This window comes from Uloborus diversus, chromosome 3 (assembly GCF_026930045.1).
Source record: "Uloborus diversus isolate 005 chromosome 3, Udiv.v.3.1, whole genome shotgun sequence".
In the NCBI taxonomy this organism is placed as follows: domain Eukaryota; kingdom Metazoa; phylum Arthropoda; class Arachnida; order Araneae; family Uloboridae; genus Uloborus; species Uloborus diversus.
Window position 1 is genome coordinate 78,518,219 of NC_072733.1, and position 72,089 is coordinate 78,590,307.

Sequence of the window (72,089 nt, forward strand, 5' to 3'; positions counted from 1 at the left end):
CAAGATTGAAATTTAATAAGTGTTAAATCGTGTTTAATATTACTTTGAAGTATAAATTGTGATTGTTGATATTTTGCTATTAAATAGTTTATTAATGTCTTAATATGCAAAAATGAATGAATATGTATTTTTTTTTTTGTCATTTCTTTGCTTGCGTTGTTACTTTAAAAAAATTATTAAGTAATCAATTTAGTAATTTATTAATTTTAGTCCTGTCTTAGGAATGCAATCTGAAGAATTTCGGCTTTTAGTTTGTTTTGTTGAAGCTCTTTCGTTGTAGGTATAACTGACTTGATTTTCATGATAACATTTCTTACTGTTTATAGTGAAGCCATCTAATCTGTTAAAATATTTTTAAATCGAGATACACTTTTTGTTCCCTTTTATCCAGCAAAATATTTACAATAATAAGATACATTTAAGAGACTTTTTCAGGTTTGAAACTATGAGTTTTCTTCGTATATGCCTTGAATAAATATGACAATATCAAATTAATTGTCATCTTCTTTTCATTCAGTTAACTAAAATAAAAGAAAAAGAAAGATTAAAATTTTTGTGTATAAATGGATTTTTTATGTATCGCTAGAGATAGATTCTACCCTCCATCCTTTTTCGTTCAATGAGACAAATATCCTAGTCAATGAAGAAAAATGAAAACATTCAAAAAATTTCTTTTTTTTTTTTTAATTTTCTTTAGATATCGGGACAAGGTATTATATTTTAAACTACTTTTGCTTTTTTTTTCACCGTGAATGTTGTTCTTATCTTTCAAAACATTGAAGAGAAATAAAGTTTATTATTTGTACAATTATTTTTGAAATAATTCAGAGATTTTTTTTTCTTCTATTGTATATATATTTCTATTCTGAGAGTTTTTCAGCATTGAAGATTTTTTATTAATACTAAAAGGAACGCTGACAATATATTTTACATTCAAATGTCTTTGTTAAATGCAACTTGTACCGCATGCTTTATTATTTGAGCAATGTGTTACACGTAAATAAAGAGGTATTTAACAAGAAAAATATTTTATACAAAAATAATTATAGTGATTATGTTTCATTTTCACATTCATGTATTAACTTTTGAATGTTAAATTAATAAAACACAAAAAGCTATTTATTTATTGATAACCATCAAACACATTGAGAGAAATTGTCAGTGTCACAGATATCGGATTGCAGCAGAAACATAAGAAATCGGCTCTTTTTTTTTCTTCTGTAAATTAGCTTCATCTAACTCATTACACTAAGCTTTATGGTAAGAAGTATTTCAGGAGGAATTTCGGAGGATTATTTACCTTTTTCATAAAGAATAAAACGACTTGACTAAAAATGAATGTATTTTCTTCAAAACGACACGGAATCAGTCATCACGAAATCAGTAGACTTTTTAGCAAAGTTTTTTCTTCCATTTTGGAGAACTATTTTTTTAATGTATCAATTTTTGCAGTGAGTGAAGAAAAAAACTAAAGTGCGGAGAGTAGGTGAAAATCATGGATTCGCAGGGAAACAACACTACACGTTCCGTGTCAGGTTTAGATGCGGTGACACCAGATGATGCAACATGGATTTTGACATCTTCTTTTGTAATATTTACAATGCAAACTGGTAAATAACTTTCATTTTATCCATGCAATTAAAAAAAAAGAAAATATCCATCTTTTTCTTTGAAAATTAGATTTTTTTGTTTTAAAAACTGAACTCAAAAAGTAATATATATATATATATATATATATATATATATATATATATATATATATATATATATATATATATATATATATATATATATATATATATATATACATATATATATATATATATACAGTCGAACCTCCATATATCGAAATTTTCTATGTATCGAAATCCGAGCAAACTTCTATGTTCATTACATGGAAAAATTATTTCTATATATCGAAAAAATCTCTATATATCGAAAAAAAATCGAGACATTCGTACATTTTTTTTCCACCTTAGACTGTTTGTCTCATGAAAAATGAAGGTTAGGGGAGAAAATTATGCTCACTAATGGTTGCTACGAAACTCATAAGGAATCTGGGGTTGAGGGGTGTGTAGATAGGTTGTTGTTCCGTTCTGGAGTTCTTTAATTGTCTTAGTTGTAACCAGTAGTACTGTAGTTTCAAACTATCCCTTTTGTCTGTTGATTATCATTCCTAATCTTTTTAACTTCAGTAAAAATCATTCAAGTTAAGTAGATTAATTTTTTACTTTTCTCTCGATTACATTGTCAAAACAAAAATCCCCTTATGTTGCGGATCAAGTTGAATTGCCGAAGAATGAAGATGTATGAAGGAGAAAAATGTGTAACTTCTGTTAATTTTTTAATTATTAATTTTCATTTAACCCGATGCTCGTATAAATTATAAATAGGGTTTCATACACGAAAATTAGCTTTAATTTTAATCTTTCATTAGATTTTTATGATAAAATAAGATCGTTTCCATCTATCGAAATTTCTATATATCGAATTTCCTTCCGGCAATTTGCTACTTCGATATATGGAGGTCCGACTGTATATATATACAGTAGACGCCGCCTAATGTGATCACTTTGGGATACAATTTGATAACAATAACCGAAAAGAATCCAGGAGACCCAAAATATTGATTTTTTTGAAATTAAGAAGCAATTAATTTTGCAACCTCAAATTACAATTACATTGACTCACCTAAAGGCAGTTTTAAATTATAAATTTCTAATTTAACAGAATGGAAATATCTGAATCACAAAAAGAGAAAACTAACAAATTTAATTTTTAAACGCATAGTAATAAGTGAAATAAAATATGACCGTTTGCTTGCGCATTATTTTCCCTGACATTTGTAAACCACAGTTTCAAAGCGTATTCAGTTTTACCATCTTTTCCAGTATGGTTTCACTAGTTGTTTAAATTTTTATTTAGCTTTGCTTTGTTTTCAATATCGTCACAATTCTTTTGCAACTTACAAAGTAATGGTTGAGAAATTTTTTGCTTTGCTGCAGTATTTCTTTGAATCAGCATGGGTAAATTGTCAAAGCGTTTTAAAATGTAATTTTTTCCTTGACGGATCATTACGCTTTTCCTCAGTGGATTAAATATTTGAACGTTAACAGTGAAGTTTTTAATGTAACTGGGCAGGGAGAAAAAATCTTCTGTTTTACTAATAAGAAAGGAAATTTTTTTTAGAAGCTACATTAACTCTTTTAAAGTGGGAGAAGACCATCCCCTTCAACCATGAAGGTCCTGCATTCATGCCTGCAACATGTCCAGCCAATGATTTTTTTTCATGTGCAAACGAAAAGCATCTTAGGGGGAGTCTGTGGTCACTGAGAACGAACTTCCTGTTGTTTCATTTCTAGAGAAAGTTTGCATTTCTATTGAAAATCACAAAATGCCACAGAGAAGGTTCTTCTCAGGATTTTTCATTGCATTTTTTTTGATTGAGGAACAAAAGCGAGGAAAATTTTGAAAGTTTATGAAAAAGTGATAACACTAAACGAAGACACTGATTACAATATCAGATTTTTTTAACACATGTTCATATACAGCTGTTCCGGGACTTCCTGATTCTGATAACATTAACCATGATCACATTAAGCGGCGCCTACTGTATATATATATATTAGGGTGGTAATTATTTTTCAAGTTGCAGATATTTTACGCGACGCCCCCTCAATTTGTTCCATTATACAAATAAATGATCCCTGCAAAATTTTAAGTCAATCCATGAATATTAACACGTGCCCCTAGGGCCCCCTTTTTTGAGTTTCGAAGAAAAATTTGCGGATTTTCTCATTCTCATGTAAAAATAATTCTAACGTTTTATATTTAAAGTAATTTTGAACCTCAATAGGTGCTGCTACTTCCACACCGACCATTCTTTCACCTTCATTCTGTAAAATTTAACATGTTACAGAGAGTACATGTACACCAACGGCCTTGGGTCAAGCGTACCGCTCTTCTGCGCTTGTTCGAACCAAGCAGCAGGGGAACGTTTCTTCCCACCAAGATGGGCACAAGGAATTCTATAGGCCATTAATGAATGGCCTAGGCCATTAGTGAATGATCTTTGACAGCAACAAATTGCTTCCTCCAGGCTTTGGGGGTGTTGATTTACAAAATTCCCTGTGTATGTAATAGGTGTGGCAAATAGAGTTGCAAGGTTTCAATGCTATAAATATAAGTAATTGCAATTATATTTTAATTCGCTGTTCTTTAGTTATAAACGTACCAAAATGCTTATACAATTTTTAATTTTTAAAATATAAATTTCGAAAAATCCTCGATTACTCCTAACATAAAAATATACTGTACTTTCCATAGCTAAAATATAAATTTTAAAAATCATGCCATCATCATGCACTTGAAATCGTACTGCAGAGTGTGTCCTTAAAGAAGTTCTTGCCTTTCTTAGTTCTAGATCAGATATACAATTATTTAAGCGCTTCAAAATTTTGTGGAAAGATCTCCATCATTCAGAACTTACAACATTTCAATTAAGTACACATACCACTTAAATTCTAAAAGACGAAGTTGATGACATATTATTTATTTTTCGTGAAAAGCGGAATTGAGAAAGATTACAGATAACTCTCATAACTTGTAATAATATTTAATGTGAATGTCCTCCTACAGAGATATGTTTTCGGCAACCTGGAGCTTATCCCTGAGCCACATGAGTGGCAAAAGAAATTTTTGTTTGAAAATTTTTATATTTAGGAAACAATTTAAATTGACCTTACATGAAAAGGAAGCCCTTCAATGCAGTTTTACAAAGCTGTTTTACAATTAAATGCTGTATGAAGATATGGTTTTTCGCAGCAACCCAATCGAGGCTCCTTTGAATAATATAATATGTCTGAAAAACTAGCAGCGTACAAAATGTCGACAAGCATGCAGCAGAAGCAGTGATTGGAAAATTTATAAATCATTTATGGTATTTAGGGGATAAACTAGTAGCTTTGTCCGTATTGAATGAAGGAATCAACTTTGAAGATAGGAAAACACTAGTCCAAAAAATGCTTGTGATATGGAAGACGTGTCTGATGACGGTTTAACAAATCTCAGATAACTGTAGATGATTTGGAATACTTTCTTGGTAAAGATCTTCCTCTTCATAGAATCAATTACGAGTCAATAAAACTGTTTGATAAGTTACAAATGCTAAAAGATTCTTTTCTATTTGATCCTGATTCACGGCAAAATGAAGAAAACTCTTTAAAGGGAATAGGGATCGTTAAAATACTGAAAATTGTGAATGATACAACTGAAAGAGGAGCACAATATTATCTGAAGAATTTCGCAAATAATTTACCGAATATGAGTCACAAAAACAATTTATTTTACGGACCGTCCAAGACTATCGAAAAAAAAAAAAAAACACACTATCGAGATACATTGAGAAAAGCGTACGATTAAGGAAAGTTTCTAAAGCATTATTTCATTCTTATTCAATGTAAAATCTTTAGATGATATAAAGTAATTATAAAGATTAATTTTAGTGCTACCTCACTGTAAAAATATTTTGTAAACCTAGGAGAAACGGTGTACTGAGTCTGAAGTAAAATTTCGAAGATTTGTGAGAAAATTATCAAAAGTGTTAAAGTTCAACGGCCTAGGGGCACGTGTTATTATTGACCGATCGAGTTCAAATTTTGCACACGTTACTTTTTATTATAGTGTCACAAAACTAGGGGCGTCACTTGTTGAATTCCGAAATTTTTTTTCCCCCATATAAATAAGGACCACCCTAATATATATATATATATATATATATATATATATATATATATATATATATATATATATATATAAGGAATTGAAACTTTTTGTGAAAACAATGCATGAATTCACAAGTAATATAAATCCGATTTAAGAATTTGAAAGCTATTTCTTTAGCCTATATGAACACAAATGAAAAAAAAAAAGAAATCAATAAATAAATAAACAAATAATGAAATAAATGAATGAAATGAATATGTATAAGTGTTTGAAATGAATATCTTTGTAATTAATTCGGTCAATTGAATGACTTATGTAACAAAAAATGCTTGTTTTTAAGAAAACGTTTGACATTAAAAAAAAACGAAGATTCTTCAATTTCCTTAGTTGAATTTATTTGAATATTACACAAATAAATATTATATATATATATATATATATATATATATATATATATATATATATATATATATATATATATATATATATATATATATATATATATATATATAAGGACTCGACCGATGGCATTTTTTGGCCGATGGGCCGATGCCGATTGTTGGCAGATTGTTCAAAGACGGCCGATGGCCGATTGCCGATTGTTTTCCTCCAAATGGCCGATGGCAAAAAAAAAAAAAATCTAACAGAAATAAATTGATAAGATTTTCAGGGATTTAAAGGATCATTGATTCATTTCACTTTACTTCATTTCTACGAATAAGGAATTGAAATCCCCCCCCCCAAAAAAAAATCAAATTTCGATCTAAATTTTTATTTTACGATCATCCAATTTAAACTTCACAAGTTTTTTCGGCGCATATGTACATGCATATGTACCTAAGAACATATAGATGACCGAAATATCCATTTTGAACGCATCCTTAATTAATTATCGCAAATTCTCTTGTAATGTCTTAATACGCGTAAACATGCGTCACTCAGAAACGTTATGAAATAGTAAGTTGAAAACTCATACGTACGTAGTATGATCTAAAAGTTCGAGGACAAGTTGTATAAAAATTTACCGTGAATAGTTCACATTACCGAAGTACATCTATCTACAAAATAGTCACCTTGAACGACTATGCACTTCTGCCAACGTTCATATAGCTTTTAGAAGGACTCCTGGAAGACATTTATCGCAACCTCCTGTAAGGCCTCTTGCGCTGCTGCTTTGACTTCATCGTGGGGAAGAAGGCGACTTTCATGTTGAGGATGCACGGTTCGATTGGTCAATACTCTGATATGACAAACAAATAACATAACGTTTCGTCGGACTTAGCTCCATGTGACTTTTACCTGTTCCTAGCAAAAAACATTTGCATGGACGCTGCTTTCTTCCGTCAGGAGAAGATAAAGCTGCATCACAGAAGGTAGCGAAAATGGCTTCCAGGAGTGTTTCCAAAAGTTATATGAACACTGGCAGAAGTACATAGTCCCTCAAGATGACCTTTTGAAGGTGGATGTGCTTCGATGATGTGAACTATTCAGGGTAAGGTTTTATACAGCTGGTTCCCCTAACTTTTGGATCGTACCACGTACAATCTGTATAGGGTGTAGTTATGCTTCTCCTTTTTTGACTGCTGTATGATGGAAGACAAAGAACAGCAGCAAAAAAAAAAGTAAGAAAAACAAAGAGACTATTTAATAACCAATTGATTTTTTTTTTAATTGAACAAATAACTAAGATTTCAGTAACATTGTAATAATGTATGGATTTAGGTAAACTAAACATAGTTAAAAAACATTAAATTATGTTGTTCAATCATTCAAAAAATTAAGACTAATAATATGAAACCGTTAACAAATTACGCAATTAAAGTGGAAAGGTTGCACGTAGACATTTTTTAGTCATCAAATTAAACAAAAAAGGTAACAGATAAATTACAATATTAAATCATAATAGGAATATTTTTATACTTATGAATAGAAAAGTTTGCATTTTTCATAAAATGTATAACTGACATAAATTTTGCGGAAAAAAGAAATAGCCATGAAAAGAACGAGGTTCTTAAAACGTAGCTACAATAAACAAACTCAATATTTACACCAAGTTAATAACTGAATACATATACTACTTGATCTGATGTTTGTACACGTAATATTGAACAATTTGATTGTTTAATCTTTTATGAAGCACTACAAACAAGTTCAAATTAAAGTCTTCAATTTAACAATAATTTTCTGAAATTTAAAAAATTGCATAATAGAAAATCCTTGAAACTTTTCTACAACATATTATTAAACATATGATGAAAACGAAAATAACTTATTCATTGATTTTATATAAATACATAAAAATAGTTACTTACAACAGAAAAAAAAATCGATCGCTACGAATGATGCAAAAAAGATGGCGCATTACAAAATATAGGTGAAACAAGTATAAGAAATACACAAAATGATATTTCTTGACCAAAATAAATATTCGCTAAATATTTAAGAAATGCTTGAAACGACGAGGGTGGGTTAGAGGGGTCAACCTCTGATTTTGGAGTAACTCACAACGTTAAACTTCGGCCCCAACTTCGGCTTATTTTTTTTTTAGTACAGAACTACTACCTCCAACGCCTCGGAAGAGTTTCTGAATTTACTTCAGCATTTCCGAAGAAAAAATTCATAAGTCCCTTTGTTTTCCGAATTATGTCACCATTCAAAACGTCTTTAATCAATTTCTTACATTAATGCTCTAAATTCTTCCTAAACAATAGATAAAGCTTGAAAAAAAATCTCTAATTTTATGAATGGTGTTAGTTTTAAACAACTCAGAACTGCAACTAGAGTTTAATTTCAGAAATTGAGGGAGTGGGGGGAGGGGCACGCAAGTGTTCTCGGAAATACAAAAAATAGTCGTAAAAAATAGAGTTCAAAATAATCATAAACATTGAGCAAAAACACCCTTTGAAAACTTGCACCCGAGTTTGTTTTGACGTGCAGTGGCAGATTTAAATTATAGCAAATGTTGCAATTGCGCGAGAGGCCCCATAACCATAGGGGCACCGTAGGAGTTACAAAAATGCTTATGATAAATGTTTTACAACTTCTGTGATAGAGAAATAGGGTCACAAAATGTATTTCGACGGGTCCCAAACTTGTAGCTCCGCCTAAGCGACACAGAAAATACTGCATTACTGTGGTTCATATTACAAACATCGAAAATTGAAAAATTATTGTCGGTTCAACGGGAATCTAACAAAAGGATACAAAACCGGTTTCGCCATCTCATATTTGTTTCCATGGTCTCCAATTCTGCAATATATCACCAAATGATCGTCAGTCTGAGACGCTATATTAGTTTTGCATTGAAATAAGTAATTAATAGCCACAAAAAATCAGTTAATAGGCTTTTTAGAACACCCGATCGAAAACAAAAAGCGAAGTGCACAACTGTAACGTGCACATATCCCACATGCGAAAATTTAGCCTTCTACAACTTACCATTTTTGAGTTATGACTTATAAGAGATATATACGTACATCCAGCCGCAAGAAACAACGCAATAATTAACTTGTTTGGTACCAGAATGCAGTATTAAAAACTCTTTCAGGGGCGACTAAAATAGAAATTCATAATGAAATTTAAGTAAACAATTTTGATTGAAAACAATAACTCCCTTTACTTTGTATTAAAAAGTAAAACAACAAAGGTCCTTTTTTTTTCCAAAAACATCGGCCAATTCCATCGGCTTTTCGATGTTTTTAAGGCCAATGGGCCGATGTTTCCTGCAAGTTAGCATCGGCAGCCGATGCCGATGGCTAAATTGTTGAACCATCGGCGCCGATGCATCGGTCGAGTCCTAATATATATATATATATATATATATATATATATATATATATATATATATATATATATATATATATGCCTCAGTAGTCAAATCGATTAACTCCACTTAAAAAAAAAATCCTCACTTCTGTTTTAATAGTGCTTCATCAATGCTTAGAATGTGAATTTATATTAAACTTTTGGTTCAGTACATTTCTGATCCTGCGATGGCAGAAAATGTAACACGAGGGCCCATTCACTCCTATGGATAACACTATCTTCTTCATCGCTTTTCTCGACTTTTTGTTTTAAGGAGTTAATCGATTTGGCCAGTGAAGCATCCATGTATTAGGGTGGTTCAAAAATACATGTTAAAAAAAGTTTCTCCTAGATAACAGGTTAACCCTCAATATTTCTGGACTTGTGGATAGTAATATACTGTAATAATTTTAGCTTCCTATTTCAACTGAAAATGGGTGCTTAACCCCCTCCCCTAAACTTCATAATTATGGGGGGGGGGATAAAAAATACATTGAACTGAAAAAACAATGCTACATATTATAATATGCACGAGTAATATGCATATATACTACAATAAAATATTTATTTCCAAAAAAAAAAAAAAAAAAAGAAAGAAAGAAAAAAAAGAAACATCCGGGGAGAGTAAATGTTTCTAAATTTGTAGCATTTTCTATGTTACTAATGTTAAATTAAGGTATCATTGGGCACCGTCTTAAAATTTTAGTAAGAAGCTAGAATTTTTACAGCATAATTCTATTAGTAAGTCTAAAAAAATAAATTATATATATATATATATATATATATATATATATATATATATATATATATATATATATATATATATATAAAACGAAACGTTTGACAAATTAATAAATTAAATGAATAAACCTTAATGAATAAACGGTTTCCTTAGTACACTTTGCTTCACGTATTTAAAAAAAAAAAAAAAACTCAAAAGTAGCAATCGAAAAGAATCAAAAGTCGAAACTCAAAAGTAGCAATTGACCTTTTTCAAATGTAATTGAAAGAAAATGAAGTATTATTGAAATCGTATTCTCTATGGAAATTCGCAATTTTAGTGTTGTTAAGGGGGGGGGGGGAATCAAACAGTTGATAGGATGAAGAATATTGAGTCCGTCATATTTTAATAAATGAACTCGAAATGTATTTTTTCATTTAGATATAAACTGATTGCTCAGGTAGCACACGTAACGTTTAAACGTTTCTGAAACTTGTAAAATGCTTCTCACAACGTTAACAACCGTTTTACAACGTTTATGAAAAGAAGTGTGATACCTGGTTAGCTGGGTACCTCAGAACGATTATTTGAACACTTTTTTTGAACAAAATTCTTCTGTAAGTTTATGAATGCCAATTTTGTTTGCTTTCCTTTTTATATTTATGTTTACAAAATAGTAATAAGTTTTTTATTTTAATATTTTTCCATTTTTTAACTCAGGGATTAAAAAAATAAAGGAAAAAGATTATGTATTAGTTTTATACCTTCGTAATCTTGCCACACTAGTTATTACTACTAGAAGTGATTATTGCACTTAAGCTTCTTACAGCTGTAATGTTTAGTACTTTTTTGATTGCATAGATTGCGAGTATATTGTCGTTCCAAAAATAATGTTTTAACTTAGTTTTTCAAATCTGTAAAACAATATCGTAAAAGGGGAGCTAAAACTTTCATATTTAATGCATTAGCATAGACATCCAAATATTACGGAAAATATGTTTTCTATCTCACATATAATGTGTGGATAAGTACGTTTAATAATATCTATATATTATTACACATATAATATGTGTAAGTTTTGTGTCCAATGGGGCTGTACAAGAAGCCGTTCGGCCTTTACCAGACCTAGTGCACTCCCCGACAAGCATCAGTCTTTCATGTAACTCCATTAAGGCGCTGATGGATGACATGAGTAGTTTTTTACGCCCAGTTTCCACCAGATGGAGGCACCTGGGCTCTCTTAAGATACAAAATTGCACTAGGAATTCAATTCTGCCGAGGGAATTCAAAGCCAAACGAATACCCAAGGGATCTTTTACATGCCGCTTAATCATACATCATGGGCGCTGACGATTTTCTGCCTCTCGAAAATCCGCCGACTGGCCACCTCAGGTCATAACCCAGGTCCCATGCGTAGAAGGCCAGCTCCTTACTATTACATAACCAGCCGGCTATGTGTAAGTAATATGATATTCCTTCGTACATGATGAAAAATAAGTTTTCTAGTTTTGAATGTTATAGAAAATGTCTAATTTACTTGAAGTTTTAAGCAATATTCATAAATGATATAACATTGAAATTTAATTGATGCAAAGTAGTATACAAATGTAAATCACTTCAGAAGAATTAACTGTTGAAAAGTTTGAATTTTGTAGTGCATTTAACTATGTTTATGCTCATCGAAGTAAATATAATGCACTGTGCATCCTAAAGAACATAATTTTGATGCGGTAAACTGATTGATTAGTGTATTGAAATTATTGTTCCGAACTTCAAAAATATGGATACTTAATAGATTGCAGTACAAAAGAGCAAACAATTCTTCATATGAAGCGAGAAATGTTCATTAATATTCAAGATATTCTGCACTTTTCATCATTTTAGAGTTTACTACTCGTTCAGTAAACAAGTTTTGTATTAAGTGAAATCCTGATGGATTGACTTAACCATTGAAATTTATTTCTAACAACTAACAAATTGAAGAATTGATGTTTTAAATAATTTAGTTTACTATTTTAAAGATATTTTAATTCAAACGCAACGAGGACTGTCTTTCTTTCAAAATCTATTGACATTTTATGTATTAAAAGGTGATGTTATATTTTTCGTAACATATTTAAAAAAATTTAATTTTAGTTTTTTTGTTGAGAAAGCTTTACACAGCGTGTACTTAAAAATGAAATATTTAAGAACAAAATTTTCTGGCTGACTTGTTTTAAAAAGGAAGCTGGAAACCACTTCAGAGAACAAGTGATACTATTCTGCTTTTTTTTATGCTCTCTCTCTCATTTCTTCAAACAGATACACCTATCAATATGTTAAAAGTAAAATTTAATGATTAAATAAATTTAAAATTCCAAATAAAAAATAAATAAATAAAGCAAAAGAATGTTTTAAGCACTCAGCTAAGTGAAAAATTATGTTTGTAAAACGTAAGTAAAAGTTAGTTATATTAAAAATTAATGAATGAAAAGTAACAATAAAGTAAAATAAAATAACTAAAATATACCTCCCTTCATTCAAGTAACTTCAGAAATATGGACAAAACTACGTAATTCAGGGTTTAAAAGTCAAAGGAAACAGCCTTGATTTATTAACGTTTTAAATAGAGCATTTGAAAAGATCATTAAATGTCAAGTTAAAACTTTAATTTAAAAAATAATAATAAAAATAAAATAGATATAGGAAACAATATTGCTTAGGTTTTTATGTGCTTTTTTTTGGATTTAGTTATTATTTTATATTAAAGGGTGGATACACGACCAAAATATCGCTAACTCGCACCAAACCGTTTAAATATAAGTATGTCGAACTAATTGCATAGTAGTGATCGAGTGTCGGTAGTTTTCTCTGTCTTAACACTGCAATGACACAAAAGCAACTTTTACAGAATTCATTAGTTTTTTTTTTCTTTATTGCGAATTTACATACAAAAGGCTTCGTATATCATGTAAGAAATTTATTTTGTCAATCATTAACAAGACTGTGTGGCTAATACTAGTATTATGTAGACTGTGTCGCAAATATGTATTGTTAGCTAATGAATGAAAACCCAGAAATAATTTCCGCTAAATAATGTTTTTAAAAAGCTAGGTCATTTGGGGTAGTTTGAAACATGGGGTTCATAGAAACAAGCTCTATCACCACACTTCATTCACTCCTTTCAACAACGTCATATCTCAAAAAAATGTGATTTTTCAGGAGAGCTATTTTAAAAATTAGAAGTAAGGTATCATGTAGTAAAACTATATTTCAAGCCACTGATTGAAATTTTTCCTACCCATCAGGTATTTTTCAATAAAATCTGGATGTTCTTTGTTTAATGAAGAAGAAGTGCAAAAAGTGTAAATTCTTACAGGAGTTACTCTTTACACACATACACACTGACACACATATGCGCTGACACACACACATCCGCCTTTACACACAAACACTCACACCTACGTTCATACACGCAGGTCTACGCACACACACAAGGTTAGTCTACACATGCACGCACGCACGCCTACACACACATGCACAACTATACACACGTAATCGCCCAGGAGGAGGGGCAGGCTTGAGGGGACAGGGGCCGTTTCTAGAAAAAATAACTCCAATGAGTAGAGTCCTGCCTAAACTCCTGATTGCGAAAAACATAACTTGGATTTATAATTTCAGAATTCAAATTAGTTTTTTTTTTCATTTTCTTTTTTTTATTACCTTGCTTTTGTTTGATATTATTCTATATGAAGCACTCGGAACTTAGAAGTATAAGAAGGAAAAGTGATCTTTCTTTCAATATATGGGGCCAAAGAAAAATTAATTATTAAAAGTCAAGGTAAAAGAAAACAAAACTAGAGGTGATATTTTAAATTACAACAAAAATCTCTATCAATACAAGAAATTAAAGATGGATACAAAGGCGAAGTGTAACATTGGTTTTTAGCACAAAAGATATTATTGGTGTAACTGTAGGTATTAGTTATAAATAAAATAAAATCCATTTACTTGGGATTGTCAAACAAAATAGAAATTGTTTTATTTTTGAATCCTAAACAAACCAGAATTAATAAGGATACCGAATCAAGCAGTTTCCCTGCCAATACCAAATCTATCCTTTTTAATTGCTTACTATTCGTATTTATTAAAATTAATTTAATAAAGTACAAAAAAAAAAGTATTTACACCCAAACTTGTTTTTATGCGGTAGATAAGGACCTCATAAAAAATCGCATGAAAAAATCGTTCGAAACTTCACAAGTAGCTATAAAAAGTTGTTTTAGCAACACAGTTAAAAATTTTTTTTTTAGTGCGGTGGATAGGGACCGTATAAAAAAAGTCACGTAGAAAATAACCCCAAAAATAACAAAATTACTAGGAATTGCTTCTTTAAACGAAATTAACGTAAACCAAGTAATGATAATTTTGCCGAATAGTTAGACAAAGTTTCCCGAATAAGAAAGCCTTTGGGAGGTCGCAGTGACCTCCCATCGGGGTGTCACTGTCGTCACATGGAGATACTACCTCGCACTCATTTTATAAATAATTTTGTCAATTAAGTCCCAATCTAACTGACATTTTCATATGCCGCACAAAAAAAAAAAAAAAAAAAATCGCACAAAAAAAAAAGACCGCAAGGAAAAAAAAATAAATAAATAAAAAATAAAATAAACCCACAAAAGAAAAAAACGGCACAAAAACAGGTTTTGAGTGTATACACTCACACTGAATCTCTTGTTCTATTGAGTTTCCAGTACAAAATTTTCATTTCAAGTGCTGTCAGTTTTTGAGATAAAAAATCGATGAAGTACAATGTCAAAAAATTATTTAATGATCACACTCTGCATAAATTCTTTTCTTCGATAGAGTTTAGTTTGACTGTAAATTGGTTCTTTTATCAAGCAATGTAAAGGATTTTTGTTCTTTTCTGCCCAATGTTAAATGTCTTTAAGATTCCCTTAAACCAAACCTTGCTTTATAAAAAAAAATTTACCTAATGTGAGACTAAAGTGCTACAACAAAGATCTTTCACACTTTTTTCTGCTTGAACCGGACTATGAAAAGTTAGTAGTTTAATTTGTAAAAATTCCTATCACACAGTAAAATAGTATTCGTCAAATTAAATAAAGTAAGCATTCAATATCCGTTAATACGTTCAGGGGGATTTTCATCACGGGTAAGATTTTATGCGTTATCCATTCTTCCTATATCAAAAAGAATGAAAAGACTATGAGATTTTTTTTTAATTTATTTTTTTTTAAAAAATTTTGATAGTAAATATAGCATTTGATTTTTATTTTAAATTTATGCAGAATTATTACTTTTAGACAATTCTTGATTGCAAAAACTTTCATTTATCATAAACGACTTCATGTTTCTTTTTTAACTTGTTTTCTCTAATATATCCTTTAAAAGTAACTGCTAGTCAATTTTTTCTCGATATCATGCAAAATTGGGTCTTCTTTTAAATAACAAGTACAAAAAATGCGGAATTGTGAAATAAGTAATGAATAATTCGGCATAATAGTATGCAGCATTTTATTCCACAAACTCACATGCTGCTAAAAAATTCGAGGTCTGTTTGAAATTCAAACTAAAGAAATCGTAAATGTGCTCAGAAAGAAAAATTAATTTAAGTAAATTTATCTACAGAAAGTAATATTTAATTTGTAATTGCACTCCAACGGAATAAAATATTATTTAAAAATGTTTTCGGTCAGCAGAAAAAGGGGAAAAAAATCTGCGTCAAAAACATTCCTTCCCTCCCCATATGTCTGTAGTGACAATGAGATATTGAATGCTTGAAGAAACAGATATTCAGTCTAGACGGTAGGAAACTTGTACTGCAGTAAACATTTGTTTTGATTTATATAGAGCGTGTGGAAACGCTTTGGGTTTTACGGGTTTCAAATTTCCTGAAGCCAAAGAACTCCCACCTTATACGTTTAGACAGAGCAGACCGGGATAAAACGAATCTATTTCCTCTTACAACGGTTGAATCTCCCTCTCTCTTTTTTAAAAATAAAATTAAGTTTTATTTTATTTTTCTTGAAGTTGAAATGACCTCGAATTTTAAAATTGACAAAAAGAAGGGAGGAAAAAGAATCTCATAAAAGTTTAATCATTTCATTGATTTCTATTGTTTTCAATGTCAAAACAAGGCTGAATTTTAGTAATGTGAATATTGAGTGCTACTGGTTGATTATAGGTTCATTCCACGCCAAATCAACGAGCCTCTGGATCTGAGCACCATCGATTACAATCCACTACATCTCTACAAAATCTACAAAATTGAGCCTGCCCAATTGATAATTGAAAAAAAATTTTTTTTTTTAATTTTATTTAATGGACCGTTAGCTTTTTGAGTGCGTCCCCCCTATCAATTACTTGAAAAATGGCAAAAAGTAACATTTCGGTACTTAGAAAAATTCCTTTTTCTCAGCTTCTATATGGGAGCTTGAGTGTCATACTATGTGTCATTTTAAAGCTTTAAGAATGGGCTTTCACATGATATGTCGCTTGGCAAGGTTTTGTGTTATTAACATTTCAAGCTCATGAAAATCATTATTTCGTTGAATATTTTAAAAAGTAGATTTTAAAAAAAATCTGAAAAAAAAAAAAATCTTACTAATGTGGTCTACACGTGGTAGAAATTTCAGAATGAGACCGCAATGGGGTTGTACTGAAAATTAATTATGAAATATTTCTATGCCGCAGAATAATGCAATTTGTCACAACGTGGGGTTGCTAATCAACAAGGAATAATTTAAAATCATTTCCTTTTTAACTATTGTAAATGTGCGAAAAAATTCAGAATGAGATTGCAGTTGGCTCATGATGAAAAAGAAATGGCTTTCACCGTCTCAACATTTAAATTATTGAAATTGAGCTTTGAGTTATAGACAATGATAAGATATTTACAGAAAAAATTACTCTTCATGACCTATGATTTCCACAGTTCAATTTTTGCTTTAAAAGGTCGTAAACACTTCTTTTCAGGTTTCTGCTGGGGTGTCAACTTATACAATAACATCATTTATTGATGCATTAAAGACATTCTTAAAGTTCTATAGTAAAAGGAACCTGAAGGTCCATGCAGATGTAAAAACTTCTTCGGTACTCTTTTATTTTAATTTCCTTTGTGTCTAAATCACAATCTTGTCATCATAGGCGGATTTAGGCCGAAATATTTGGGGGTTCAACAATAACAGAGAACTGAGGAGGGGGGGGGATTCCCGGAATAACTAAGGCAGTTGCGAAATCAGAAAATAATTTTAGGGCGGGACACACTTTTAAGTCTAAAAAACGCGATGTAAACCATATTTAGTAAGATTAGGGGATGTGCAATTCTTAACATTTCAAACTGCAGAAAAAGTCTTAAACGAAAGTCGATATTAGAAGCAATGGGTGAATCTAGCTACTGGTTCGGAATGGGATTCACGTCCGAGAAAAAATTTGAAATAGTAGTTTTGAAAACGCAGTTTTACAGTTCTTGGTGATATTTTAGAGGCAAGAAAGGTACGTGTGGCTCCAAGGCTATTTTTAGAAATTTTAGTCTTATAAATGTGACTATAGTCCATATTTATAGTTTGGGTTATGAATGAGACTCATAGACTGCCTCCAATCGATTTTTTGAAAAGCAGATAGAAATATACGTAACCCTCTCCCCCACGCTACCTCGTTAACTTTTCATAATTGAAGTTCCGAAAATACTACGGAGGACAATTTTTGATGCTGTTACCGAACGGGGTGTTCTGGAGCTCTCCCCTGGAAAATTTTCGAAATTGAAGTCCTAAAAATGAAGTTCTTTTGCAATAATCCATGGTATTAAAAAAAATAGGGTTCTCCCACTTAAAGATTTCGAAATAGTAGTTTTCAAAACCAAAATATTTACTCTTTGATGATAATACAGAAAGGGTGGTCAGAGGCCCTTGTTCGAATATTTTCCAAAATTAAAGTCTTAAACACATGAGTGTAAGACCATACTTGGTAACGTTAGGGACACTGCAGTATTTCAAAACTGAAGCTCCAAAAACGCAATTTTAAACGATTTTCGATGTATTTAGTGATTAGAAGATCTTCCTTGGAAATTTTGCGAAAGTGAAGCGCAGGAAACGAAATTTGAGGTACTCTGTAATAATTTTAACTGGAGAAAGGAGTTTGCAGAAAAAACATTTTGAGGACTAATAGAAAAAATGAAAATGAAATAGAAAAAAAAAGGGAGGGGGAGATATGAAAGAAAGAGGATTGTGCGAGAAGGCACGCAATTCGCCGCCAATAATCGGAAGCTGTTGAAAAATTTGTATGTCAATATTTCTTTTTGAAAGAAAAATTAAGATTTTTTCCCAACATTCTTTTTTTTTCGTAAAATAGCTGCGTTTTCCCAAAATGAGATCTTTTCTTCTCTTCAATAATAAAGAATATTTTTTAAAAAACATCTACTCAGCATTTTGTGGGGAGGGTCACCAGTCTTGTGCCCCTTCCCCCTGGATGCACAACTGCAGCAAAATGTCCGGAAGTCCTCCTTCAAAAATTTTTGATTATTTACCTTAAAATTGTTGGTTTTCGGTTGATTTCGGTGTAGATTTTATTGATCAAGTTTCTTGCTATAGCCATGTTTTTTTTTTTTTTTGGACTTGATTAGCCATTGTTGTTTTAAAATAGAAGAATTTGTATTGATATACGAATAAATACCCAATTACAGAACATGCAATTTTATTCTATACAATAACACAGCACTGAACAATAAAGTGTTTGAGAAGTTTCTTTATTTGCATGAAATTATTTAATAGGTTTTTTTTTCCCAAATGGATAAAATTACTTGAATTCTTAATATGAGCACAGTTATGTTTTTCTTGCACTAGCGCCGTGTGGTGATACACTGGATTCAAGTAAATTTACTAGTATAGCAGCTATGATTTTTTCCCCCAACTGCGTTTCTGAGTGAAATATAGTAAACTAATTTTTTTTCAAAACTCAACCAAAAATTTTGGGGGTGCGGCGCACCCCCTGGCACCCCCGTAAATCCGCCTATGCTTGTCATCCATCATATTTTCAGACTCCAACCACTTTTGAGCATTCAAGGTCTATCTCGAAAATTGTGACGCGTTCTACTGTTGAATTGTTTGAAAAGATAAATGCTTTCACTTCTAAAGCTTGACCACGGAGAGATGAATGATGACCTCGCAGCGGAAACATCATTTGTATCATTTGAAATTGGTAGAATCTGCTAGAAAGCGCCGAGGAGTAAGAGGCGCGTTCTCGCAATCCTATAGAATAACAACAAACAACCTATTGCAAATGATACAAATAATGTTTCCACTTCAAGGTCATCCGCTATCACCTCCGTCGTCAAACTTTACTAGATTTTTGTTCAATGGAATAAAAGAGTTACATTTCTGAGAACAGCATATTACTATCGTTTTCCTAAGTTTCGAAGTCTCTTCTTTTTTCTGCGAAAAGGTGCTATTCTGAAGATGTACTGACTTAATTTTTCATTTGCCTTATGAAACTAATGTCGTGGAGTCACAACCAGGTTACCGTAGGCCGTTTGATGACTGGCTCTAGCTAAAGGTAAGTACTTTAAAAGTGCTACCCACCAGGGCCCGGTTAAGATAACTGGAGATCCTAGGCCAAACAGTTCTTTGGGGCTCCATGTAGTCACACCTTACAGTTTTAGTCTCTGACTGAAGAAATTGTGGCTTTGTGGGCACCTAAAAAGGCCACTACCTAGTTGGCATATTCAGTAATCCGGCAGTGTTAACCACACTATTTCACTAACTTTTGCTATGAAATGTGAAAAATAAATATATTTTCACTTTAATCGTCCAATCTTGGTTAATGGTATCAAGATTACCATGATTGAACATGGTTTTATGCCAAGATGTAACCCCATAACTGAAGTGATTTTGTGAAGCTTTTGATTTCTAAGAGATATTTTTTTGCTGCCTACTTTTTTTTTTTATCTCGCCGTACATTGTATTTTTAAGATTGCATCAAATTTCGAAAAGGAACTGAGGAAAGGAGGATTTTTCAATCACTAAATATAGATTAGCAATCGTACAGCAGATAGGATGTTATTACCGAAGTAGACCCCTCTAGAAACCCGAAAAGGCGGATTTAAGACCTCTCAAAGCAAGAATTGAACTGTGCAAACCATAGGTTCTGAAGAGTAATTTGTTTTTTAAATATCTTCAGATGCGAGCATTGGCTATGGCGCACAACTCAATTTCAATAATTTAAATGTTGAGACCGTGAAAGTCATTCATTTTTTTTTCATCCAACTACAACCTCATTCGGAATCTTTCCGCACCTTTATAATAGTTATAGGAATGGATTTTTAATTATTCCTTATCAATTAGCAACCGCGCGTTGGGAAACATTCTATTATTCTGCTGCATAGAAATATTTCATAATTAATTTTCAGTACGATCCCATTGTGGTCCCATTGAGAAACTTTTACCACGTGCAGACCACATTAGTAAACAAAAAAAATTTTTTTTTCAGATTTAAAAAAAATTTATTTTTCAAAATATTCAAGGTCAAATAATGATCTTTCATGACCTTGAAATATTAATGTCACATAACCTTGCCAAGTAACATATCATGTGAAATCCTATTCCTAGATCTTTAAAATGACACCTAGTACGACACTCTAGTCCCATAGAAGCTGAGAAAAAGGAATTTTTTAAAGTACCTAAGTGCCACTTTTTGCCATTTTTCGAGTATTTGGGGAGGGGTGGGGGGGGGGGGGGGGGCGCTCACACAAAAAAACTAACAGTCAAAAACCTCTAAAAATAACTATTTTCTTCAATCATTACGTGGGTAGACTCAAACCTTTAAATTTTAATAAAATTACTTGACATAAATCTCAAAAGTGGCTTTTTTTCGTTGATTTGACATGGAATGACCCTATAATAGCATAATCAGCAACAAGAAGTATAAATAAATGAAAACAAATTGGAATAAAACATATATAGTAGAGACCTGCATCAAAGCAATTACGGAGGAAAATTTAAGAAACAAATTTAAAATGGAAGATGGAACTCTACCACAATAAATAACGACACATTTGCCTTTGAGAAATTTCTTTCTTTTTTTTAAATAACTTTTTTTTAACAATTTAATTAATGCTTAAAATATAAGAGTACCATTGCGTTCTCTTTTCTACTTTAACTAAAAATAGCTTTTTGGTTTTCACTGAAGGAAGGCTTTTGAATTTAATCATAGGTACACGAGTGAACAAAATGATTTTATACATGTAGCAATTTTTAAGAATAAGTTTTGCGTTTCTTTTTGATTTTAACTGCCAAATTATATCATTGTTAAAGAGTTTTTTCTCCGTGTATCAGTAACTCGTCAGTTCCATATACACGTAGAGTTTTCAAAAAGAGTTTAAACATATTTTTTGTTCATAAAAAAAAAAAAAATATTTTTTGAACTTTTATTAAAGTCATGCATATTACGTTGCTTCTTTTTAAAAGTATTAATTTTAAATAAAAAGTAAAACCTTTAGACACTTTTACTGAAAATCCTGTGAAAAAACACTTTTTTTTAACGATCTTTTAAATCAGTTTTAAACGATCAACTGTTGTTTAATTTAGAAATTTTAAACAACTTTATTCATTTACAGAAGAAAACGATTAACCTTTTTCATTTAAGAAGCATCAAATACGCTCGGAAACTTGAGCTCTACCTGCCTTTTGCCATGACAACATATATCTATCTTTTAATTACATTCTTTCTATGAATTACTTAGCTAATATTTTAGATAAAAAATTATTTAAAAGCGACAGATTTGAGAAACGTCCTGACTTCCTGCACATTTGGCATTAATTAATCATGGTACGTCAATTATCAACTAAGAGAAAATTAACTTTTGAAACCTTTTTTTTTCTATCAAACAGTCGTAGGTTTCCGAAAGAGGAAATTAAAGCTTGAACATTTCATGGTAAATATCATTAATATTGGCCTTTGACTCAATACGTAGTTTAAAATGAATCACGTTCGAGATTTGTGTGATTTTACTTGTGAATGTTGATGACATGATGTGAAATTTTTATTTACGCCTTGAGTCCAAAATATTTTTTTCACTGTGTTTTTTTTTTTGTTTTAACATAGTAGGGGAATGTGGGGGAAAAGTGAAATGGTGGAATATTCTCTCTTTTCAGCGCCACCTATCTGGTAATATTTTAACTACGCAGTAACACAATTGGGCTATTCCATTCAGGAAAAAGTTACCACTGAACATCAAAGCTTATGATAATAAAAGCAGTTTTGGAACATTGATACTCATACTGTAATATTTTGTTGTGAGTTAAAAATTATTTTTGCTAACATAAAATGGTAAAGGTTTTGCAATTAACATTCTAAATATTAATTGGGACCTACTTATATTCGGTGCACTAAAGTGAAATAGTTCATTTCGTTTAATTACTCCTTCATCTATCAAATATCTATGTATCCATTTACTAATTAATTCGTTTACATTTCTTCATTCAATAATTCCCCTTTTTATGCATTCATTCTCTATTTTATTCACTAATTTACTTAGTCTCATACATTAATCAATTAATTTTTTAATTAGTTTATTGTTTCATTATATATTCATTTATTTATTCACTCATTCATTTGATCGAAAATATTTGTAATAACCAAACAAAAGACATTTCATTAGAAAAATGTGTTATTTTTCACTTTGCTCCAAGAATTTTTAAAGTGAAAAATTTCCACTTATTTACAAATTTGCAGCCAAGAAGATAAATAATGCTTTAATGCAAGTTTTATCATAAAATACATTGTTCTTTATTAATAATTCATAATTTTTAAAACAAATTTCCCATTTTTTCATTTTGTAAAAGTAAGTCGTCTTGGCTTTTTCATTTGCCCCACATTCCCCTATATATTTTAACAGGCGCAAATAAAGTGTCTCAACTCTCCCTTAAATGAAAATTTTAAAATTATTCATCACTTTTATCGTGCTTTCTCATAAAATACAAAATAAAACGAAGTAAAAAATTAGTAAAACGGAAAAAGTAAACACAAATAAAATTATAAAATAATGTTTCATGTAAAAAATGCAAATGTTCATTTTCAAAATGCTGACTTAAAAATATACATAAACGATTCAAAATATAATTATAAATGTATTCTATCTTATTGCTTGGTATTATTTTGAAAACCAACGAAAAAAAGGGATTTCCAGTCCTTTGGCTAATGTGCCAGGTACGAGACAACACTGTATCTTGGGTCATTACCTGATAAATTGCTTTTAAACCGTAATGAACTCAAAAGAACTACATATGGACTTTATAAAAGTAACAATATCAGCAAATAGCATTGATTTTTCCCATAGGAACTACTTAAATTACATTGTGATAAATTATAAGTACATTTATGAGTAGTTTCATAAATTATTCATTATTATCGTTAAAAAACTATATCTAAAAAAAAAAAAGCTGTGAGCATGGTCATTCTGCTGACATTGCAAAACCTCTTTCAATAAAACAATAACATTATAAATGTAATTAGAGTACTACTATAAATATTTTTTTCAATACACACACTCATCGTTCTGATTAAAAAAAAAATGTAAAAATAGCACGGTCAAACATTTTTTTTTTTAAATTCTAAAGTGACATTTTTTTTTAATGTAAGGAAAAGCGCCTGTTATTTAACTTTTCGAGTGTATTTTAGTTTTGGAGTCGCATAAACACCAATTTTAAAGAGATGACCAGCCAGCAGTCATGTTGTACACAAAGTCTAAACATAGCAACCGCCTCATGGCGGAGCCATTCGGGTTTAATGGATTTGTCCTGAACATTCCAATGTTTGGAGCTGGTTTGAGACCTCAGTTCCTCCTGATGTTGCGAGGAAAACGAATTTCGAACGAGCCTTTTCACGGTGCGGAATGGGACGCTGCTGCGTGATTATTTGCGAGACAGCTGAACTCCTTTTTGCTAGTGTCGGCATGTTCGTTGCCACTTAAGCCACAGTGGCCTGGGATCCATTGGAGAACGATAATCTTATTTAGTTTCAACTTTTTGATCGTGAGCTGGATATCCAATATGTCCCAGGAGGATGGGTCGCAAATTGAGCAGCCCATTTTTGTTATCATAAAATGATCACGTTACTGAAAATAATATTTTAAATATTAATGGACAACTACTGATGTCCAGTGCTGTATTTATTTATTTAATACTAGGGATGTTTTGACTTTGAATGTTTGGTAAAATTTGTGAAATGCACACGAGGCAAAATGAAATAGTTTATTTAAATTATTTATTCGTTCATTAATTAAATCATTAATTTATTCATTTATTCACTTATTTTCCAACTCATTCACTATTTTATAGGTATAAAATATTTATTTACTCACAGATTAATTTGTTCAATAATTTATTGGTTCGTTGGGGTTTATTTATTCATTAATTCATTCATATGGAAGAAAAAAAAATAATAACGAAATTTAAAATGCTCCAATAGAAAATTATTTCATTTATTACTTTTATTTTAAGGTAAAAATTTCCTGTCGAAAATGAAAAATAATATTTCAATGAAAGTTTTGTTTCAAAACACATTTTTCTTTCTTTATGCACAGTAATTTTCAAAACAAATTTCATATCAGTTCATTTTGACAAACGTAAGTTACTTAGTTATTTCACTTTGTCCCAAATTACTTTACTTTGTTTTCATTTTTATCTTAAGCTTACTTTTTAAAAAACTTTTACATTTTTCTACTAGGGTTTGGACTTCTTGAATCAGGAGCTGTTACTAAAAAAAATGAAGTTAACATTCTTATGAAAAATGCTGCTGATGTAGTACTTGGAGGACTTTCCTATTGGATGTTTGGATTCGGTTTTCAGTACGGGAAAGGCCCAGGCACTTCGTACTTTTGTGGCATTGGTTCCTTCTTCCTTGACTCAGAACCAGACAATATGGGAGTGGTTTTCGCCACATTTATTTTTCAGTTATCTTTCGCTACAACTGCTACAACAATTGTGTCGGGAGCAATGGCAGAAAGAACAGATTTTCATGCATACTGTATATTTTCGTTTCTGAATACATTGACTTACTGTATACCAGCGGGATGGCTTTGGGCCGAGCATGGATTTCTCAAGCTTTTTGGTGCTCTGGATTTTGCTGGTTCATGTGCAGTGCATCTTACTGGAGGTGCATCAGCTCTGGTGGCAGCAATGATGCTCAAACCGCGGTTACGACGGTATGATAACGGGCCAGATCCATTACCTATGGGCAACCCTGGAAATGCTTTAGTTGGCACTTTTACATTATGGTAACACAATTTTTTTTCTCTTTAGTTGAAAACAGTTTATTAGACATATTCAGTGCTGCAGTTAGAGGGGAGGGGTCAAAAGTCATTCTCCGAAATAATCGTTTATCTTCTTTTTTTTTAACTCCTTCAGACCTGATGTCCGGTATACCGAACATAAGCTTTAAACAGCTGCTAATCATTTAATAATTGATTAAATTACTTGATTTTTTTGTTTGATTCTATACATTTTGTTTCTTATTATCTGCGCAAGAATTTTTCGTTTAGGGACTGACAACACTAACAAGTAGAGTCTGAGAGATTCAGAATGACTCATTTTTCCAACCATGTGTTCTCGTCGGAAAGGCGAGGTTTTTTTTAATTAAAAAAAAATATAATATTTTATTGATCATTTCAAGTGCTTATATTATGTTTTACTATTGTTTATAGAACATTTTACAATGAAGTTTGTTTGGTGTCTCATCAATTTTTTTGTTTTAAATATGTATTTGAAAATGTATGCCCGGAATATTGGACATATCATACCTCATTTTTCATCTATAAACTTGAAATTTTGTTTATAAGATACTCTTTACCGTAGTACACTGTCTCCCAAATAAGAATAAATATTAGGTTAAATACATCATAATTCCGACTGAAGGGGTTAATTCATGCAAAGTATTCTGAAATGGCTTAAAATAACCTTTAAAGAAATAAATATCTGCTTTTTTAACACGTTGACTGCCAACTACGAGATAACTCGTTGATTGCTTTGTTTTCTAGGAAGCCAACTACGAGTTATCTCGTACTTGTTTACTTGCTATTTTTGTGCAGCTACGATTAAATTCGGTGCTAATATCAAGAGAGAGCTTTAGAAAATAACATAAAATCAATACTGACTTGCAAAAACAGAAAATGTATTTAAAAACGGACAAAAATATAGTTATAAAAATTAATTCAAATTCAAAAAATAAAATAATATTGTATTGTTTATGGAACAATCTTTCACACAAAAGGTTGGCTTCTGTTTACTGGTTGTACAGAAATAACGCGTTTCTTGCCGTTCTTTTGCTTGGGTAAATATACGATATAGCTCTGTCGGACGCTGTTTTTTTTTTTTTCTTTTTTCAGTAGATGGTTTCATTTTTCATACTTTTTGATTATGCACTTGAATTAGTTTTAAATAATATAATGTAATTAAAAAAATTATCATTTTATGCCAGATTTCTGAAAATTGCCATTTCAGTCAACGTGTTAAGTAAACCTGGCTAAGTAATCGAAGCTGTCTGTTTTTGGAGTAAAGAAAATCCATCTCAACCGTGACATTTGACCTGTAAAAAGATGTACTCCTCCAAATATTTTTTCAAACTATGTACAGCACTGGATATATTACATATCATAGCAAAAATGTAAAGTTGTGTATAAATATCTCTGAAGACCATATTTTGTTTCAACTACACATTTTACTATGATAGGGCCTCGATTTCGTTGCCTACAGCGAAAATTTTACCTTTTATTTAAAATTAAGTATTTAAAGCTTTCTTCTCCATTTTATTTATCTACATTTTGTTAGCAAATATTTTTGTTACACTATTACTAGTATGTTTTATAACTTTAGAGACAGGTGTTGCTATTAATGACTTAATTTCTGAAAAAAATATAAATAAAGAAAATAGATCCAAATGAAACCGTACGAATATGGTCCCTTCTTCTTTTTCATTTTAAATATTTCATCTATTCAAGATATAAAAATAAAACCTATCCCTAATTCTGTTAAGTAGATTGTATCAACTCAGAAAAAAAATAAATAAGTAAATAAATTAAAAAAATAATAAAGTAAAATAAAATAAAATAAAATAAAAATAAAGTTTTCTGAGTAATAGGCCTCGAGATTTTCTCATTTTAAACACAACGATTTTGTGAAAAAATTCAAACCTAGAAAATACCTTTCAAAGAACACAAAACTTAGAAAAGCAGCGCTGTAGAAGCATTTAAAAGCTTTTTTTTCTAAATATTAATCACATTGTTTCATAAATTTTCCGAGTCATACTACAAGTGTCAAGCTACACTTTAAACAAAAAGTTGAAAATCAATCTTTTCGTTGATTGTCTCCATTTGAGACAACCCTTTAATATTACTACCAAGTACAAGAAATTTATGAATATATTTACCAAAATGTCACATTTACTTAAGTTAAAGGTTTCTTAACGAGAAAATGAAATAAAAATTTTGCTTCTTTATAGGTGGGGATGGTTAGTGTTCAACTGTGGCAGTTCTTTTGGGATTTCAGGCGACAAATGGCATTATGCAGGAAGGTACGTTCATCTCCTTTACCAAAGTCGCATTTTTACTTCTTAGTTGGATTTCAGAATGCATGAATGCATCAATTATCTAATAAAATTTTCTAAAGTTAGCATTCATAATCAACCACCAAACACAGTAAAACGTGTGGTAATGAACAGTGAAGTCCTGAAGAATAAAACGATCGTAACTACTCACTGATCACGTGTACTGCGCAAAAAAAATCTGCCGTATTAAACTATTCAGCTCAAATTTTGAAAAGGCTCAGTATTCATATGAAACGTCAAAACTCTGAATAGAATGTCCTATTTTTGACAGCAAAAATGAACATAGAGTGCTCAAATTGGCATAAATGCCTAACCTGATAGTTTTCTGACAGTTGTCGCAAAAGATATTTCCCAAACTACCGTTATTAGTTTTAGCGTAAATGTTCATTAATAGAGTTTCATTCTATTATGATTGCTAACTTCAAGATGTTTTAAAGAGAAAAGGCAAGCATTCCTCGTTATAATATGTGAGTTTAAATTAACTTTTTGCGAGAGTTTTGCGATGGGTTTTATAAAGCTTTTTACTTCTACCCAAAAGGTTCAGTAATATACATTCAATAATTGTATACGTCCGCTAAAATGATTGCGAAATGCATTTTTATGTATAGTGAAAAAAAAAAAGAAAAAAAAAAAAAAAAAAAAGAAAAAGAAAAAAGCTTCGCAATCTGTTTCTTTGATTTTTTTTTTTTTTTTGAAATCGATGTAAAATCTCCTCCAGGTTAATTTTTAGTAAAAAAATAATGCTGTTTCAGATTTTTCTTTAAATGTTCATTTTGTAACTTCTTAAAAAATAAAAATTAATATTTTTTGCGTCGCAAAGCATGTTTTTATTGTTAGACTGGTTCAAATTTTGATGTGAAAAACTCAAAGTAGCTATGATAGTTTAGATACTCGTATTATAAGCCTTTTTTTTTAAAGAAGCATTTAATAACGATGCGGATTTTCTTGAGTTTAATTGTAACGCAATGACTTCACTAATTTACACAGATAGTGGCAAACAAAGTTAAATTGTGTAGCTAATTACGAATCTGTGATAAAAAGGGAGTTGGTATTTGAAATTTTTAAGTTCTCATTTTAATATGAAGATGACCCTTTATCAAAACTTTACTATTAGCATTTTATACTGTGCATTATATCTGATAAACTGAAATGTTTCATGTTTCTTTAGTGTAATATACATTACTTTAAATTGGAAGAAATATTTCGTTTTTCTTTTAGGATTGCATTTTTTATACTTTTTACAATATTTTGCTTTCAGGTCTGCTGTTAATACAATAAATGCATCACTTGGTGGAGGTCTAGCAGGATTAATATATTCGTAAGTTGCTCGTCTATTTTTTGTTTTTTTCTACTTTATAATATACGGCTCAATATTATTATGTACTTCTCTTAGAGCAATGTATCACAACAAAAACGCAAGATTAAAAAAGTACAATGTTTTGTCTCAACTGATGTAATCTTTATAACTCCAGCTCTATACAAACCAACTGTAAAGTAAATATTAAGAAAAAAAATAATAGTGACGGTGATAATTTTATTTTGTTTCAACGTAGGTTTGAGGAAGTGACACTAAATTGTAAGGTTTTTCGGGAAGAATAAACAAAAAACTAATGTCTTTGAAGAAAAAGTAAACTCATTTAGGAAGTCGAAATGTGCAAAAATTTAAAACGTGCGTATTCAGTAAAAAAAAAAAAAGGGCAAAGCATGCATTTTTGCATATGAAACACGCGACAGCAGTACGACATTCTGTTCCGAGTAAAAATAAGAACGTTAGCACTTAGAAATTAAAGATCTGTGTAGTTTGTTTTAAAAGTTGTACACACACAAACCTCTTTTTGTTCGGAGGATAGGGACCACATAAAAAAATCGCATTAAAAAAATTGTCGGAACTTCACCAGCAGCTTTAAAAAGTTGTTTTCGCTACACAGTTAAAAAATATTTTTTTTTTTAATGCGGTGGATAGGAATCGCATAAAAAAGTCTCACGTAGAAAATAACCCAAAATGTTACATTTAAACGAAATCAAAATAAACGAAGTGATGATAATTTTGCCGACTTCCGAAAAAATTCCCGAATAAAGAAATTTTTGGGAGGTCACAGTGACTTTCCATCAGGATGCCCCTGTCGTGACTTGAAGATACTACCTTGCACTCGTTTCATAAATAATTTTCATAAACCGCACCAAAAAAAAAAAAAAAATCGATCAAACAAAATTGCACAAAAAAATTCGCACAAAAAAGACCGCGCAAAAAGAGGTTTGGGTGTAATCGATTATTATCAACGTTGTAAAGTTAAAAAATTGCGAAAGTATAACAAAAACTTCTTAAAACTTCTTAAAATTTCGTGAACTGCTTTTGTCACATTTTCTTCCAAGTTTTTGTAACTCTAAAACACATGTCTGCAAGTTCCCCTAAGCATTATAGTACGTTACAATGGATAGTTTTTCAATTGTTTTATGTGAGTGCATTATAAAAATATTTCAAGTTATTTTAGATATTCAATAATTCAATTTTCAACGTGATTAGCATTGCAAATGATTCCAAAAATGAGTACAAAATCGATTTACACCGATTTCGTACTACGATAAATTGGCGATGCCTTAAATTAATATTAAGTGAAAATTTGATGATTGACCGAGGACGCCTCACGAGCTAGTATAACAGCTCTTGTCAATTCTTTGAATTTTTTACCTGAAAAAGGTTTTTTATCAATTGAATGTACATAACTACACTGTTTCATTTCAACATTTCAATGAATTGGTTAAATGTAGCAAAAACTAGCTACTATGTAAATCAAATGTACGAGTAAAACAAATGACGTTAACCCTTTTATTTTTTTTAAAAAAAAGTTTAATTTCGAAACACAACAACTAAATAGTTAATAAACCATATTCTCTTCATCCAGGTTCAATAGCAAAAATTTTGAAAAGTAGTTTGGAAAAGAATAGTTTTTAAAATAATGTTTAAATTATAGTGTTACAGCAACAAGGTTGGATGTATTACGATTTTAACTTATTAATGAAACCTAAATTATTCGAGGGAAATTATTTATTTATCGCATTACATTTTTCTGCACATTTTAAACCCGACCTAGTAAATAATTTAAAATAATCACTAATTTAATTTTTCATTAAGTCATTCAACCGCATTGTATTCTGGCAAATGCATTAGCTGGTATGTTGCAACGAAAATAAGATAATTAATCTTAGCGTTTAGTAAACCTTCATAGTACATAATCGTTATCTCATACTAGCGTTCGGACGATCAAGTTTCAGATCCTAGCGGCGATTGATTTCGTTTGATAGCAAAATCCCACATACGTTTGTCATTTCGAAGGCAACAAAACATTTGTTCATTAACTTTTTTAATTATTATATTTAATGAAATGTATTGGCTTTCACGTGCGGGACAAAATATCGGTTTTCCCGTGGAATGGCCTTATACATTCTGAAATTTCTAAAGCTCCAGAGCTGCTTTTTAGAGTCTGTGTATTAGCTACCTCAGAAACACATGCTCACATCTCCCGAAATTTTCTCTGTGTTTGGAAAACGATCCGAACAGACTTTTAGCCCAATTGAGGTAGTGAGAAGCGAAGGGATGCAAGTGGCAAAACTCAAAATTTGGAGATAACCAGTACAAATGCTCTCCTCTGTCTTGGGGAAAGAAATTGTACTAGTAGCCCTGGTAGGTGCTGATGTACAGCATGCTTTAGAAAAAATTTCAATGAAAGCCTACTTAGGAGCTGATCTTTAAACGCGTTTTACTCGATACTTAAAATAGTCCACTTGCATCCCTTTGCTTCTCACTGCCTCAACTGAGAAATATTTTGCCATATTTCACCATGAGTTTCTGATCCCGAAAGGAAGTACTGTAAATGACGAAATTTGTCGTATGATTAAGAACTTCTCAAAAGTGAGCAATTCATTTCTAAGAATGGGGACTTTACAGTAATTTTTTTAATTTTCAATTTTATCCTTTCACATTGCCGAAAATAAAAATACAAAGAAAGAAAAACTTTCGTTTTAAAATCGCTACGAAATGTTTCGTTATATGTATTTGAAGATTTGTTGAAGACGGTTATGGAGGAGGGGCCTAGTGTGAACGAATTTTGAATTTTTGCAAAAAAAGTATACTAAATACTGCTTTTAATGAGTTTGGTATTTTTTTTACAATTATTTGTTCTTTTGCACTTATTTTAATTGATAAATTAAAAGGCTTCGCATAACAGTTATTTAATAAAAAATGTTTCAAAAAAGGTTGTTTTTGTTCACAATAGCCCCATGTCATGGGGCTAGTGTGGACAAGCTAAGGGGCTAGTGTGTACAAGATAGAATACTAATTAAGCAATGTAAACAGGGGATTTAAAACATAAATAAATAAGAACATAAATATTTCTGCTTTAGCCCTGGCTAATGGGCGGTGATTTACTGAATATAAATAAATAAGTTTTAACCTAAATAGCAGAATCCTTAGCCAATGTTAACCGTAACAAAACAAAGCATATTTTAATTAATAATAAAAGTTTAAAATATTAATTCGTAGCTATGAATTGTCTAAAAACAAAGAAACTGTTTAAAAGACAAATTAAAATGTTTGAAAGCTTTTAACCTTTGTTTATATATATATATATATATATATATATATATATATATATATATATATATATATATATATATATATATATATATATATATATATATATATATAAAGGCTATTTTAATGCAGAAGAGATTTTGTTTTCTACACTATTATTAAAGATATCAACATTAAATGTTATGTAAATGCAGAGTAGAACATACGCCGTAATCACAATTCAGAGACGTTCCTGGAAATTAATGGGCAGCTCATGTGCAAAATATCTGCCAGTAACATCACTTGCTCCCAGCTGGGCTGACGCCCAGCACGGGGACGTTCCCCGGCGCAATAAGTACCAAGACCGTCCGTGGCCCAGACGACTATCGACCGTCGCACCCAGCCGTGCAGGGGGCCCGCTACGCGTACCTCCCCCCCCCGGACGGTGGAACCTAATGCTTACAGCTAAGTGGCGGGGTGTGTGCGGAGAAAAAAACATCACTTGCAAAAACCAGGAACGTTTTTCGCCAAAAATCAGTAACCTTTGTAAACTATCCTTTAAACTTTCCGAAGAACATGAAGATCTCTCATTAAGAGACAAGCGCCCATTGAGGGCTTAAATCAACCTGGACGGGCGGTAACGAGCTTCAGTCGGTACGCTTATTAAACACACTCAGTTAATCTTTAAACTGGTAGCTAAAAATATTTTTGACACCATTGATGAGTCTACATTCGTGCAACTTGAAGCAATTCAGAAAATGTTTTTCCAAAGACAATTGATTTTACGGGAAGATAAGTGAAATCCCGCAACGTTCCACGGAAATAATCAGTAACGATCCGGAATTTGTTTACAGTGTGCTACTAGCAACATCTGGCGATGGTAGTTTCTCTACAATTTCATTTCACGATGTTTAGGACATATATTTTCCATCGTGGAAAAAGAATTATTTTTTGTGCTTCAAAGAACTATTTCGTTCACCTTTTTTCCCCAAAAAGAAATGCATAATGAAATCAATTGATTCGCATACGGCCTCCACTCGTACAATATAGAGCAAAAGGCTATTTATTTCCATAAACTTGACCAACACAAAGTCATTAGGGTTATGTTATTGGTAACTTCAATTATACAAAAAAAAAAAAAAAAAGATTAAAAAAATGAGGTAAAATGACAGAATTTCTTGGTAAATTGATTTATCACCTTTCAATAAGCAAACATTTAGTAATTATCATAATAAATCATTTAGTTAGAAAAAGGCTCAAAAATGTGCAAAAACACACAGAATCAATTCTAAATGTCATCATTTTATCATTTTCAAAAAATAATTTTATTAAGCAATTACTAAAGAATAAAATCCTAAAATTTAATATGATGAATAAATAAATAAAACCATTTGTAAAAGAACTCATCACTTTACAAGAATCTTTCTCATTTTGTAAATGAAACCTAAAATATGAAAAAAAAAAAAAAAAAACGGGACATGAAATCCTTTGTAATTGAATGCATACCTGTCAAAATTAATTTAATCAGGCAAAAACCTTAAAATATATTGTATTTAACTCCTTATTTTTTTTCTCACTCAAAGCTGCAAGGGATTAGTGTGTGTATGAGCCCACAGAGGCATCATTGCCATGTGTTCACAGTAGCCCCATCACCGTGTGTCCACTCTAACCCCATGGGGTAATGTTTTCTTTTAAGCCTTTTAATTATTAATTAAAGTTATGCACAGCAAAACTGAATATCAAAATATATATTTATTTATGATATATTATCTCCTTTTACTCGAAATAATAAATTAAAAAAGTGTAATCTATTAATTAAAATAAAATCCAAAATTTACTTTTCCACTATAAAAAAACTTCTTTTGGAACTTGCTACTGAAGTGTAGAGTGTGTTGTCATGAAACTACGCATATAAGTGCATGTTGTTGTTGTCATTATGCATAAATTAACAGAGAAATTTTGAAAAACAAACAAAATAATAATTCCAGATGTCCACGCTAACCCCTTGTCCACACTAGCCTCCTTCTCCCCTACAGTTGGAAAAGTGAAGCAGAACACCCCACATTGCCAGCCTAGCTGGCACTCGACAACAACAAGATTTGTTCAGAACATTTGAGAAATGATTTCGAAGTGTTATGTTTGTTTCTTCCCCAATTATCCAACTAATATAGAAGATAAATATCGTATATAAAATTGTTGTAATAATGCCGAAATTATGCTTCATTATTACAGCTATGCGAAGAATAGACTCTTCCTTGTCAGCGATCTGATAAATTCTATTCTAGGAGCTTTGGTTGCTGTTACAGGTAAAGACCTCATTTCTTTTCTTTCTTTCTTTTCTTTTCTTTTTTTTTCAGTAATGTTTTTTTTTTTCTTTTAGCAGGATGGATTACACTTATGTAGTCTTTTTAGAATCTTAATAAGCAAAACAAAAATGTTGTACCATTGCACTTTTCATCTATTTCTACGTAACAGTTATTCAAATTTAAAAAAAAAAAGTATTCAAACGGAAGATTATTATATCTGGAACATCGTATAACTAGTTCACTTCTTAAGTCTTCTGCCTTTTATGCTATTTCAAATATTAGGCAAAATGCTATGCAGAGTTGAAAATACAGCTGTGGACAAAAAAAAAAAAAAAAAAAAAAAAAAAAAACTTTGCATCACTTGCGAAAAAGTGAAAGAGTGCAAATAATGTTAAATAAACTGCGGCTGTTTTATGCAATGATGCTGTTATTTCGATAAAATACAGTTGTAAGATGAATCGCAATCATATTTTGTTAGGATAAATAAACTATTTGCTCTTGTTATTTCGAAAATTGAAAGAAGGTGAAAAATAGAAGAAGGTGAATTTTTTCAATATCTGTATTGTTGTGAAGATGAAAACTTGTAAATTAGGCTACGAAATCGTTCATGAATAAGTTGAATTATACGTACCGATTTCGTTGCCTGACAAGGAAAACTCAGCACTGTTAAAAAAATTGTATTCAAAAATGAAACTCTGAATGTATTCATTTTTTTTTGAATACAATTGATTCAAAAATGAGTAAATGTGGCATCAAATACAAACATACGAGAAATACGAGTCATCATATACGAACATACCCAAGTCATCATATAAGAATACAACACATTATCAAACACTAATTCATGAATAAAGATGCATACAATCATTTAATACTGCAGCTAACGTTTCAAGAACATGGTTTAATAAATATTCATGTATAAATAGGAAATATAATAAGCGTGACTTCCAAGAATAAAACTCGCGAGCTTCGAACTCTTTTCTTATTGCGCATGCTACGCGTCGCTCAAGAGCGTGAACAAGTGTCGACAATGTTCATACGCTTTCGGCGCGTTTTTCGTGCTGTCTTGCGGAGCGATCGAGATGGCTGATCTGTTCGTCAAGAAAAAACTAGAAGATTGGAAATTGGAAGAGTTTTCATCCAACTTTGAAAGTAAGTTTTACTTTTATTATCATAGTAAGGATAATAAATGAAGGGTTGTATCTAAATTACCCAAAAATTATTTGCCTAAATTGCTCGATAGCACATTCAACATCTGACTGTGCTCGGAACATATTTTTAAACATTATATTTTATGTGGATATATATGTTTTCAAACTGTGAAAGAAAGTTCATAACGAGCTTCGTAACCTTTATTATCGTAGTAAGGATAATAATTGAAGGGTTGTATCTAAATTACCCAAAAATTACTTGCCTAAATTGCTCGATAGAACATTCAACATCCGACTGTTCTCGGAACATTTTTTAAACGTTATATTTTATGTGGATATGTTTTCAAACTGTGAAAGGAAAGTTCATAACGAGTTTCGTAAATTTTATTATTTATATTTGACTCTTCAAATTAGAAAAAAAAAAAAAAAAAAGCAAAAGCAACATCTTGCACAAACAGCTATGGAAGAAATTAGGTTCTCATCAAGCATAAATCGTTGCATGAATACATTTTTGGAACACTTGTGTGTTTCACTGCAAAAATATTTTTTCTTTCGAAATACCACTAATATAAAAACCTTTTTGCCGAAAAGTAACAAGAAATACGGATTTGAATTCAACATATTTCAGTGAACATATTAATCATTTATCGTTACATAACTATTGATAAGATTTCCAAATCTTTAGTATGATTCACTCGGCCATGCACAGGCTTCCTAGATTTTAGTAATGTTCAATCGGGTCGAGGGAATGCCCCCCCCCCCCCCGCAATCCTAAGCTTTGCTCCCTCGCGTAAATAAATAAAACGCGTATCTGCTTGTCAAATTTTGCTGAAATTAGTGGTGATGAAATTTGAAATTTAATTCTTAATTTTTATTCAAAACATTCTGTGTAACAAGAATACAAAATGTATCAAAATGGAAAACAAACTCTAAAAAAATATTAAACTAAACAATTTAAATATCAAATAACCCTCTTAAAAATATTTAAAAGTTCAGTTTAAATACAAAACGAAGGAATTAGGGGCAAAAATAACTACAACTATAACAGCAGTAGGATATTTATTCATTCCACTTGATAATAAGTTCTCCATAACGAGACTATATTTGCTTACAATATGAAAAATTAATACCGTAATGTTAAATTGACAAGCAAACTATTAAGTTACTCCTATAAATTAATCAATACATAGTTAACAATTAAAAACATTATATACTCAATTATTATGGATAGGAATTGCATTTACATGTAAGAGCTGAGAGAGAGAGAGAGAGAAATGCTTTTCTCTAACAGTTTTAAAGTAAACTTCACATTTTTACAATAATTTTTGATTATTAATCATGCATTGTATCATTAACAAATACATCATGAGTTACTTGTATAAATTATGAAATGCATGGTGAACAATAATAAACAATATAGAAGGATTACTTAGGGATAATGTTAGTATTTACATGTAAAACCGTGGTGCTTCCCGCCATTGAGAAGCTTCATACTCTTTGTGAAAATAGAACTTCGTTTTTAAAGAAAATTTTACATTTTTACAGAAACTTGAGAGACATCAATGCTGCATTGTGCAATTTACAAATAAACTGTTAAATACTTCTAAAAAATTGATAAATGCATGGTGAGATATAAAAAACGTCATACATACATTGGTTTCGGATAGAAGTTGCATTTACATAAAAGAGCCGAGATGTTTTTCACCTCCTGTGAAAAAGATCTTCATTTTTTTAATGATGCATTATGCAATTTACAAAAAAACCTTTCACTGCGTCTATTATAAGTTATGAAATGCACAGTAAGCAATAATTTATAAATACTACTGCATCACATACGGTGAGCCATAACAGTCATTCTACGGTGAGCAATAACTATTTTACAATCACATATTTATATTATCTTTGTGTTTCATAATTTTGAAGTGCACAGTGAGCAAAAACTTTTTACAACAGAATATTACAACTCTAATTACAAAATGTACGGGGAAAAACATTTTTTTCAATTCTATATTACATACGGTGAGCAATAACTACAGTCGGACCTCCATATATCGAACTTCCACGTATCGAAATTTTCTATGTATCGAAATCCCAGCAAATTTCTATTTTCATTACATAGAAAAGTTGTTTCTATATATCGAAAAAATCTCTATATATCGAAATTTTTTTCGAGATACTCGTAGGTTTTTCTCTGCTTTAGACTGTTCGTATCATGAAAAATGAAGCTTAGCGGAGAAAATTATGTTCACTAAAGGTTGCTACAAAACTTGAGGAATCTAGGGTTTAGGAGTGTGTAGTTCGGTCGTTGTTCCGTTCTGGAGTTCTTACATTCCCTCAAGTTTATTTCAAATCTTAGTTGTAACCAGTATCACTGTAAAATCAGTTTCAAGCTATCCCTTTTGTCTGTTGAGTATCATTCCTAGTCTTTTTAGCTTCAGTAAAAATCATTCAAGTTAAGTAGATTGATTTTTTACTTTTCACTCGATTCCATTGTCAAAACGAAAATCCCCTAATGTTACAGATCAAGTTGATTTGCCGAAGAATGAAGATGTATGAAGGCGCAAAAATGTAATTTCTGCAAAATTAATATTTTTATTGTTATCTTTCATTTAATGCTCGTTTAAATTATAAATTGGGTTTCATGCACGTTTTAATGATTTAGAAGTTTTTTATGTTAAAATAAGATCGTTTCTATATATCGAATTTTTTCCCGGCAATTTGCTACTTCGATATATGGAGGTCTGACTGTATATTACAATCGCGTATTTACAATAACTTTGTGCAACATAATTACGAATTGCACGGTGAACTAAACCTTTTTCCAACACTATGTTGCATACGGTGAGCAATGAGTTACATATCACGGTGAGCAATAACTTACATGCTACGGTTAGCAATAACTTGAATTGCAACTATTGTCAGAATACGCAGATTCAGTGGCACAGAATCTCGTGTTACAATTTCACGTCCGGGAAAGTTTGAATTCTGGCCTTTAAAAAGCATGAAATAAAAATTAAATTAAAAATTTTAAAAATCGCCTACTGAAAAAAACTTTAAATGAAACTAAAATTAAAATTTAAAAAACCCCCGACTAAAAAAAACCTTAAATAAAACTAAAATAAAGAACTAAAAATACCCGACTAAAAATGTTTAAAATAATATATTTATCGGCTTTTGAGGTTTCTGATAAATTGCCTTATAAATAATAGCAGTAATATATCCAAGCGTCGTCGTGTCGGGGGACCAATATGAAAATAAAATATGAAAGAATGAAAAATAATAAAGTAATGAACAGAATGCAGCTAATAATGATAAAGTAGCTATGATATCTAAATACAAGAGTTTGCTCAGCGGTCTATATAACCTACATACCAATATGAAAATAAAATATGAAAGAATGAAAAGTAATAAAGTAAATAACAGAATGCAACTAATAATAATAAACATCAGTTTTTACTTGCAGACAAACATAAAGCAAATTACCCATTTACTATATTATTTTATTTATTTATTTTTTTGCTTTTTTTGAAATGGTTTATTATTTATTTTAAATTAAATTGATAATTATACTTAATATATAGATAAATTTACTATGTTAAATGGAAATGCATTTACACTTCATAAAATAGTTCAAAAATTTTCTATTTTAAACTTGATGCATCTTTAATCCAAATCGATGCTCTTCTTCGAAGACATTTGGCATTTTTTCATAGGAAAAGCACTAGAGACGTACCGAGTAGCACTTTGGCCGAGTAGCCGAGTACCAAGTACTCGGCCTTTTATTACTCGGCCGAGTACCGAGTTACCGAGTACTCGGCCTTTCACTACTCGGCCGAGTTCCAAGTACCAATTATGTTTTAAGAAGAACCACCGACACACATGTGATGAATTTTGAACTTATTGGAATAGTAGTATAAACCTCCTTGTCCATATAATAGTTTTTAAAACTAAATTCCTGCTGAAATTTAATTACGCATTATATATATACAATTTTGTTTGTGTCAAAAATTGTACAAAAGAATAATTTTTTAAATTAAAAATAAATAAATAAAAGGTATGATTAATCAAGTTGGAATTAAAACAAATTACAGTAAAATCTCTTTAATGCGGACACTAACAGGACAAATTTTTTTTCTGCAATATAGAGGTGTCTGCAGGACAGGGGTTTAATAATGTTATTTGCATTGGAACTGGGGAGTTAAAAATTGTCCGCATAAGAGGGGTGTCCGTTATGAGGGGTTTCACTGTATACCAATCAATTAAAGTTCTAATCTGCCAAACATAAATAATTTTTAATAGCAGATAAAACAAATGTGTAGGAACACTCCAGACCATGTGTTTCTGCCCCCCCCCCCGTTACAAGGAACGTCTTTTTCAGTGCATAACATGTGAGCTAAAGAATGTAAAGACATTCAACAAAAAAATACGACTTTTGTCGGATGCCTTTAAATCTACGAGCCCCCATTTTGTGCATTGAAAAAGGAATTCCTTGCAATGCCAAAACACGTGTCTGCAGAGTTCCTGCATTGTACTTTTAAGGTTGTTTTATTTTTTAAGCAAAGGTATTTTTGCATTTTTTATAACTAATTTTTGTTTGTAGCAAAAATCCATTTTTAATATAAATATTCCATATTTTCTATACTTACATTTTTTGCGTAATTTTTAATAAATAAGTTTTATTAACTTTGGGGACATTAAAATAAAGATTTATTCCATTGAAGCATTACAAACTTCATTATTCTCAAAATTTAAATTTAACTTATAAATTTTAATTGTAAATGATTGCAGAATATAATGCTTGCTTTTTTTTATATAAATTTTAGTATCTGTCTTGGATAATATTCAATTTTTTGCAACTACTCGGTATTGGCCGAGTGTCTGATCAGAATTTGGCCGAGTACCGAGTACTCGGCAAATTGGCCGAATAGGCCGAGTACCGAGTAGATACCGAGTACTCGGTACGTCTCTAAAAAGCACAACCCAATTACGTCTTCTTTTTTTTTTTTTTTCTTTTGTGAAACTTGTTTTTTATAACAAAATTTAAGAGTTGGGGAATGTATGCGCTCAGATTTGATTTCCATATCTTATGCATGCGATAGGAAAATATTAAAAGAGTGGACACTTTTATTTTTGAATTTTCTTACTCATTTTAGGAGAAAGGTCTGGACCCCCGTGGCTATGTCACTGGTGTTCTAACAAATATAGTTGATCATATCAACAAAATATATTTGAAAGTGAAACATAATTATTTTTTGCTAAGTAATAATTTTGTTAAACAATGTTGCAATTTTAAAAATTATGCAACATTCGATATCAGGTAAACAATGCAATGCTGAGACGCCTGTCGCATATCTATAAGATGACAGATAATTATTATTGCAGAAAGATTTTTTAAAATCTTTTTCTGCACCTATCTGCCCGATTTCAAGTAGAGAAATACAGTTCAATATCGTTGAGTTTTATCATTTTCAGTTAAACGCTTTTCTTAATATTCAATATTTTTTTTGCATATGTTTTTTTATTGATGAGTTTTCTATTCCTTAGGTATGTGAATTACATTTTCGCAAAGAAGACATTCTTCATGAAGCAGAATTCTTCGATGAAAAGTCGATGAGACTTCTAAAGAGTGAACTAAAACATCCTCGTTAAGCGATTCCTGTATTTTTGCCGGGTAACTGTCCATCTTACCTCCAGCCATCAGTCACACCTACACGAGAATCTCCTTCTAAAAAACGTAAGAGATTAGAGGAATCTCTCTTTAAAAAAGCTCAAGAGGCAAGTATTATTGCTGACAATGAGTATAAAAACTAAACTCTGTTTTCTACCTTAAAAGAACTGAAGCAATGTTTTCAAGAGCAAAAACTTGATGAATTTTGGACTTACATTCCTAAAGAAGATTCCCTGCTCTTGTTGCATCTGTCAGAAACTCATGAGGTATTGTGCAGTATGCTTGTAAAGAATGATTTAAATGTATATGTATTCCAAAAAAATTTTTCGTTAAAAAAACTAGATACTTTTGATTTTCCAATGAAAGTCGATGATTCAAATATATTGTTTAAAATTTTGTCTTCTTTGAAAATGTTAAGTAAGTCAGATGTGAATAATTCTGATGAATCAAAAGTAATTTGTGATGTTGTTGTTCAGCTTCTCCTAAAACTTAAAGATAGTTGCAATGATGATTCACAGATCAAATTTTAAATTTTGTAATTGAACAGTTTGCTAACTTTAATGTAACAAAAAAGCAACGTAGGTATTCTCCCAGTTTTCTCGTATTTTGTTGTCTCTTAAAGTCTATTTCTCCTCATTGTTACAAATTTTTACGAAGTTCAAATGTTTTTATTTTACCTCATGTAAGTACTTTGAGAAGAATATGTGCAGAATTTAATGTAAATCCTTGCAGTGAACAAGATGATGAGAATTTTTTAAGTTATGTAAAACAAAAATATACTTTTTTAGAGGAGAAAGAGAAAATTATCAGTTTGATGATTGATGAAATACATTTAAAGCCTAATTTTGATTATGTCGGGGGGGAAAATATTTGATATGTCCCACAATGACTCAAATGCTGCATCCAGTGCTTTCACATTTATGATCCAAAGTTTATTGTCTCCGTACAAAGATGTGGCACATATTTTGCCAGTCCGTAGCATAGATGCTGACGATTTCCATTCATATATAAAAAAAATCTTGATTGGTTTAGCTGCCATAGGGTTTAATGTCATATCAGTAGCCACTGACAATAATGCTATTAATAAAAAGGCCGTTAGTATGTTTGCCTCTCCCCCTGAGTTGCGGGTTAGGTATGATTATCCTGGAAGTCCAGGAAAATATTTCTATTTTTCTTTTGATTCCGTTCATATCCTCAAGTGCCTTAGAAATAATTGGATCAATCAAAAAAATCTAGGCACTTGCATGTACTATCCCAATTTTGACACCCTTCTACCTTTTTGTACAGCTTCTTTTCATGCATTAAAAAAATTGCATGAAATTGAATCTGAAAAGTTGTTAAAGTATGGTTATGGGCTGTCAGAAAAAGCATTGGCTCCAACCAGCTTTGAGAAACAAAATGTGAAACTGGTCTTACAAATTTTTAATAATGTAGTGGCTGAAGGTCTTAAACTGGTTGGTGAGGAAAATGATATAAACCATCATATTCAAACAGCAGACTACATTCAGATTCTTTGCAAGTGGTGGTCAATAATGAATGTGAAAACTTTGTATAAGAGTGAGCATAAAAGGGATGAGTTCCAAACGCCTCTCACACCAAATACTGACACAGCTCAGTATAAGTTCTTAACTAACTTTATTAATTGGTTAGACAAATGGGAGGAAATGAATTGTACAACTGGTGGATTAACAAAGCAAACCCATCTAGCCGTAAGCCATACTACAAAAGCTATGCTTGCTCTTGCCGAGTACTGTTTTAAAACTTTAAATTTCGATTATTTTTTACCAGGGAAAATACAAACAGACTCATTAGAAGACAGATTTGGGTCTTACCGTACATTGGCAGGGTCAAATTACAATGTCAGTATACGTCAAATTTATCACACTGAAACAAAATTGAGAATGCAAACAATTTTACCCCTTGTGTTAAAATCGAAAAGTTGTGGAGAATTGTTACTAAGTTTTTTTCAGGACAAACATTGGGATGAAGATGAAGATAGCTCAGATTCATATCCTTTTTTTAATGGTTTTCTAATCACTCCGGAAGAAATGGTAAGTACTCAATCGAGTTTGCCAATTTTAACATACATTAGTGGATATGCAGCTCATAAAGTTCTATTGAAACTAAAGTGTGAACAATGTCGATCAACTTTATGCATTGATAAGCCCCTTGACACAGATGTAAACAATGATTGGATATCAAAATTAGACAGAGGGGGGTTGAAATACCCACATCCCGAAGTTGTTTGTGTTTCTCAATTCACATATGCAGTTGTAAACAAATTGTTGTCAACACATTTTGAATCAAATTTTATCAGTTGTCAAAATCACAGAAAGGTTGTAAAATATTTAACTCTTGATGTACTGGATGAAAATGATATTTCTCTAGGTATCGATGAATGTGAGAGTCATGATTCTCTGTTTCTTGTAAAACAAATTGTATGGGTTTTCATTAATATATTTTTGAACAACTTTTGCAAAAAACAAAATGATTCTCTTCAAAAAATGAAAAAAGATCAAAAAGAAAAAAATACACTGAAAAAATTTAAGAAAGATGCACGTAAATTGTCCACACTAAATAAATAAGCAATTTTATATTGTTTCTATGAGTTATCTTTTAAAATGTAAAAGTTTGACTGAATTATCCTAAACTATTTTTAAATTACAACCTAGGGAATAGGTGGAAACACTGTGATGTACATTGCAGATTATTGTCAGGGTTGCCACGCCACAGGGAAACCTGAAGAAACAGGGAAAACATAAGGAATTCAAATATATGTATATATATATATAAAAAGAACTGACCATCCAGCGAATTTCAAAAATTTCCTCAAAAACCTGGAAAATACAGGGAATTTTTTTCTTCTTAAATTGAAGTTGCGAAAATCAATTTCCTAATATATAAACCACCAAAAAACAAATTACTAGTAATAATTATAATGATAGTATTAATAAAGTAAAATAAAAAATGGCAATTTTGCTTAAGTTTTTATTTTTAAGTTAAATATTAAAATATTCATCATAAAAATAGATTCTTGAATTTCATGATAATTTTGAGTGTATGAAATTAGTCGTCAATAATCATTATTCTGGATCACTTACACGCTTTTAGGTCCATGTAATGAATGGTCAAAAGAAGTTTTTTTTTTGAGTAAAAGTTGAATATATTCAATCACCATGCTATTATTTCAGTTATTATGAATTCTTATTTATTTTCCCTTACTTATTTAGATTTTTTTTAAAAAACCTGTGGTGAAATTATCAAGATATTTATGTTCTTTTTCAAATATCAGTGTCCGCTCGTTTATAATGTTTCATTTTCATGCAGGGAAATCATAGGGAATTTTTCTTGCAAAATTGATTAGCAACCCTGATTGTGAAAGTGTGCAGAATTTTAATTTCTAATTAGTTACGGACAATGAAGTTTCTTAATGTATTTATTGTACAAAGAGAAATGAACATCTTCTTAAACCCTTAAAAAAAAAAAAAAAAAAACAGAATTTTTCTATTTTATTTAATAATTTTAAGTTTTATCAATTAAAATTTAATTATTATTAATCATTATTGATGCTGTATATAAAAAAGAAAAGAGTCAATTAAATTAAACCGTGCTTTATGAGAATTTATGAGTGTAAAATAGTAGACCACCACCTCTGCATATGTAGTGTGAACTGTTAGTACTTGATTCTTAATTTTTCATGTTTTTGATTGTGAGTTCCTAATAGCTAAATAATTTGAGTGTTAGCTCTTGTTTGACCTCATGTGTAACATAAATGGTAATAGGTGTTTTTTATGTGATGTATGTGTTATCATGTGCAAATAAAAGTTACTGTGCTTAAAATATTGTCTTTATTTGAGTATCACATTCATAAGGTAGTTGAAAGCATAACATATGCTAAGCATTCCTTTTTTTTTTCTTCAATTTTTTCCAGAACTTTTTCTACAAGAAAGGATTACTTGTGTGAAAGTACAAAATGACATCAATATGAACAAAAGCAAAATCTCTTTAAACAATTAAGTCATTTATTTGTTCACAGATATTTTGTTTACAATATATTAGGAATATTTATTTACTTATGTGTAGGCTCAACTTATTTATTTTCCTTTTGAAGTAGTTATACTAATTTGCCAAAGCTGTATAGTTCCACCCAAAAGTCTTCAACTATTTGCCTATTTTGATATTTATAGCAAAAGAACATTTTACCGAAGCAGATTAAGTTGGAAAATCAGAGATAATTATTTCTTCAAAAAAAAGAAACTTGGAAACTTCAAATTAAACAAGACTCAATAAAATATTTCTCATTTATTAATAACCCTACATGAAAAAAATGTACGCTCTAAATAATTTTATAATTATTTACGGTACAAGTTTCCCCAACCCCCCGATGTCTATTTGAAATTTTGAAAACGTGTGAAAGTAAAATTTGAAAATTAATTTTCTGCCCTGGAAAACGCACAAATTTCACTTATAAAATTAGTAAAATAAATGATTTTGTGAGGTGAAGTAGAAATAAGTTGTCTATTCTATTAGATTGGTGATTTAATTGAAAAAATATGCGTCACCTTTTTTTTTATTTAATATTTAAATTCGTGTTACATTGTACGCACGGCGCTTTCCCGACCGATTTCCGTCAAGTCACGGCGCGAGAGAAACTGACCTCATTTTGACCACGTGACTCGCCCGTGAGCAGGCCTTCCAGATATAGGGGGCGTTGTTCGAACCCGAGGCCCTCCGGCTCCGAATCCGACACTCTACCGATCGGGCTACCACGGCCCCTCTGTAAATTTTATGGGAAAAATTTGGCCTTGTATAGTAAAACACCATTCTATTGAGGGGTATTCTCCGCAAATTTTACAGTTTTGCACAACCAACCCAGCTGCCGGTAAAAAACCGTAATTTTTACGGAATTTTTTTTGCATTATGCATTTAAAAAAATGGAACACGAAATTCACTTATTTTCACACTACTTTACTCAAAAATTTTTATGGACTTTTAAATGACTGAAATGATAATTGCACTAAAGTGCATGGCAATACTTAGAATGTGAATTCAAAATGTTTTCAAAAGTGAGCTGACCCAATTCATATATTTGAAATAAGCCATTATACTTGATTTCTAAATGTATTCAAAAATGAGTACATATAACTGAGCTAAAAACTCATTATTGATTAATGAATGAGTTTATATTTTATTTCTAAATGTACTCAAAAATGAGTACATATAACTGAGCTAAAAACTCATTATTAATTAATTAATGTATTTATATTTGATTTTAAAATGTACTCAAAAATGAATACATATAACTGAGCTAAAAACTAATTATTAATTAATGAATGTGTTCATATTTGATTCAAAAATGTACTCAAAAATGAGTACATATAACTGAGCTAAAAACTCATTATTAAGTAATGAATGTGTTTATAATTGAAACAAATGTGTACTCATATTTGATTACCAGAATGTACTCAAAAAAATGAGTACATGTGTTTCTCAAAATTGAACCTTATTGATTCGGAGCTATATTGAGTAATGAAAGTATTCAAAAATGAGTAAATTTTCATTATTTTTGAATACCCATTTTTAACAGTGAGGGGAATAGCTTCGATCAGGGTTTCTGTTTAAAAATGCAACTTCCCGTACTCATCAAATAATTCTGAATAACTTGCTCCGAACTTTCTCCCAAGATCTTGGTACAAATGCGCGATTTCGCTGTTTCCAGTTGCAAATTTCAAACAGTCAACCCTTGTGCTGTATCATTTTGAAAAATGCAGGAAATTGCCATTTCAACGGTCTTTTCACTGTGTCATACAAGGATATCGGTACGTTCAATCCAACTTATTTATAAATGATTCTGTTGCTTAATTTACCCGTTTTCATCACCAAAACATTATTAACATTGGAAAAGCAATTTTACCTTCCAATTTTCTCTCCTCAGGTACAAAATTGCTGCCTCGAAATTTGTCACTAAGATAAAACTGTAGGGAAGAATTATTAGACTCTAGTTCCATGAAATTGGTCAGGAGTTCATTGAAAAGTCATTTAATTGTGGAAATCTATTCATGACAACTTCGAGCATCCGTTACAACGATGTAAACTGAATTTTTATTTAGAACGCCATTGGTACTCATTATGCTCGAAATTGTTTGTGTCAGCATTTTCAAGACATGCTGCATCTATTGGGGAGATTGGAAATTAATGTTGCTCTCTTTTCTTTTCTTTTCTTCTTTTTTCAATCGCACAAATTTTTAAAAAGTTTTCATTTATGATCAATGACGTAAATCCCTTCGAAATCTAAAACCTTTCGACATCTAACATGCACATTTTCAATTTCTGATTCATGAAAATCAAATGGTTCTTGAGCAATTTGTCTGATGGCATTTTTATTTGTCATTGTTTTCAAGTTTTTGTTACATAGCGATTGTAATAAAAATAAGTCAGGAGGAGCTATGTCGGGTGATTACGGTGGGGGAGGCAACTCTCAGCAATTTATTATTTTTTTAAAGGTTTAGTTTTGAGCTGTGAGTGGTGTAGTTATGCTAAATCATACTTCAGAACCATGTTTTTTCTGTTTACAATCGCTGGAATTAACTCGCCCTACATTGCAACATCTGGCATTTTTTTTTATTCCGGTCACTATGCGACGAAACATTTGAAAATTTAGGCCGTTTTCCAAATTGCTGTCTCGGGATATTTTGAGCCAGAACCAATGGATTGTTTTCGTCCCGAGATTGAGAATTTGCTCCCTAGATGACAATAGATTGTTCATAACGACGACAATATATTATTGACAAAAAACAAAAACTTGATCAAAAAAGGATTGAAAAAATTTCTCATTTTAGCCCTTATGTATGTACAAATGCCCTTAAATTGATGGTAACTGTTCAAATAGTGTAGCTTCTCTAGATCAGAAATGATATTCCATCTTCCTCTTTTTTTTTCACTTTATAGCTGGCTCTGGTTTTCTCCGTGCATGGGAAGCTCTTATGGTCGGAATGATTGGTGCTTTTCTTGTCAACCTGGTGCCGCCTGTCATGGATAAGTACCATATTGACGATCCTGTGGGTGCAGTAGCCGTGCATGCCATGGGTGGACTATGGGGCATGATTGCTGTAGGTCTTTTCATCGACAACGACAGTCTCCTAAACTTAACGCAAGGACGCAGTGGTCTTTTTAAAGGAGGAGGTTTTTACCTTCTTTCTGTACAATTGCTATCCTGCTTACTTGTTGGGGCTTGGAGTATGCTAACGACATATATAATTTTGAAGGTATGCTTAAATGTTTGCTCGTCCTCCATTTTTGATATTTTTAGTCATTCCAACTAGGATTCTAGATCTCGGAAGTTCAGTTTTAAATTTTTTTTAGCTTATAGTTTGATAAGTAGAATATATGAAAAGCATAATTTTTAAAAATATTTCTGAGTAGCAACGTTTTCAGGAAGTTATGAAAACTTGAGTTTTTAATTTTTTCCTTTTCATCACACAAAATCTTTCCGAACTATGTAACAATGAATACTAGTGACTTCATCTCTAACTTGTTTTAATGTTCTACGTATAAAAACTGCCACAATTAAAGGAACAAGTAGTGTTAAATAAAACATTTTTTGTGTTAACTTTCAATCTTAATGGTATAATTTATTAAAAAACAATATTTTTAAATTGTGAAAAAAAAAGAAAAAAAAAATCATTTTAACATTTCATTATATTACTGCAGATGGAGAAAACTTTGGGTAGTTTTAAATTTCTGACACATATTTTTTAATTAATGTTTTAATTTTTTTGAAAAAAAAAAAAAACTCAAGTTACAAGCAAAACTAAGTATCTTTTTGCTTTGTTTTAGTATTGAAATTCCATATTGATAAATTAATATGTTTTAATAAGTTTATTTTATTATATTTTCTAATAGTCTAGAATAAATCTTTCCAACTCATGTGCGTGCAGGTCCTTCGAAATGAGAGAGAAAAATTCACTACAAATATAGTTTTTAATCTAGCATATTTTCACTTTTTTTTTTTGCCATCAAAATTTCAAGTAAAGTGATATTTTACACGTAAAATAATATTGACACTTGTGAACATTTAGATTTTCCAATCATCAACATTTTCTCTTTATTTTTATTAACCGACTTCAAAAAAGGAGGTTATGATTTCGTATTGCGGCTTTTTATGTGTGTTTTCGAATTATTCCAACACTACTGGACCGATTTGAAATTTTTTTTTTGTTTGGTAGGGTATACTTCCCATTGTAATTTGGTCTGGATCTGATAAGGGGTCCCGGAGAAATCCAAGAAACTTTAAATTTCAGACGTCATGGTCACGTGATGTTGCTGTGATTGGTGTATTTTCCCACCTAAGCTTTTGGTTTTCTCTTAAACGATATTCAATTCTCGCGGCACATGGATGATTAATTTTCTCAACGCTGCGCCGCATGGTAATTTTATATTATAGGTGTTACTAATGTATTTATTACTGCGTAGCAAAGCAGTAAATTAAATATATTTTGCTACTTTAATAGTTGAATCAATTACCTTAATATTTTATTTACTAATAAATAACTTTATTTAGGCACTAAAATACAAAGTTTTTTATTTAATATTCCAATTTTTAAATATATTTAGTGTTCAATTGAGGAGGAATTGAATACAGAACACCCCCCCCCCCCCCACGATTTAATTTATATTCTTTAATAATATATATTATAACTGTGTATGATTTCTGAAGTTCGACCAATATTCTGGATTTACTATTTCACGATGCCGCCAGTTCAATTTGAAATTTGGGTTATATTAATTAGCAGGCTTCAAAAAAAGGAGGAATTTCTGAACTCGTCGGATTTGTTTTTCCTTTGTACAATGTTCCATAAATACTCGAAGACACCTGTACCCAGGGGCGTGCACAGGGAGGGGGAGGGACACCTGTTGACCCAGGCCCGAGCCTGGAGGGGGCCCAATATTTTTGTAACTAACGGTGAAATATAAGGGTAAACAATATGGAGAGGGACCCGGAAAAGTCATTTGTGATGGACTCCAAAATTTCTGTGCACGCCCCTGCCTCTACCGATAAGGAAAAGTCTTTTTTTGTTTGAAACAGCCTAGTTCCTCGGCGGTCTAATGTTAATCAAGTTCAGGTTTGATGAAGTTGAGGGAACTCTTAAAATATCATACTCACATTTAAATCGATTTGTACTTTATTAACTTTGTATATCGTCTCACTTAGTGAACCGGTTTTTATGCTTTTTTTTGTTTTGTTTAGTGGTGGTTTTGTTTAGGGGTGGTCTAACTTATGTTCCAAATCTTTGATTTACACTATTTGTCCTTTAGGGAAAAGTTAAGGGTAAAACAATAAATTTCATGCAATTTCCCTCACGAACGATTAAATATAAAACCCATTGATAAAAAAAAGGCCATAAAACAAAGGATTATACTTTTTTTACCTATAGTTAAAGAAAGTACTAAAAATATATATTATTAAGAGTAATGATAATGAAAATTTTGAATTAAGGATTCTCTGAAGCAAACATAAAATTCATTCTAGCGGAATTCTTAATCTTCATCTATAGTGGGGCCATGTGAAGAAACATGCGACTTTTATCACGAGTTACATGACACTAATTGCGAAACATAAATTACAATTCAAAATATTACAATTCAAAATATTACAATTCTAAAATTTACAATTTTACAAATTTAAACTTAAAGCGATTTCGTTTTTTTTTTTTTTTTTTTAAGTGACTCGTGCATTTGCTTTCGGAAAGCAAACTTTGATAAAGTTGAACAAATGACAAGGCCTCCTATAAACTACTACCAAACGTAACTGAGTAGGTTTAGTTTTAAAGACTAATTTCGCGTATAGTTAAATTAGGGTTTAATTCAGGATTCGGTGGGTTGTCAGTTACGTTATGTAGTTGTTTATAGGAGGCCCCGACTTCAAAAGGCTATTAAAAATTAAGAGATCGTATATAATTAGTTAGGTATTTAAAACAATTCATCTTATAGTAATTTAAATCAGTGTTTATTTTATAATTCGGTGTTTAGTTTAGTTGATTTTTGTACTGGAATTGTAAAATAAATTTCATTTCTATGTTTGGGTAGGAAATAGAATGTAAGTGTAATCAGTTATTTTTTGCTTTTTAGTTCCTGGGCATTTTTTGAAGGCGGGTTTTTTTTATTTAAAAGTAATTTATTCTTCTTGTTTACATATTAATATCGCCGGAATTAAGTATAAATTGGTTTGAAAAAAAATAAATAAGTTATTTGTTTGAAAGTTTACTTAGCATTGAGTAATTTAATAATTTATTTAGTCACTAGTTAAGCTAAGAAATTTGTCCCTTTAAAAAAGAAAAGAAAAAAAAACATAATGTTACCTACATATTACATCTGTATTGTACATTTATAGTTTTTAAAGCATTCTAATTTGAATATAAAGCATCTTTGATGATTAATTTATATTTTTTAATGTTTGAAATTTTAGAAAAAGAGTTGTCTTTTGAATAGTTTAAGGTGATGAATTTTTCTTGCATTAGTTTTAAATTTAAGTTTTATCTATGAAGTTGTTTGTTTATTTTTATTAATGTGGTTTTTTTAAATAGCAGAACTAGATTGTTTATCGCAAAATAATGTGTGAACATGTCATATTGCGTTTTCCTATAAACTCTTGGAAATAACTAATTTTTTTTGGTGGCAGAAAACTTTTCCAGGCTTTACATTTTACAACTTTTGGTGGACTCCGTTCACGTGCCATCTGGGCATAAACTAAATGCATTCATGCATAGCATAACCTAAAATACAATGTCGTTAAAGGAACTCTTATTTCAATTCAACGCATTTTAATATCAATCTGATTAAGTCTCAAATTTTGTTCTGAATTTATAATTTAATGTAGCCTTGGTAATAACTACTTTTGTTTCGAATTGTAATGTTTTATTATTAATAACAGTCGGGAAATAGCTCATTGTTTTAATAATGATTTCTTCAAATTTACAATTTGAGTAATTAGGTATGTATTCTTTTGTATTATACAAATCACAGAACTTTGATTTAGTTTAAATTAATTTACCAAATACAACTTTTAAATTTTACTGCCTAGGCTATCAACTGCTTTATTCCCATACGCCTTGCTCCGTCTGAAGAAATCCTAGGTGCAGATTTCGTGGAGCATGATGTGCGACATGAAGGTTACGATTACGAGGCCATGATGGTTGAATTAGAACGCCTGGGATTAAAGCTTCGTCATCCACGAACACACACTCCTCCAAGAAGTCAGTGGGATGAGCATCTCATTCTTCAGTACATCGAGAAAGTTTTGGTAAAGTGTGAGAGCAAAGATTCGTCAAATGATCCTTTAACAACCGGAGGAACTTCTTCACCCAATATTCCGGATCATTTCTTTATCCGGCAAGAACGGAGGAGTGATGGATGTTTATTGTCATAAACGTTGCATCCTGAATGCAAATACGTATACTATAAAATTCGGAATAAACTAACATTTTCATTCTTGTGAATGAAACATCTAACAGCAATGAAAACCTTTTAAAAGTGTTTTCTCCAAACGTATTGTCCAAAAGAAAATTTTCTTTCCTTTCAGTAGAAAAGACATGTAGTAAGGTGGCCAAAGTAAAACTGTTCCGAAAAGTGTTTAAAAGACCATCGCGGAATTGACCAATATTATTGAACAAAAGCTTTACAGAGAATGCTGGGGTTAGCTCTGTCTCCTTCTATGAAATTAGAAGTAAAACAAACGTTCGTACCACCATGGGCAGGTAAACGGCAGTATCTGCAGAAATGAGTTTTCGAGATTTTTGAAGAAATGTGTGTTGGATTCAATACTAACGAAAGGGAAATGTTAGCATCAGACTTTTTTTTGCGCCTTTTTTTTCAGCGAAAACCAAATAAGCAAGCTTGTACAATAAAGCTTACGTACAACAGATGAAAAAAAAATGAAAAATGAAAAATTTGCAGTTACTGACCTTTACCTGCCCACGGCAGCACAGTCGTATGAATAAAACATCTAACAGCAAAGAAAACTAGTTAAATATTATTTCTTCAGAAATAAGTGTTGTTTAAAAAGTATTTCTTTGTTTTTAGTATTTTATGCATATAATAGGGTATCCAAAATAAAACTGCCCCGGAAAATACTACTTATAAGATGACCGCTAAATTGATAATTGTTAATGAACAAGAGAGCTGCCATTTGCAGAAAATGCTGGATTTGTCTAGCATTAACTTTGATGCAGCTCTACTCTGATTTATCTAACTGTTGGACAAGTGGAGCAGCACTTGTGTTTTCAACTGTCTGTTGTATACTCAGTTTTTACTGGGGCTGTTTTATTTTGCTCACTCTGTAAGATACAAATATCAGTAGATTCATGATTATCCAGAATGAAATCTTTATGGCACATATTTCAGACCGGAGGATATCAAAAATACTGGTTCTCAATCATTACATAAACGAAAAGGAGAAAAAAAAAAGCTTAACTTGTTACCTTTTTATCTATAGAAGTAAATATATATTCTTAATCGGTCGGATTAATTTCATCTGATTTTAGTTATGTATAAGATATTTCAAGCGTTCTAAACAATTCAGAAGAACTTCGCGTGAGTTAGTGCAGAACTGTTGCTTGCACTAAGTTTTCACTGATTCGGCAAGTGACAAAAGTATTACAAACCTTTAATATTTTTAACCAACCAAATTTCAAGTCAAGGTTAATTCTACGCAAACCACCAAAAATGTTTAAGTCTATTCGTCGCCTCAGAGCAACAGTAAGATATCTAATCCCAGAAATAACACTAAGATATCTTAGTGTTGCTCAAAGGCGACGATTTAGTTTTGCAAGCAGTCTTCAAAATCGAATGATCTTTCATGCCTCATTCTTAATTTTACACATTCCGGCAAAATTAAAAAAATTATTCATAGTGACTTGCGTGATTTCCAAACACAAGGAATATTGAAATTTCATGTAACTCACTCTGGTTCAAATTTTTGATAGTGACTGAAATTGTTAAATAGTTTAGCTGTAGTTGAAATTTTAACTAATATTATAATAAACGTTAACGAATCAGAAAATTTATTAAGAAAGCTTCCAATTAATTCAATAAGTAGAAATTAATTATTCTAAATGTAATGACTGGATGACGTTACAAGATTGGTGAATATTGGTAATAATTGGGTTGTAAAAATTGGTACAACGCAGCATATTTTGTTCATAGCAGAAATTAAAATAAAAGGAAAGATATCATCGTGTATTTTTAAGAATTATAAGATAATATTTAAATATATTTAAAAATCTCGTATTTTCCCACTTTTTTTTTAGTTAAGCAGGATAGAAATGGCTTTTAAAAACTTGAAACAGTAGGTAATTAAATCGAAATTTTTGTTGAGGATTACTCCTATGAGGCTTTATTTTGGGGGAGGGAGGTTCTTTTTATTTTTTCAATATCTTCTGAAATATATTCGTCATAAGAGTCTAGGCGAATCACACAAAAGAATTTGAAATAGTATTGTCGTTTATACTACGTAAATACACTTATGAATTTGTCTTCTCAAAAAAGTGTATAAAAAATATTGTGATTGAGAACAATGTTGTTTATAATTTCATACACATTACTAAATAACATGGAGTATTTTTAAAACTCTAATATTTTCTGAACATGACTGAATTTCATTTACAACAAAGCAACCTAGAATATTTTCTTTGAAACTGTATCTTTATTACTTTGATTTTAATATCTTGCTGTAGAGATTTACAAGCCGATTGTTTCAATATTTTTGAAAACTGTAACACTTTTCTTATGAACACATGTAATAACTCCTATTAAAAGGTAAAATGAGCTTGAATTAAACTCGTTTACTTACTTTTGTATTTTTCTTACTGAAACAATGTTTAAAACGCCGTAAATGCATTTATATTGTATCAAATTTTTAAAAGAAATTTGTATTTTCCTTACAATGGTAATTTCTTTGAAATACCATTCTATTTTCATGAAGAAATTTTTATAAAAGTTTGAATTAATTTGAATGACTGTATTAGAATGTAGTGCATTTCAGAGACACATAATAAAGTTGGCTCTTTGTCTTTCAGAAATTCTTTTTGTCTTTTACTAATTTCATTATTAGAATATTTTTACTTCGTTTTACGCTGTTTGAACGACCGCTTGTTTACATGATTTCAATTTCATCATCAGAAACTTCGGTGTGCTTATCCACAAGTGCAATGAATTATATTTTATCAGATAGCTATGATGATTAAAATGGTTTAAGATAATTAAATCTGCAGTGCCAATTATAAATCTAATATCAAAAGGGTATTTCGACAGCGATATCTTTCTGGTGTAGAAATTTTCAACTGCACGTGCTAGTGATGAAAATAATCTTCGAGGGATCGCAATAGGTCTGAAAAATGCTAAGACCTTATTCGCAGTCATATTGGAAATTTTGAAAAATGATTTAAAAAAATAGTTACTGGGATCTTTAACTTGATAATAATCGGAAACTTAACTCCCTTTTTTGCGTCGGAGGCTCAAAACTGACAGTTGAGTGATTTAAAAACTCAGCAGAGTAATCGAATATCCACTCTATTCTCCCGATAAAGCTATATGTCACTTTCGGGTATTTTTTGAAACAGAAAAAGACTCTTTACTTCGAAGATGAGGTATTCGCGATTGTAAATGTATTTGTTTTATCAATTCCAAGAAACAAATAACTTGAGACATTTAATTTTGCGAAAATGCGGCAAGGGAACTGCATACATGCTAGAGGAGACTATTTGGAACTTTCCTAACTGTCACTAATGTAGCTTCGAAAACTCATGCGTAGCTCATCTGAAACATTTCAGTAAACTAAGGTACTGGTAGAAGGTACTTCAGAAAGTTAAGGTAAGGTTCAGAAAGCTAAGGTAAGGTTCAGAAAGCTAAGGTAAGGTTCAGAACGTACTTCAGAAAGCTAAAGTAAGTTTCAGAAAGCTAAGATACTGGCTCTTAGCTTTCTGAACCATTCATCTTCTTAATTTTGAGCCATGGCTACAGATGTAAAATTTCCGGAAGTTTTGAAGTGGTGAAATAAAAAGTTTTTTACCGGTTTTTTCGGGAAAAATTGGAAAAAATGGAAAAATTGATTTTTTTTTTTGAATAAAAATAGGATTTCTTAAAGCTCTGTGTTTTTTGCAAGGTATAAAGGGTTAAGCATTAAGAAATGTATGCAATCCAAGCATCTTCTTTTTCTGCTTGACAGAAATACACATAAAGGTAAGTTTAATTAGAAAAAAAAAAAAAAACTTTTTTTCTATAACTGAGAGCTTTCTTGGACGAACACCAGATATAAGTCAAGCCATCGTTCAACCAATAATATTAGATAAGATCTTTTTAATCATAACAATTACATTTTCTATTTTAGATTGCTTTTGAAACTTGAAATAATAATTGTAATTTTTGGCTTTAAAACATGATAATTATGGTTTGAAAGAAAAATATGTATGATTTCCCTTCCTTTCAATGGAACTTTACTGTCTGAAAAAAACTTTTGAAAAAAAAAAAAAAAAAAAAATAGAACCGACTTCAAAATTGCTCTAAAAAGTGAAAAATAATTTTATTCTTTAAACACCATCGATAATGCTTTTAAACATAATTTTTGAAGTTGGCGCAAAAACAAAACGTAAAATCCAGTGTAACCACGCTTCGTTCATATTTTTTACAGAAAAGCATCCAAAGTTACGAACGAAACATTTATATCGCTATTCAAATATGTTGTCATCAATGCATAATGTATGTGATAGTGAAGAAACTGGTCCTGGTTAAATTTATAGTTGTATTTGAGTTATGGCTGTGAATGATTTTATCTATCGTTTTTGGGCCAACTTCAAAAATTATGTTTAAAAGCATTATCGATGGTGTTTAAAGAATAAAATTATTTTTCACTTTTTAGAGCAATTTTGAAGTCGGTTCTATTTTTTTTTTTTTTCAAATTTTTATTATTTCATTCTTTTTAGTGTAAATGTAGGTATTTCAGAAATAATATGAAGCTACCATCACGAAACTTCACATTTTTTTCTTAAAAATGCTCCATACTAAAAAAAAAACTATTGACACGCGTCAAACTTTAAGCGATTGGCAATAAGAACTTATCTTTGTTCCTCTCTGGAAATCATGCGTACTTAATTTAATTATAACCATTTAAGTATTACGTTTTTCCTAACTAATTTACATTCCACAGCATCTAAGTTGCTCATGATGCAATCCTGTATTTTCTTTACTTAGCTCCGATCATCTGTTATCGGCATAGATGATAACGATTAAAATACTACAGAGTAGTTGAGTCAAACCTAATGGTAGCATTGTGAAGGGTAAGCAGATCCTAATCACTGTATCACGTCGCTTCCAGGTTAGGTTTACCCCTACTATGGAGCAATAGCACTGAAGAAAGGAAGATTTTGATAATTCACATAAGGTTACTATAAATCAGCAGGGTTACTAAACTAAAATTATTTACGCCAAAAATGAGACGACAGCGCCAGATTCCCCATTATCGAAATATCCCTTGAAGAAATTTGATGCTTGCTTCAGAGAAGCCTTCATTCAAAATTATCATTACAATTAATGTTAATTCATGTTACTGTTATATGGCACCAAACTTTTATAACAATGAGTTTCATATTGTCGCGTAGATGAAGATAGCGAAGACAACGTGAAAGCCAAATGAAGCGAATACTCGTTAGTCTCAACTCGAGATCTTTATTCAGAACCACGAATGAACGTTACATCTCCTTATATACAACTTGAGAAAGTGCTGGAATTTTCCAGACTTGGAAAGATACAGAAATTAATAGAAGATTCGAGAAAATACAGGAAACAGTCGAAAAGAAATTTTAGTAAAATTCACTTTGTCCTAGTCGGGATTTGAACCCAGGTCGCTCGTGTAGGAGGCGAGAATTCTACCACTGAGCCACCGTTATCCACGGATGCCAAGTGCGAACTTCGCTACAATATCATTTTAATCATTTAATAGGGAAAGTGCATAAAATTTACTGTTTTTTGCCCATAACTTTTTTTCTAAAGAACAAATATGGTCAAACAAAGTAATGGGACCTAAGTTTAGCCATCCCCTATCCATTAAAAAAAGAATCATCAAAATCGGTTCACTAGGTGAGACGCTATGAGTGGACAAACAAAAAAAAAAAAAAACATACATACGGTATGAATTGATAACCGCCTCCTTTTTGAAGTCGGTTAAAAATGAAAGCTATTGAATTTTGATTTTTTCCAATCCAGTTTTAGTCCAAATCAAAACTAAATTTGTTTTTCTTTCCAACAGAAATCATAAACTAAAACTGCGTAATGGTTTCTGAAGCTGAGCCAAAACTTAACTGGAGTTTCAGTTTATTCATACAGCCATGCTAAACACAGTAGTAAAAGTAGTCATACCTGCACTTTTGTACAAAACTTAGTTATTATAACCAGGTTTTTCCCTGTTTCGTATTTTACTTAATAAATAATATGTTTTAGGGTCATTTGATCAAGAAGTATTTTTAAAAAAAAAATTGAAAAAAAAAAAAGACATTTCAATTAAATATACAGTGGCTCCCAAAAGTGTTCGTAAACTTTGAAATTTTTTAGTAAAACCAAAATAACTCGAAACTGAATTCGAATATGAAGTCCAATATTTTTTCACATCATTCCTATCTCATTCTAAATACGGCCTATTGGTTTTTTCAAAACATTGACGGTTCTTCTTTTTGAAATGAGTCAGAAAACGAAGATACAGAGAAATAACACGCCACGAAAGTCATCGTACACTCAAATATTTTCGAATAAATTCATGATTAAAATTATCATCTGCCGTTTTATTAACATTTTTTCATTGTGTTGACCCTTTTAAGTCATTTGGCTTTAGCTTTTTGTTAATTTATTCCTTAATATTGTGTTTATTAGTGTAAAATGGCTGGTATTCGTGAAAAACCGCAAACACCATTCAAAATTTGAATTTTTTCCCACAGTAGTGGTAAATTGGTTTGAAATGTCTCTAAATTAGTTAATTTATTTGTCTGTATAGTAAAGTGGTTGATAAAATGCTTTAAAGAACGGAATCGGACCGAAAACAAGGTAAGAAAAGGTCAACCGGCAAAGTTGACAAAACGTGATCGGAGATTTAAAGTTAAAAAAATTATGAAAAATACACATTTGAGTGCTGTAAACGTTTCTGCAGATTTAAATGAAACATATTACATTTAATTTTCACCTAAAATTGTTCGCCAAGTTCTCTGATTAGCTGGATTAAATGGGACCTCGTCCCACAGAAATTTTCTTGGTCGTGCGAAAAACAGAAAGCTTACGCTTTTCGTCGCAAAATCAATTATAAATAAGCTAAAAACGTTTCAGAATCACGTCTTACTTACAGATAAAAATTAATTCAACATTTTTGGTTAAATTGTTGTATAACTGTAAGTAGAAGAAAAAATTAGGCACTTAATCTTAAGAACTTATTTGGATATGTTAATCAGGACGGTGGAGGTGTTCTAGTGTGAGGGTGCATATCAGCATCAGGACTTGGTAGTTTGTAATTTTTTGACGAAATAATGAATCATGCTGTTCCTTTAAATATTTTAAAAACCAATTTTGAACTCTTAGCCAAAAATTTTGTTATTGGAAACAACTTTGTTTTTTATCAAGATAACGATAAGAAGCACACGGTTTCCAACATTTGCGTCTAGTGCCACGAAAACTGTCCTAAAGTTTAGAAAATACCCCCTAAATCTCCAGATTTGAACTTAATAAAACGTATTTAGAGATATCTGGAGACTAGATTACGAAAATAGGGCTTTAAAACGAAAATAGAGCTAGAAATAGTAATACTCGAAGTGTGGTAGAACACTTACTCAGAAATTACGCAAAAAAAGAAAGAAAAAAAATGATATCTATTCCCAGACTTTAAAAGGTGTTATAAATACTGTAGGATATTCTACTAATTAATAACTTAATAAAAATTTAGATTATTCAATAATATAGACATTTTATAAAGTGTACGAAGACTTTTGTGAGATAAAATTTCCGGCACTTTTTGGTTTTTGATTTTTAAAAAATTAAGTTTAATATTTTTTAAAAACTTTTCATGTAGTTTTGTTAAAAATTGATCATAGATCTTGTAATTAAATGCCTATTCTGAAATATTAATGCTAACCAATTGATTGGGGCCTATTTCGTTGAAAGTCGTAGGTGTACGAAGACTTTTGGGAGCCACTGTATGGAAGAGTCAAACTTTAAAACACAATATCTCAGCTTGAGCTCAACTGCAGACTCTACTTTTGTGCTTAGCTCAGCAGTATACAGGGTGCGGGGAAAAAAAAAGAAAAAAAAACACTTGGACAAAGATTGCATCATCGAATAGAAGTAAAATAATTTCTTTTTAATTAGTGTCTTATTTATTTTTGTCTCTCACTTTATTAGAAAAGAATTTACAACATATCTCCCAGTTTAAGTATTGTTTTTCGGTTTTCTTACAATTTTAAGCAAAAGAGCTGCTATTTTAAAGTTGTTTAACCAAGTAGAATGACAGTTCGTTAGCTTTTTGTGCCTCGGCAAACAGTATTTGATGCGGTATGCCGCTTCAAGTGGCTTGGAAATGATAGTCGATGGTCGGAAAGTGTACAAAAATGAACGGTGAATATTTCAGGTAATTGTCAAATCATCCAAAAGTGAGTTCAATGAAATCCTTGGGTTTCCACGAGAGATGAGTTTCCACGTCCGTAAGATGGAAATTTGTGAGACAAGTGCGACTAAGGGCAAAAACAGCTCAAACAGAAGTTTTACGAGTTCAAAAATTTCAGGCCTTTTTATGACTCCAAAGATGCCAGAAACGTTTGAGACAAGCCGCAAGTCCTCGCTGGAAGAGATACCTTTCAGTGATTTACCGTCCAACCAGCTCATAACCCCCAGAAAAATAGGATTTGGTCAGTAGATACTCCAAGAACCTTAGAAAATGTTAAACATCGCCAAAATCCGAAGTCAATATTTGTCTGTGATGGCATCAGCACAAGTGACAAAAAAATTTATGGATGAGGGCCATTAAATGAACCAAAAAAGTGTATAAGAAGGACATTTTCGAAGCTGTTGTACTTCTGTGGACTTAAGAGCACTTCAGTACAGCAATGTAGACTGGACATTTTAATTTGACTTCACACCAGTTCATACGGCTAAAAAGACAAGAGTGGTGCGAGGCACATTGTTTTTGATATGTTATCATCTTCAGAGGGGACGTTCCACACGCTAAACCTCAATCCCATTTATTACACTGTATAGCCTGCTCAAACACACACAAGCAGGGGCACGCGCGCGCGTGTGTGAGTGTATGTGTGCTCCCTGCATTATTTGCATTTGCATTAGTTTTAAATTTTAGTGTTAAAAGCATTAGCATGTTTATTCTTTTGTTGAATATTAATTCATGAAAATTCTTAGATATGTGTTACAAAAGCTGCATAAAGAAAGAAACTGCAATGAAATTGGGCAGTAATTTTTTTTTTGGTTAAAATTCACTTCTTTTCTCCCAAAATGTAACCAATTTTTTGCAAAATAAATAATGATAAATAAATAAATAAATAAATAAATAAATAAAATAAATAAATAAATAAATAAATGAAAATATGACAACTATCCACGCAAAAGAGAGAAAGTAAAAAATGAATTGAAACGAAATCTAAGCAGAGATGTAATCAATAAGGAACGAAAGCATTTGACCCTCTAAATGTTTTGACTCAGCGAGGCCAATAACGTACATAGCACATAAGTTTACATTATTTATTCCACAGACTTAATCCACAGTTTATTCTTAACTAAATTCTGTGTTTCCTGAGAGTGAAAGTTTCAAGAAATTTCAAAACAATAAAGAATAAAAGTGGTAAATTTGTTGCCGTGGAAATGCGCATTCTCACTAAGGTTCAATAACATGCTAGCAAGAAAAGAAAAAGCTAAAGCATAATATTTTTGAAGGCGTGCATCTATGATGACGGGTATCAAACTTTAAGCCTGACAATTTCAAGAATCCCTGCTCAAGAAACTCAAGAAAAACGTTGTTTTGTTGAAAAATGCTTTAAGTAGTGAATTTAGTCAAATAATAAAACATTTCCAATGAACCAAATGTCGCTATTTTAGTCAAAACTAAAGCCCACCTTCTTAAAATCAGCTCAGAATCACCGTTGAAGATAGAATTGTTAAAATTAAAATAAAATGAAAACTGGACTGATAAATATGAAATTTGAAAATGGAATTCCTAAAACTTAAATACTGTAATTGAACTGATAATACGGAATTCCTTTAAAATTTGATGTGCTGAATACTCATCTTTCATTCTCCTTGATAATGGTTTTTCCTTTTTGAAATATTTAGAGGAAACCTATTAAAAGTTGTACCCTATATTTTTTCATATTTATTTATAATGAATGTATATTTTTTATTTTTACTGATCCGAAAAAATGTACAGGTATTCTTAAAGGATACAGAACATTACGTTTTTAATAATATATCACAGATTTCAAGTCAAGTTTTAGTAGCACATATCAAAAACCCGAATGTACCTGCAAAGTTTTTTAATTTCACAGACATAAAGGGGCACTAGAAGATACAATGCAAAAATATTTCTAAAAAAATAAAAAAAAACTCTCGGAAGTATTAAGAGACAACCTTTAAGCACACAGCAAGTAACTTAAAATTAAATCCTAAATATCTACAGAAAATTAGATGGACACGTTTTGTAGTCACAAATCAATTTCTTCCACTGTCGAATTTCCATGCGATGGAAAAGGAGGTTACCTTAAATTCCAACAAGTGTAAAGAGAGTTAACTTTCACTTCACATATTTGCATATATAGATTGGCATATTTGGAAAATTTCATCGCAATTCATACGTTAAGTGATACTTTCAAAGCGATATTTGTAGAAACGATCGATTTTGGGTGATTTTATAGATAACTTGACAATTTTATAGAAAAACAGTAAGTATTTTGCAACATTCAATGCAAAATTACACATTATACAAAACAACTTTTCCCTGCATTATTGTTTCTTTAAACTTACGTTAAGGCTGCTCTTCAGTGGGGAAGAAAACGATCTCGCTTGAAAATGGGCTTTTTCTTTAAACGAAAGCAATGTTCATCAGTGAAGTGATTGACACTTCAACAACCAATAGAACGAGCGGTGGCCGATGAAAGTGTGGATCATGTGACCTGTCACATTTTGCAGGGGGACAGACCGGACGCTCCCCTGCTGTGCAGAGTAGTCGAAGGAGGTAATAGCTGACGGCGAAATGAAACCGCAGCTTTTTACAGACCCTTCCAAGGAAATTCTAGTTCTTTCCCTCTTGAGTCTTGACTACATAGGTAAAAGAAAAATTACTCAGTGTAAAAGGCGCGGCATTTTGCAATCCCGCTTGTGATATTAATTTATTTGCATTCGCACTAAAATTAATTTTTGAAACGAAGATTTTTTTCCCCATTAATACGGTTCCTGATCTCATCTAGGAAAAATTAACGAATGAATGAATATTTGCAATAAATAAATTTATAAATTCGTTTTATTTTTAGAAAAATGTTCGTTATTGAAAATTGATAATATCAAAAAAGGAAGGAAAAAAAAAGATAGCCTACATGACCACACTGAATTTTAACGAAATGAACTCCAAATTCTAACAAAAAAATATTATTTAAAAATGGATGATCCTACTTAATAAATCTGAAAAATCGAGTGCCGAATAAAAGTGGGGACTAACTAGTTATCGGTTGGCGAAATTCTTTCACTTCCTCTGCCTGTTTGCCACTCTCCCCAACCCCATCCGAGTTAGCAGAAAACATTCTTAAAAATGAAACTAGATCCTCTTTGCATAGTTAATACTTGATTGTACAATAAACATTAATGCCACTAATTACTTACATTAACCTTTATTTGAACTGATAATATTTATATTTTAGTGCTAAATTAAATACTACTTTGTTGGTTAGTTATGTTTTACAAATGTAGTGGCGACTAGAAAAAAATGTGGCTACTATAAATGCCTTTTCTCACCACTGGTGACCAGAAAATTCCCCTAATCTTTATCTTTGAATCCTTTTCTTTTTGAAAAAATATTTATTTATTTATCTAAGTACTATATGCAGATGAGAAGGCTACGATAGCATTTCTCAAGGGGTTGTTATGGTGAAAGTTCTTTCGAATTGAGCATAACAACGGCAAAGTCGCGGACGGCTACGGATAAGGATTTCCTGAATTTGAAAAATTAAAGATTTTTCTCTGATCTTTGTATACAAGGGTGCTCACCCTGCTCCAAGCTCAAAGGCAAAAATCACTCCTTCCCCCACTCTCAATGTTTGTAAACTATCTTGCGTTGAAATTTTGCAATAAAACTAAACCTAGCACTTTTAGAGTCTCAGATTCCCAGTTACTAAATTCGGCAAAATACATGAGGTATTACATGCATTATATGACCAAAAGTATTGGGACACTTTCAAAAATTCACAATTTTACGGATTTCTCAAAAAAATAAAAGACCAATTGCTCTCTGCTCTGTAATTTTTTTCTCATGAAAAGTATACTCCAGACGTCAAATCCAATAACAATTAAGTCTGATATTCATTTAGGGGACCAGCAACAAATAATCTGTTCTTATCATGAATCACTCTATAACGATGGCAGGAAAGTGTTGCCAGTTTGCTAACAATTCCTTACCATTCGTCGCCTATCCTAGAATTATAGAAATTCGGCTCATTAGATTGCTGATAACTTTTTAAAATTTAAAGAAATTGCGGTGGAATTTTTTTCATGGATTGTAGGATGTATCTGAGCTTTGAATTATGAACGTTATAAATTGCTATCTTTCGTGTCTGCGCAGTGAAAAATTAATAGCTTTAACTGTTCATATTTCAACAAATTTTCAATATTTTAACTTCAAATTTTATTATTATGTTTCTCTAAAATGCTGTCAAATATTTTAAAAGTTTAGTAACGTTTGACGAAATACTCTGCGTAATATAAGGCGAAAACCTTCAAAAAAATTTTGCATTTTTGAAAGAAATGCTTATATTTCCATGGGTATAAGAGATACTTTCACAAAAATATAAAAATAAGTTTTTGATAGATTTTTAACTCATTTCTGAAAATTATAGCTTATTCCCAGCAATTTGCAATGAAAAATTATCAAAAAACTTTTTTACTCAATTTGTTGTCGGTCCCCTAAATGAATAGCAGACTTAATTTTTATTGGAAAATGACAACTAGAGTATACATTTTATGCGAAACAAATTATAGAGCAGTTGGTCTATTATTTCTCGAGAAATCCCTAAACATGTGAATTTTTGAAAGTGTCCCAATGCTTTTGGTCATATAGTGTATATAGTGCTTCTACTTCAACACATTGAGTTTTTATTAAAATTTTCTAATGAGTCTTGTTGGTGTCTGATCCTCGTTAGTTGTCATAATAAATATTAAGGGTTGTCCTTTTTCTCAGAAGGCACGAAAATATTACCTACATGTATATCTGCCTGAAAAAAAAAAAAAAAAAAAATCTCGAAATACTTAGATGAAAAAAATCTCAACGCCTCGCTCTGCCAGATTTTAAAGTTTTTATCGCTCTGCCTCGTTTTCATGCATCTTGCATTTAATGAATCAATAATAAAAAATAAAAAAAAAGGCAAGAAACAGATTTGCAGGAAATACATAAAGTTGAAACAAAAATGAAAATGAACAGCTTACATTTAGGAAAGCAATTATAGGTACAAGTAAGGGTTCACAATTAAAAAAAAAAAAAAGACAAACTTTTTCTTTTAAGTTCTGTGTTACGCACTTCTGTGCCGAAAAATTATCGTATCCTGTCTTCAGTCACAGAATAAAATGAATGTTCTAATCCAATGATTATCAAGTAATTTTCATTCGTATAGAACAAAAATCTTTTTTGAGATCCCACATTTTCTATTCTATTGACTCCTAGTAATATGTAAATACAGCGAGAGAAAGGATTTAGCTTCTTGTTTAGGAGAGGGAACCATTTCTATATTTAATTAACATGATCTTTATCGTAAGCATTCTATTTACTCAGAAATACTCCCTATTTTCCCAAGCACTCTGTTTGGGGGCTATGCCTTTTAATTTTCTCGAAAATAAAAATGTTCAAAATGCACTTTTAGACGATCTCTGGTAGTATTTGGAAGTAAGTAAGAGGTCCTGTGATCTTCCACCAGCAAATTTTTGAACTTGAAACGCCAAAAACACAATTTCAGGTTCTTCAATTCTGTTAGGAAACGGGGAGTTCGGAAGCTTTCCCCGGAATTTTTCGAAATAGTCTAAAAACGCAGTCTTAGTGTGATGTTGGGGGGGGGAGGCAAAATTTTTAAAGTGTTATAAACATGATTGTAGGCCATCTTTATTAACGTTGGGGACATGCAGGTTTTTGAAATCCAAAAATGCAATTTTAGACGACTTTTTTTTTTTTTTTTTTTTTTTTTTATGGTCAAAGAAGGACTTTTCACAAACTCCCTTCCCGAAATTTTTTGAAATTAAAGCCATAAAAACGAAATTTAAGACGATCTTTAATGATGTTTTTTTAAGGGGGGGGGGGGGTGCTTATGTGACCTGAAAACCTTTATGCCTGTAATTAATTTTTTCTACATTGTATTAAAATGTTGATCTAGCTTCTGAGAATGAAAATAGAAAACAGTGAAAACTTGTAACCCCCATTCTATATTGTTCACATTTTAGTTAGCTTTGTCGGCAACATAAGGCTGAAAACGTCATTAAAACTAATACATACAATGCTTAGTAATTCTACCACGGTGTGTTTTTTACATTAACTGAATCATATTAAATTGCTAATATATTTTTCATGATTTTCTATGTATTTAATGAGTATGTTGGTGTACGGAATGTTTTCCGCTATTGAATTTTCCACCTCCCAAACCTTCTAAAGAAATTTGACGAGTCTGGCTCTTAAAGACACAAATAATTTTCAAAAATGTTTGTTGAGCTGTGGAAAGCACTTTATGTGTGTACCATTTGTAGTAACATAAAACACATGTAAAACGATGCAACATACACAGTATCTGGAATACGATTTAATCTATATATAAAAATATTTTTCCACTGGAAGGGAAAAATGTCAACTTTTCGCATTCGACAGCATTGTAACAATGTTCATTATATTGTAAATAAACAATTTGACTCATAAATATTCCTTTCAAATCTATTTCTTTTCAAACCACAAATTTGAAAAAAAGCAGATGTTGCGAATTTAACAGCTAATAGCACGCATCTACATGGATTCACTTTCAAAAGCACTTGATTCTTCACGAAAGCCTTAGGAAAAGAGGAAAGAAGAAAGGACGTCCAGCGGAGGTCATTGAGGGGAACTAATGAGAGGGTAATAAATCTTACACCCCATTAGCTTTTACCCCTCAAAAAGGGGAGGTAACTATTCTAGGGCGGGGCAAATGCAAAAAGGGAACGTATTTTGAAATTTTTTTCAATAGTTAGATCATGATATTTGTTTAAAAAATGGTCGCATTATTTCAAACAAGATCTCAAAAGAGAGCTGGAAATATTTTGCGTGTCAGGGCGTTCTTAAAATTTCGATAGCACGAGTTGCAGATGTTTTACAGAGCGAAATGTCCAACAGTACCTCGTTTTCGAAGAAATTCATTTTTTCTCGAATTTTAAAAAATCGGAGAATGGACACATCAAAAAAGTAAAAACTAAAAGAAACAGACATGGTCTTGAAAAATACTCAGAAAAAAAAACGGATCCGAAAACTTTACAGGAATTTGTAAAACAAGCTCCAACTTCCCCCCCCCCCCCGTAGGTTAACATTAGATCCGAATCTTTCAGACTCTCAGTGAAGAGCACCCTTAATGGTATAGTATAATAAATCCGGGAGTTATCCGGGGTTCCGTTAACATTTTATTTAGGTCCTTAGGGTATGAAGGTTTTACACTGTTAATTTCAAGTTCTGCATGCTTTAAATAGATTTGAGGTCTGCTGATTAGAAGCTTACTTAATGAATTTGTCTTCTCTTGTGTTGTGGTTTTGGTATCAGAACTTAACTAGTCGTCAGCGTCTAAAGTAAATGATCTTGAAGATCGTTGTTGTTAAGAAAAGAGAGACAAAGTTCCTAACACTAATCAAAGCTACAAAACCTACTGTAGCGATATAAAAATCGGTAGCATATTAAAATAAGATATGGTTAGATAAAGTTCACACCCGTGTGGTGACCGTGTGTGAAAGAATAGTTCCAACGTAGAGCTCATGCATGTCGTAAAAGGCGACTAAAATGGGTACCCAGCGTTTGGGGGTATAGCCAGGTACCCTGCCCTTGGGGATTATATCAGGGGTCCGGTCCTCCAGGTTCGGGGGTTGGGCGTAGGGCTAACAACTCTACCCTGTGAAAAAAGCATTGTTACGAAGTCTCAAGCAATCAAACTATCTGGACCGAACTCTAGAAGACAACCTGGCAAACTTTTGGTGGATCTCAAAATTAGAACATGGAATAATCGCTTTTCGTATCAAAGCAAATCGCTCCAACTTCTGACTGAACAACTAGACTATTACACGGTTGATATTATGTCCCTGCAGGAGATGAGGTGGATTGGTGATGGAATTATTGAAAAGAGAAATCATACAGTCTTCTTTAGCTGTGAAAAGAAGAAACATGCTTTGGAACCGGTTTTGTTGTGGATAAACGAGCTGGACATCTTGTCATGGACTTTGTAGCTAAATCCTCAAGACTAAAATTAGACTGAGAGGTAACTTCTTTAATTATAGCATTATTAATGCCCATGTGCCAACAGAAGATAAAGATTTAGACGAGAAAGAATTTTTCTTTGAAGAGCTACTCTCGCTCTATGCATCTTGTCCAAAACATGAAATCGAGATTATAGTTGGCGATTTCAATGCCAAAATTGGAAAAGAAAATGAGTATTGACCAACTATTGAAAGAGATAAATTACACGATTTTACTAATATATAGCAGTGGGCAATATCTTATTCATTTTGCTGCTGAGAATAATATGGTTATATCTAGTACATTTTTCCAGCATAAAAGAATGCAGAAATTAACCTGGAGATATCCAGATGGAAAAACGTTTAATCAAATCAATCATATGCTGATTGATTCTCGACACACGAGAAACATACAGGACATTAGAACTTACTGTGAATCTAACTTCGATTCGGACCAGTACATGGTATTTTGCAAATTTAAGGCCAGAATTTCCAATGCACGTAAATTTCATGGTCAACATATTGAAAGGTTTAACTGTGAACAGTTAAAAGACTTTTCAGTCAAGCATAACTTCCAGGATCAACTAGCGAAATAACTTGCTAATAGAACTGTTGAAGATATTGATGAGATAAACCAAAAATGTGGCTTCCTAAAAGAAGCTATTTTGGACACAGGATATACTGTTTTGGGAAAATTAAAAATGTCAAGAGAAAGGATTGGTTTGATGTTAATAGCTACAATGTGACCCAAAGAAAAAAATGATGCATATAAAAAGATGCTTAGCAACAGGCATTCAAGAGCTCCCGTGGAAGAATTTAAAGTTGCAAGGAAAAAAGAGTTCATAGGACCAAGAAAAGAATACTTCATGAGGATCTCTTTAAGGATGTTGAACATCTTAGGAGATCAAAGGAAAGCAGAACTTACTTCCATGAGATTAATCTTGGACGGCAGGACTTTAAACCTAGAACTAGTCTTTGTCGAGACAAAACTGGAGATATCCTAAGTGATAAAGCTAAAATTCTTCAAAGGTGGAATGAACACTTCAATGCCCTACTTAATGCAAATTGCATGCAAGCAGTAGAGCTTACCCTTCTCTACAGCAATCAAGATAACACTCAACCTCTTTCATTAGTTGAGGTTAAAGAAGGAATTAAAAAGCTGAAAAATAACGAGGCCCCTGTCCCAGACTTAATATCGTCAGAATTCTTCAAAAATTTGGGACCACAGGGGGTGAAAACATTATATAATGTCCTTTCGTCAGTATGGGTAAATGAGACCCTACACTGTAAAAAAAACTGTAAATTTTGAAGAAGTTATCCGTATTTTTTACAGAAAAAAAAACTGTTCGTAATAAAATACAGGATTTCTCTGTTTTTTTGAATATGTAACCGGTTATACTTTGTTTTTCTTCGAATCTTCGAAATTTCGCCCGCGTGTTTGGATTTAGGTTCTCGTGCTAGAGTTTTTGATCTTATATTTATTTAAAGCGAGTAAGTCTTAAATCGTTTGCAACTTCCATTTCATTGCATCCTAATCAATATTTTATTATTATGTTTTTTTGTCATCTGTTACAGAGGCATATTCGGAAATTTACCTTTGTATACATGTATTTCGTAGTAGTATAGTAAATATTGAAATGTATTCATGAAAGTATAGTTTCATTTTTTAATCTTCATAAAATAATAAATCAGCTTGAATAAATTATAAAAATACGGAAGATTTCTGTAAAATAAACGGAAGAAAACTGGCGTCCTGGCTGACAGTTTTTTTCCGTAAATTTTACGGATTTTTTTTACAGTGTACCAGAGGAATGGAGAGTGGAGACTTAGCTCAATTTGTATCATTCACAAGAAATGGGACATTCTTGACTGTTCTAACCACAGAGGAATCATTTTACTATGCACTGCTTATAAAATCTTTTCAAACGTTTTGTTTAATAGGCTCCCTCCTTTTGTGGAAAATACTATCGGAGATTATCAGTGCCGGTTCCGAGCAGGAAGATCTACCACTGATCAAATTTTTAACATCAGACAGATCCTAGAAAAACCAAAGAATTTGGTATTGAGACTCATTATCTTTTTATAGATTTCAAAACTGCCTATGATTGCATAAATGGAAAGTTACTTTTTGATGCTATGCTAGAATTCAACATCCCCGATAAACTTATAAGGCTCACCGCTCTTACGCTAAGTAAAACTATGCAAATAGTCAAAATCCAAGGTGACCTTTCTGAACTGATGGAATTTAGAAATGGAGTTAGACAAGGTGACGCACTTGCATGCCTACTTTTTAATACTGCTTTAGAGAAGGTCATACAAGACTCAAAAATCAACACCAGAGGAACGATATTCTTTAAATCTGTGCAAATTTTTGCATTTGCGGACGATATAGATATTGCAAGAACTCTTCCCGACCTGAAACAAGCATTCCTAGACCAGGAAAGGGAGGCAAGTAAAATGCATCTTACTATCAACCAGAAGAAGACTAAATGCATGAAGTGCTCTAGGGTAACAGACGCTACTACCCACCTGCAAATTGGTAGCTACAAATTTGAAAAAGTTGATAGTTTTATCTATCTGGGCTCTGAAGTCAACATTAAAAACAATATTAGTTCTGAAATACAAAGAAAATTGGTGCTGCCATTTGATGCTTCTACGGATTGAAAAAGTACTTAAAATCAAATTAACTCAAAAGGAAGACTAAACTTTTAATCAATAAATCTCTTATTAGACCTGTACTCACATGCTCCTCAGAAACCTGGACATTGACACAAAACAATGAAAATGCCCTTGGTGTCTTTGAACGCCGCATTTTAAG

At 31.3% G+C, this 72,089-nt stretch overlaps 1 protein-coding gene across 1 annotated transcript; it reads left to right on the top strand.

The window, feature by feature from the left end:
• Positions 1–1,522: 1,522 nt before the first annotated feature.
• On the top strand, positions 1,523–52,967 carry LOC129218813 (putative ammonium transporter 3; the record flags this gene model as incomplete). The annotated part of the gene is made up of 7 exons (XM_054853135.1): positions 1,523–1,610; positions 24,974–25,523; positions 27,743–27,814; positions 29,106–29,165; positions 34,650–34,723; positions 48,491–48,807; positions 52,623–52,967. Coding segments are annotated over 7 exons (1,506 nt in total), but the record flags the coding sequence as incomplete, so codon positions are not given.
• Positions 52,968–72,089: the final 19,122 nt, after the last annotated feature.